This window comes from Prionailurus bengalensis, chromosome A3, assembly GCF_016509475.1.
Source record: "Prionailurus bengalensis isolate Pbe53 chromosome A3, Fcat_Pben_1.1_paternal_pri, whole genome shotgun sequence".
NCBI classification, from domain to species: Eukaryota; Metazoa; Chordata; class Mammalia; order Carnivora; family Felidae; genus Prionailurus; species Prionailurus bengalensis.
In genome coordinates, this window is record NC_057354.1 from 55,556,573 (window position 1) to 55,628,404 (window position 71,832).

Genomic DNA, 71,832 nt, shown 5'->3' on the forward strand with positions numbered 1-71,832 from the left:
TGGGCCTATCAAGGGGTGTTGTTTAATGTCCATCTGTTCATGTATTTTCTAGTTCACCTCTTGTTCTTGGTTTCTAGTTTCACGCCATTGTGGTCAGAGGAGATACTTCGTATGATTTCAGTCTTCACACATTTACTAAGACTTGTTTTGTGGCCTAACACATGGTCTATTCTAGAAAATGTTTCACGTGAGGTTGAGAAAAATGGGTATTGTGCTGTTGTTGTTGGATAGAATATTCTGTACGTTTGTTAGGTCCATCTGGTCTATAGCATTGTTCAAATCCTCTGTTTCCTTATTGATGCTCTGTCTAGATGTTCTATCTATTGTTGAGAATGGGGTATGAAAGTCCCCAACTATTATTGTATTACTGTTTATCTTTACCTTTATTTCTGTTTGTTTTTGCTCCCATGTTGGGTGCATAAAATCTACATGTTTTTTCATATCATATAGCAATAACGGATTATTGTAGTTACAGTAACTTTTACTACATTCTTTTTTCTTTTTTAACTTTTAAACTGCAGTTGGAAGTGAATGTGTAAGTGAATAATGACCATTATTACCATATTGCAGAATCTATGACTATATATATATATATATATATATATATATCCCATTACCATGATATTTACAATACCGTTTTATGATTTTATGTTGTTAATTAGTGTTCTTTTACTTCCACCCAAAGAACTCCCTTTAGTATTTATTTTAAGGGAGGTTTGGCGGTGATGAATCCCTTCAGCTTTTGTTTGTTTGGAAAAGGCTTATTCTCTCTTTTGCTTTGACGGCTTTGCCTGGCATAGAATTCTTGGTTGACAATTACTTTATTTCAGTATGTTGGATATGTCATCCCATTCTGTCCTGGTCCAAAAAATTTCTGGTGAGAAACTACTGGGGGTTTCCTTGTATGTAACCTCTCTCTCTCTCTTCTTTATTGTTCTTAAAATTCATTGTTCATCTTTGATTTTGACAATTTACTTATAATGTGTCTTGGTGTAATCCTATTTAGGTTCAACCTACTTGGGATTCTTTGGGCCTCGTGGATCTGGATGTCCACTTCTTTGCCGAGGTTTAGGCAGTTTTTAACCATTATTGGCTACGTTATTCATTCTTTCCCTTTCTCTTTCACTAATCCTTCTGGAATTCCCATAATGGGAATATTGTTTGTTTGTTTGTTTGTTTGTTTGTTTGTTTCATTGTGTTCCATAGTTCATGTAGGCTTTCTTCATTCTTTTTTTATTCTTTTATCTTTTTTCTCTCTCATGGATGCTACCCAATGTTCTATCCTTCAGATCACTGATTCTTTCTTCTGCAAAGTCAGATCTACTTTTGAAACTCTCTATTAAATTCTTTAGTTCAGTTATTATTTCTTTCAACTCTAGGATTTCTTTCTCTCTCTCACTCCCTTTTGATAGTTGCCTTTTCCTTAGGAACTACTTATTTTGTTCATGCTTTGTGTTCCTAACTTAGTTTAACTATATGTCTGTGGTTTATTGTGGTCCACTAAACTTCTTTAAGAGGATTATTCTGAATTCTTTGTCTGGTGGTTCGTAGATCTCCATTTCTTTAGGGTCCGTTATTGGAACTTTATTAGTTTTCTTTGGTGGGATTATTTATGTGATTCCTCATAGTCCTTGATTCCTTATGTTGGTATTTTCACATTTGAGTAATTGTGCTCTTCTTTCGGAGTTTACAGGTTTTGGCACAGATGGTTCTTCACCAATCAGCTCAGGTTGGCTTTTTGGGTGTGTGTGCTTGTAATGTCCTTGGGAAGGTGGGACATGCTAATTACGGTCTGTTTTTGGGTGAGGCAACTGTTGAGGCTGATTCATAGCCCTGCACTGGCAGGGAAGCAGGACCAGACCCAGAGCCTGTCTAATTGTTTGGTCATCCAAAGCAGGTTGGAGTGTTCTCTGGATTCCCTGGGAAGATAAGGCCACCAGTTTTGCTCTGCTGAGAGGGGAGGCCAAGACTGTGATTTCTGTTTAAGTGATATTTTTGGTAGGGGTGTTGCATGGGCTCTGAAGCTTCCAGTTGGTTCTGGTTAGGCTCCTTGGTTGGAGGCTGTATTCAGTGATGAGCGGGGCCACAAATTGGATTCTCTTCCCCGGGGCAGCAGGAGCAGCACCCTAACGCCTTTAAAGCTCATTATTGTTTCAACTCAAGCCAGCCTGCACCCCAAGTTTCCTGACCGAACAGGGTCACTGCAAACAGTTGGCTTTGCCAGGGCCATTTTGCTAAGTAAATATGAAATAGGCATCTGAGTGAAAAAAAAAAAAGCAGCACACTGATAGGTGTCCTGTTCTCCCCAGTGAAAGCACTGAAACCAGAAATCTAAATGATTCTTTCATAGACGTTATGTAGAAAATATGACCATGACATTGCAGAAATGACCCAGGACAGTTTTGTAAACTATATTTTTATGCTCTAGGCTGGAAAGCATTATCATTTTAAGTATAGAAGCATTTTCTTTTTTACTATTTGTTTTAAGAATACTATACAGTGTCTTAACTTTCCCCTCACTCTTATATTGTCAACCAGGAAGATTTTTCTGATGGAAAAGATTGCTAAAAGAGATCAGGAAATGTGCTTTTTCGAGGTATAATTCTCCATAAGAAAAGGCATAGACTACTAAATTATCCAAATAAAGTAGCATGGGCTATTAAATTATCCCTTCAATGTTAGGAATTTATGAGTGAACATTCACTATGCAATACTGAATGTTCATATTGTAGATCCAGAATTGTTTAAAAAGCCATTTTGCAAATAATCTGCTGTGAGGAAGCAGTGTAAATTCATTAAAATTGAGGAAAGCACATCATGTGTCTATATCCTTAAATGGCTGGCCTGTTTAGACTGAAATGAGTGATAATTTCGCTATAAATTCCAGTTAAGTTGGTGAACCAGTTAACTCAGTAAACAAATTAAGTGGGCTAAATTAAAAAAAAATAGATTGGATGATTAAAATAGATAGATCAAAATTAGAGAATACCATAAAGGAATATTCTCATTTCCTCCAAAATGAGAAATTTCTTGTGCTACCACTCCCAAAGAAATGAAGCAAGAGATTACGTATTTTTAAATTATTTGAGATGAATGTGTAACTTTTTGGGTATGTAAAGTAGGAAAATAAGTGGAGAAAAGTACTTGAATAAAAATCTGGAGGTTTACAATAACAAAAAGATACATTTTTTAATGTTTATTTTTGAAGGAGAGAGACAGAGTGTGAGCAGGGGAGGGACAGAGAGAGAGGGAGACACAGAATCTGAAGCAGGCTCCAGGCTCTGAGCTGTCAGCACAGAGCCCGACACAGGGCTTGAACCCACGAGCTATGAGATCATGACTGGAGCTGAAGTTGGACGCCCAACCGACTGAGCCACCCAGGCACCACCCCTTCGTATATTTTTTTTAATTAAGATGCTTTTGTTTATTTTTAAAAATCTGCCTATGTTTTGAGTATTACAAGATTTTCCTTTCTCTTATTTTCGTTATGCCTTCTCAAATAGCTAATGGATTTATCAGCATTCTTTTTGTTTTTAATGTTTTTTAAAGTTTATTTATTTTGAGAAAGAGAGAGAGAGAGCACAAGAAGGGGAGGGTCAGAGAGAGGTAGAGACAGAATCCCAAGCAGGCTCTGCACCATCAGTGCAGAGCCCAATGCGGGGCTCGAACCCACGAATTGTGAGATCATGACCTGAGTGGAGATCAAGAGTTCGACACTTGGGGCGCCTGGGTGGCTCAACTGGTTGAGCGTCCGACTCTGGCTCAGGTCATGATCTCGCAGTCTGTGAGTTTCATCCCCACGACCGGCTCTGTGCTGACAGCTCAGAGCCTGGAGCCTGCTTCTGATTCTGTGTCTCCCTCTCTGCCCTTCCCCTGCTCACACTCTGTCTATCTCTCTAAATAAATAAACATTAAAAAAAAAAAAAGAGTTGGACACTTCACCGACTATGCCACCCACTCACCCCAGATTAATCGGCATTCTTAACTTGGATCGGATGATTTGGCCCCCTGGTGACTTTTCTAGTGCCTCTGATACCTTTTTCAGCTTGTTTCCTAAGGAGACAGTATGTATTCACTTTTTGCAGAAATAAATTTGGAGGCTTTCAAACTCCTGAGTTTCAGTATTTTTCATTTTGTTTCTTGGATTTTCTTCTCTTTTGCTTCCCCCACCCCTCTTAAAGTTTAAAATTAGTCTCCCAGGGGCACCTGGGTGGCTCAGTTGGTTGTGTCCGGGTTCCATTCAGGTCATGATTTCACAGGTTTGTGAGTTCAAGCCCCGCATCAGGCTCTGCACTGACGTCTCGGAGCCTGGAGCCTGCTTCGGGTTCTGTGTGTCTCCCTCGCTCTCTGACCCTCCTCCGCTTACCCTGTGACTCTCTCTCAAAAATAAATAAACATTAAAAAAATTAAAAAAAATAAAATTAGTCTCCCTTTCTCACATTTGTTTTTGTTTTTGTTTTGCTTCCCGCTGTGGGTCACTTCTCTCCCAGTGATATTGCTGGGATTTCTTCTCTGTCCCACCATCGAGTTTCAATTTTCTTTTATGCATCTATTGACACTTCTTTAGCTATAGTATCCTTATCTTTCCCTTTTTTGTTTTCTTTTATAGAGATAGCCATGCTGTCTCCTTTCTATGGGGATTTGCCAAGCTAGTGGAAATTTCAAACCAATATATGTTGATGGACAACTAATTTTTCATGCAGTTTTCATTGAATTTCTAATCGACCTTCCTCCCTAATTTCCTTTTTTAAATGTTTATTTATTTTTTATTAAAAAAAATTTTTTTTCAACGTTTATTTTATTTTTGGGACAGAGAGAGACAGAGCATGAATGGGGGAGAGGCAGAGAGAGAGGGAGACACAGAATCGGAAACAGGCTCCAGGCTCTGAGCCATCAGCCCAGAGCCCAACGCGGGGCTCGAACTCACGGACCGCGAGATCGTGACCTGGCTGAAGTCGGACGCTTAACCGACTGCGCCACCCAGGAGCCCCTAAATGTTTATTTATTTATGTTTGGGAGACAGAGACAGAGAGAGAGAGAGAGGAGAGGGCATGCACAAGCTGGGGAAGGTGGAGGGGCAGAGAGAGAGGGAGACAGGGAGAGAATCCCAAGCAGGCTCAGGGCCCTGCGCAGAGCCCCATACGAGGCTCAAACTCACGAACCGTGAGATCAGGACCTGAGTGGAAATCAAGAGTCAGATGATTAACTGACTGAGCCACCTAGGCGCCCCTCTAATTTCTTGCCCACAGTCGCTCAGCCTTGCCCTCTGTCTTTGTAATGGGCGCAAACCCTGTCTTTTTTACTTGTGTGTTTGGACCCTCCTATGTCTGGCCGGCTTTGGTTGCATCTAAGAAACTTTAGGCTGAGAATTCTGCCTAGCCAACTTAACATGGATATTTTATTTTATTTTATTTTTTAGATCACTCTTTTGTTTTAAGTTTTTGTTTTAATTCCAAGTTAACATAGAATGTTATATTAGTTTCAGGTGTACAATAAGCAGGCGTTTTATGCATTCTTCTCATCAGCTATCCAGGTGGCACTTCCACACCCATCCTTTCGGGAAGAGACTTGTCTGGAAGGAAAAAGACCCCTTAGGTGGGAGGCGGCACCGTGTGCATGTTGAGTCAACCGACAGACAGACAGGGTTCTGACAGGCGCTCTCCGCTTACACTGTGTGTGTTCCCCTGCGTCAGCCGCTGAGTTCTGTGCACCCTTCTGCATTCTTGGAGACAATAACACCCAACTCGCAGGGTTTCGGTGTGCATTTTGTACTTGGAGCATTTCCAGCAGGTTTTAATTCCCTCTGTACTTACCTGTGGTCGAGACGTCAGAAAACTTACAACAGTTAGACACAGCAGACTCGGTGGACGTGACAGAAGCTGGGGGTGGTAGAAATAATGCCCTCGCCATGGCACTTTGAACATTTCAGAGCAGTCGTGTTGTCCATTTCACTTAATCTTTACAATGACCCTGAGGTCCGGTGATGACCCCTGGCCCCTCAGCAGGGAAGTGGAGCGTCTCTTTAGGGCACTGCCGCCGTGTGATTAATTTGGGAGGGAAGAAATGCCCCCGAAAAAGCCACGTGGATATCAGGAAGGTAATGGCCAGTAAGAGATCATCCTGGGGGTGGAAAATTGGAGCCATTCAGCCTTGTAGAAAAGAGGAGTTTTATGTTTCATTCCCAAGTTCAGAGAAAAGAAAACCTTTCCTTTTCTTTTCCTCTTTGTTGTTGCTGGCAAGACTCTGTAAGACTGCAACTCACATATAAGACACGCTGGGCCAACTTTTCAAAGAGCCTCTATACTTTGCATGTGTGAGATTTTTCATGCATAGCTACAGCTCTGGGTGGTGGTAGAACTTGTGGGGTGGAGGGGAGGGTGGGCACAGATGGGTTTTTCACATTTGCCACCTCACTTTGAATGTGTAAATGTACTAATTTTGTGAGATTTGGTTTTCTTAAAAGTAAGCGCTCTTGAAGCAGGCTTCTATCTGGAGCAGTGTAGTCTTTAAATGAACAGTTCCGAAAATGATCAGGAGTCCGCGCCTGTCTGCCCGGACAGCGGTAAGAAGGTGGTGCGTTGTTTGAAACAGAACTCAGTCGGTCGGATGAGAGCTCCAACTTATGTTGCCATTTGTGTGGACGAGACTGGTGACTTTCGGTTGCTTACAGGGCATGTCATGCCTTTTTTCCTAGCACTTTCTGTCTCAATTGGATCTTCACTAGGGAACGATTGAATGTCTCCGAGTTAGTGATTCAATAACAGAAAACCTGGAGGGTTTGGTTGATTCTCAGAAAGACCTACATTCCTTCTTTCTGATGTGACCACCAGTAACTTTAAACTCTCCAGGTTTGGCTATTTGCCATCGATGTTGGTTAGGATAGCGAAGGTTACCTGATAGTAGAAAATACCCATCAAAACCTCAGTGGCTTAAAACTACAAGAGTGTATTTCTTCTTTTTTTTTTCTTTTTAAAGTTTTTTTTTTTTAAGTTTATTTATTTATTTTGAGAGAGGGTGAGCATGAGCAGTGTAGGGGTGTAGACGGAGAGGGAGAGACAGAATCCCAAGTGGGCCCCATGTGCTGTCAGTGTGGAGCCTGATGAGGGGCTCAATCTCATGAACTGCAGTTCAGTTCTCATGAACTCACAGTTTCAGGTGTACAATATAGTGATCTGACACTTCTATACATTACTTGGTGCTCATCGCAAGTACTCTTTTTAAAACATTTATTTATATACTTTTTTAATTGAGAGAGAGAGAGAGAATATCTTAAGCAGGCTCCACACTCAATGTGGAGCCCGAGGCGGGGCTTGATCCCATGACTCTGGGATCATGATCTGAGCTGAGGTCAAGAGTCAGAAGCTCAGCTTGTCTGGGCCACCCAGGTGGCCCATACACCCCTTAACCCCCATTACCTACTTCACCCATCCCCCCACCTGCCTGGAAGTTTACTTCTTGATCCCATTGAGTGTCCAGCATGGGTCAAGGAGAGGTGTCCACCAGCTGTAGACAAATAGAGTCTCAGAATGATGGCAGCTCCTCTCTGCACCTGTTTCTGCACTCAACCGCAGCAGGAGGAAGGGGACATGGGGAAGATCACCCTGGCTGGAGCTTCAGCCCAAGGTGACACCTGCCATTTCTCACGTGTTATGGGTCAAAAAAGTCACATGACCATACCGAACTTCAAAGCCCTGGAAGGGACGTCCAACCCTACTCTGAGCCTAGGAAGAGGAGAGAAATTAACAAACTGCCTATGACCACCTCATCATCCACTGAGCGTAATCACACAGGGAAGGAATTCGTCTGTGTTTCTGGTAATTAGCACTGCCAGGGCTAATTTCTCCGCCCCAGACATTTCTGAGCATTGGTAAAAAAGTGTCGTCGCGTATGTTCCACAACAGTCCCCAGGAAGCGAATGTTCTGCATCCTTGGGAGCTTAGAGCGCAGCAGCTTCAAGGACTACTGATACCTTGAAACGCTTTCAGTGACAATGATTATGATGAAAATAATAGTGAAGAATGGAAACGTACCCACAGAGAGAACTGCACCCCTTAAGCTGTGCTTTAGCTCTCCTTCTTCCCATTGAAAGTGCCTTGCAAGTCATAATCAAAAGACAACATCTTCATGATCAACTTAATCAACATTTGATGGGGAGGGAAGATAAGGCTCCGAGAAGACAGAGGAGACTTTTCAGAATTAGGTAAGATTTTGAGCAATTGAGGTTTTGGTTTTTTTTTTTTTTTTCTATACATTTCACAATCTAGGGATTAAAAAAAGGTCACGTAAGAGAATTAGAGACTCAGAACTGCCTTGGGGGCCGGGTTTGGACTAAACTTATCTTTCCTCCCCTTCAGTTGGTCTTTTTTTTTGGTTTGTTTCCCTTTCAATTTTCCTCCTGGGGTACTTTTTCTCCTCCTTTAAACTTAAAAGAGAACTGGCGTTAAAAAATTCCATACTCCCTGACTTTCAGGTTCCAGAAAGGGGTGGTGTCTTACTGTAGCATCGACTTGAACTCTTTTATCACATACACCACTTAGGTATAGCCCTTTGAAGATGTGGCCACGATTTCCAAAGTTGGGGCTACGTTTTTCCTGTCAAAGTCTGCTTAGACACCAGCACCGGGAAACTGGAAGCACCAGTCCGAAGTGAAGTGGGACAATTGCCCAGTGAATCAGGGGGATCTGGCAGAATCGATCGGCAGGTCTCACTTCGCGAATTCACCTGTCTGCTCTGATTTGGATGTGATGCTCCAGGCCCGTGCGGATGGTGTTCAGAGTGGACTTTTTTTGGAGGTGATTCCCATTGACCACTGGACTGTGGAGATCAAGGTTCCGTCTTCCCCCTTGCAGGAAAGGATGGCATCTTGGACCCTTGCCTGTGGCCTGGGTAGTGTTACAACCTTCTGTGAGGCCTCTGGGCATTTGTGTCTGTAAATACTCTTGCTGGCTGAACTAATGATGGAGAGTAGAGATTCTGGCCCAAAGCTAACACCCTAGAGCTTTACTCCTCCCGCCCCCCCCCCCCCCCCCGCCCCAAATATTAACAAAACAAGGACGTTATCACATTACCAATCCTGGGTGCAATTGAATGTTTGCCGAGAATTCCACGCTTCCCCCTCCCATAATACGTTTTATTTTTCTTTTGGGGATTTGTTTTCTGAGTCAGTTTACTTCTTCGTGGTCCAATAATCACCAAATGGAATTCTCTCCATCTTTCATCCTTCATCATTAGGGGGAAAAATACGGTATCGTTTTCTGGTGAGGAATAAGTATCTCAAAATGAAAGACAATATTTAGTGACCAAAAAAAAAAAAAATCCCTCAAGAGCACTATTTTTTCTGATGAATCAGAGCTGGAAGTGATTAAGGGCTCGGAGCATTAAAACAATGAGCACTCACGTCCATTCCTTCATTTTCGTAAGAAAATCAAACATCCTCTTTTAAGGAAGTGGGGAGTTGCTTAACAAATCTTTCAAGTGAGCCATAGATAAGTGCATTGGCGTGGTTTGAGGAAATGCATAGAGGAAATTAAAAATATTTATTTTATTGAACTAATATTCCCAGCTGGAGATTAAAGTAGCAAATGGAGCCCACAACTGTAAGGTGGCTGCTATTCGGCCATTTAGTTTCTATTTACTTAGTTCCTAGCTGTCAACTTGAACTTGAGTGGAAGTTTTCCATTGTAAACATCTTAAGTGCTTATAGGAGTGTTCCTATATCTCCGATTATATTTTCGGATAAAAATATGTGGAGTTTGATTTTCTTTGAGCTGGTGTTTTTTTTTTTTTTTTTTTAATACGCACAGAATTTGAAATGCCTGGGACTCTAAGGTTGACTAATATTTTGCTGTGGCGTAGAGAATTATGATTTCATGATCGTGCTAGCCGGGAAAGTTTCTGATGCCATTTTATAATGGCTTTGAAAGGAAAACATTTTTGAAGGCGTTATTTAGGAATCGGGGCTCGCTACGTTCATTTCGGTCTGCTCCCTCTTAGCTATTGGATCTGAGCGTCTGCTATTCAAGCTTCATTGTGGTCGTTTCAGTCATCAGTGTCTTCTTCACGGATGGACAACCGTAGTACTTTTTACTTTGGATTTATAAGGGAAGGGGTATCCGGAATGCAGACATATCACACTGAGATAGTCGTGTTTGCTCAAGAGGCAAGATAGTAGCCGCAATAGGTAAGCTTCCATCAGTAGTTACTGTGTTCCAGGCAATAGACTAAAGAATTTTATGTCCCTTATTTCTTGTGGAGACAGTTACCGTTTGGTAGTAACCATAATTATCGTCATTTTACAGGTGAGGAAATTGACCTCTCAGAGCGGATACCTAACTTTCCCACCAGCCCCTAGCTGGCATGAGGCAGAGCTGGGGTTCTCCTGGTACGTGCCGGCTTGCTTTCTCCACCAGACGTTGTGGGGCTTGTCTTACAATGACAGAGACCTGGGTGTTTAAAGATGGTCCTAAAGCTCCTGGGGCAAAAGGTGACAAATGCAAAAGCGGGGCTGCGTTTTTCCCATCCCCTTCCAGTTCATAGAAATTCTCCTGCAAAACAACCATGCATTTGCAAGCAGGCTTTTCCATGGAAAAGCTAGCGTGGGCACACATTCAATTCAATTCCCACTGTGCTTTCTCACAGAGGTTCTTCCACAAGATTACAAAGACTGGGAACCTAGCCTATTATTATTAATAATTTTTAAAAGTTATTCTGGCTTCTTTCAGGGCCATATCAGTTTCAAAGATCGCTGTCAGGGTGGGAGCAGCTGAAGTTGAAATGGCCTGAATGCTAAATGTAGCCTGAGAGCGGAAACTTTGTTCTTCAGAGTTGAAAAGTCGGTGGAATATTCATAGAAATGTAATATGAGCACAGGATACCGAGTCAGTGTCAAAACTTTGTTCCAAACCATATTTGCTATTTGTAAAACTGCCTCCTCAGGGAGGAGGCTGGGGGATGAGAGGGCAAAATGGGGTGGATTACAGCATGCCTTGAGACAGGGCTGTGGGTTGGGGGCTCTCTTCCCCACAGAGGGAGGGTCTTTTCTCCACAGGAATTAGAGTTCTAGGGGGGCAAAGGTAGTGGGGTCCAGCCTTTCCAGGAGGACCGTCTCTGCCTCGGATATATGGAAACCTTTCCTTCATGTTTCCACCTAACATTTGTGCCTGAGTTTGAAAAAGGAACAATGGGGGCGCCTGGGTGGCGCAGTCGGTTGAGCGTCCGACTTCAGCCAGGTCACGATCTCGCGGTCCGGGAGTTCGAGCCCCGCGTCGGGCTCTGGGCTGATGGCTCAGAGCCTGGAGCCTGTTTCCGATTCTGTGTCTCCCTCTCTCTCTCTGCCCCTCCCCCGTTCATGCTCTGTCTCTCTCTGTCCCAAAAATAAATAAACGTTGAAAAAAAAAAAGAAAGAAAAAGGAACAATGGAGAGATCTATGTGGAAACCGTTGTGTGCGTTTTTTTGCAAGTGCAGAAGCGACTCCATTTGCTTTTTCCTTGAAGTTCTCCTGATCAAGATATTGATAAAAAAAAAAAAAATCATGGCGGTGTAGATCCCAATGAGTAACATCTTCTGACGTTGGGATTGTATCTTAAAACTAACCAAAGGAATCATTTACTGATGACCCAAATTTCCTTTCACGAATTAACAAATTCTCTCTCATTTTTCCCCCCGTGGAACTCTACTCATCTGTAGTTAATCTAAGAATTAACATTTAGCAAATTACTGCCTTCAATGAGGTATGTGCCTAGTGGCTCGGTTGATTAGAACCCTGTGCTAATGAGATCACGGGTTTAGTCCTCAGGAGGGCTGGTTCCCTTCACCATGGTCCCCCTCTGAACCCCAGCCAGGTCTCTAAATGAACACTGCTTACAAGTGGCCTTCTGGGGAAGAATCAACACAGATTTTTCATCATTTGTGGGAAAAACAACAACTCAAAGCAGATGCCTTGAGTATGACAGTGATCCCATGGGGTAACAAAATGGCACCCTAGAGGCTGCAAAGACTTTTTTTTGCAGACTATGGAAGGCTTTCGGGCTGGGAAACAGGTTTGGTATGTGTAGGTGGCTCCAATCCTACAAAGTTAAAGGGGGAGTGTCATCTAGGAACAGTAGGAAGCTGGATGCCAGGGGGCGTCTGTGGGGACAGACTGAGAGGAGCAGACTTCGAGGGACACTTGAGGGGAATTTTGTTGAGTTTTCACTAATCATTTTTTTTTTTATTAAAAAAAATTTTTTTTTTTCAACTTTTATTTATTTTTGGGACAGAGAGAGACAGAGCATGAGCAGGGGAGGGGCAGAGAGAGAGGGAGACACAGAATCGGAAACAGGCTCCAGGCTCTGAGCCATCAGCCCAGAGCCTGACTCGGGGCTCGAACTCACGGACCGTGAGATCGTGACCTGGCTGAAGTCGGACGCTCAACCGACTGCGCCACCCAGGCGCCCCTCACTAATCCTTTCTTTAAAAGACGGATCATTCTGGGCCTCCCCATTAAGGTCTGTAGTCATGCAACCCATGGGACCATTTCTTCCACAGACAGGCCACTCCAGCCTTTTGTCTCAGGCTGGCAGGAGACACAGTAGCTAAGAGCTTGAAGAGCAGGGGTGGCTCTCACTCTCTTGCTTTCTCTCCATTTTCCACTCCCAGAAACCACTTTTTCAGATCCAGGTCCATTTCCAAGGCTAAATCTCTCCCAAGCCTGACTGGGTGCATTGATATCTTCCGAGGCCATTTCTTGGGTTTAGGGAAGAATAATGCGTAAGGAGCTCCAGCTGTGCCTGGTGGCATTCCCCCGTTGAAACCAGCAGGCTTTACTGGCTTTCTCCCATTTTCCAAGAATATGCTTCTCTAGGCAAGGGACCACCTCCTTTTTTTTTTTTTTTAATTAAAAAAATTTTTTAACCACTGCACCCTTATCACTTAGCAGATTGCTTTGTATTTAGAAGTTCAATAAGTATTTGTTGAATATTCAGTTATGCAATGGATTCCACCTGAACAGGGGCAGTTTCTTAAATGTTATCATTTTATTTTTCTCTTTACAAAATTATACGCGCTGACGGGAAAGAAATTAGAAAACAGAGAATAAATATCAGTAGCCTTTCTTGACATTTTGGGGTGCATGATATTTACATCTGTATGCGTATCTGTCATCTATACGGGACTCAGACAATACGTATTATTGTGTAATCTTTTTTTTACTCCTATAAAAATCTTTGCATGATATTATATATTGATATTATACACTCTTCCGCTTGTTATCTTTAATTTTTTTTGGAGCACTTTATTGCATGACTGGACTTCAGCTTAATCAGTCACATATTAAAATCTCCTTGTCGCTTAAACTTTCTACACAGTTTTGTTTATTTCCTTGGGATGAATTCCTACAGGAGGAATTGCATGGTTCCGTGGTTTTCTAATTCACTATGTGTTGGCAAGTTATGGGTCAGAGAGGTAGCACCGATATGAACTCCCGCCTGCAACAATCTAGCAAACAGCCACTTTGCTCCCTTGAACTTGAACGGTATTATCTTTCTTTTATGTGTTTGCTGATTCACAGGCAAAAGATATCCATGTTCGTATACTTGGCATCTCCTTTATTAGTAGTGGAACCGAGTATTTTTTCATGTGGCCATTTTAATGCCTGCTTTGCAAGTTGACTGTTGACATCTTTGAAGAGCTATGTGTTTTGGGAGCCAGTAGACTTACTGCTCTCTGTTTCACAGGGTTATTGTAAGAATTAGTTGAAGCAATCTATTCGAATAAGCTTAAAACCTACAAAGCGATACAGAGATATGTTGATCAGGTTGGTGACCCGGAAGGGTGAGGGTCAGAGGGAATGGTACCTGCCGACAAATGGGCTGAGTAAATGGGTACCAATGAAGGCCTGCGTGAGCTCTGCCAGAGGAGAGGGCAGGGAGGGACACCTGTGAAGAAAGGGAAAGAAGACCTGGCCTGAAGATCTGTTACCCTGAGAAGGTCACTGGGAATAGACAAGGTCAGAGATAAGACAGGGACCGGCAGCTCCACATGGGAGCCAATTAGAAACAAAAGGGAGCAAGATGGGCCCGGGAGCTATAGGAGACGATAGAGATCGTGCCCCGGGGGTGCTCCGCGGTCTCCCTGGGGACTGGGGTGCAGGCATCTCCTCAGATGTCCCTAAACCAGCCACGGAAGAGAGAAAACATCAGCAGTGCCACTTTTCTGAAGGCTCATCTCCAGTCCAGCGTGACCAGGCCAGGTGTGTTTAGAACACAAAGGGCAGCCGGTGCCACTGCCCACAGGTGTCATCTTCTGGTGGGTGCACACCTGTGCTTTCCTGTAAGTCCCGGGAGTAACCACATCTGGGAAAGGGAACGACAGAAATAAGTGGTAATTAAAGGTAAAATACTGCACTAAAATTGCCCAGCATGTATATTACCGCAGTTATGTAAAATAATATATATAAATATATGTCCTATGGGGCGCCTGGGTGGCTCAGTCGGTTGGGCGACCGACCTCTGCTCAGGTCATGATCTCACCGTTTGTGAGTTCCAGCCCCGAGTCGGACTCTGTGCTGACAGCTCGGAGCCTGGAGCCTGCTTCGGATTCTGTGTCCCGCTCTGTCTCTGCCCCTCCCTCGCTCATGCTCTGTCTCTCTCTCTCTCTCAAGAATAAATAAAACACTAAACAATAAATTAATTAAAATAAATATGTCATATATATAATTATAAATATGTTAATATGTTATATACCTGGTATATATAACTATATATAGTGTGTATGTGTATAGAGTAATATGCAATACATATACTATACATATAGTATGCATATTACTATATATATGATGTATATATATTTTACCGCATATATAAAATACATAGTTATAGGCATATACATGCATGCCCACGGTCATCTCCAGAGAGTGGTAATGAGGGGAGACAGGGAGGGTGAATTATCTTTGCTTTTATTCACGTTTTTAGGTGTTGCTTCACTTGTTCCAACAAATGCGTATTAATTCTCTAATCTGTAAATGATCGGGTAAAGAAAAAAAAATTGTTGAGACTAAAAAGACGTCTGCTGTGCGTGTGGCCTGGCCCTGTCACTGCAGCATGGGTGGGGATTTGTTAGGCAGCGGAGCGGGCTGTCACCCGAGTCCCTGCTAACTCGGACAGAGGAACCCCTGGAAGTCCCTGACCGTCACACCTGGGCCCCACAGAGTGCTGGGCTCATTGGCACGTCACACTTAGATGACAGGGGTAGCCGTGCCTTCTTGGCAGGCAGGACTCTAGCCAACAGGTGAGACCTTTCCAGGCTGGGAGTAAACATAGGCCGCCTTTCCAGATCAGGTGAGCATCGCCACCTGGCAGGGAGGAGGCACGGATTCGTTGCAGGAGAAAGAACTTGAGCTTGGGGCAGGAGGAAAAATGAGAACTTGAGTTCAAGGGCTGCCACTGCCGCCATGAAATGAAGTCTCTGACTGGGACTTTTTGTTTTTACATCAGGGAAAGCTGCTTTAAGGCAATCCTGTTTCCTACGTCTTTCATGTTCCACTGTCCTGTGATCTGGGGACAGAGGAGGGGAACAAGATGGAGCTGATCTCTGACTTTCTGGAGCTACACTGGAGTTGGGGAGATGGACGGATGGTACACCATGGACCGAGCAGAGAGAAAGATTGCTCCGAAGGAAACCAAAAAGGGTGGGAAGATCAGGACTGGCCTGTTTTGGATCCGGAGGTAATGGGACGTCTTCCTGAGGAGAGGATGCTTTAAAGCGAGTCAGGAATGAAGAGAAGGGGCCCGCAGGTGAGTAGTAGCTGGCAGAAAGGGTATCCAGGAGGTGGGACTCGAGCTCAGCCTGTTGGGTGTGTGTCTGGAGAGCAGCAAGTGTGGGGAGCTGGTCAGGATGAGGTTTGAGAGGCCAGCAGGTATCAGGTCGCGCCTGGTCCTATATGTGGGCCATATCTGGATGTTTGATTTCATCCTCAGTACAAAGGCAAGGTCAAGCGTGCTTAGAAATCTGACATAATAATGCAACATTAAGTTTCAACTCGGCATGTGTAAAGATTTGCTGAGTGACTGCAAAATAAATAAACGGATTGATGCTCCAGGGTCAGAAAATGTCTTTTATTTTATTTTATTTTATTTTATTTTATTTTATTTTATTTTATTTTTTATTTTATCTATTCTATTCTATTTTATATTCTATTTTTTTTCTATTTTATTTTATTTTTAAGCTATGGTTTTGACTTCTGTTACATGAAAAATCACTCCCATTTAGATTTATTTCCTCCAGATGAGGAAACCATCCCAGCGAAGTGACAAAAGACGGGGCCATATCCCTGTGAAACCAGCAGGCACCCGGGAGCTAGCAGGAGGGAGAGAACAAACACGGGCTTTGAGGTCAGGTGGATCTGGTTTCCAGACCAGCTCTGCACTTACCGATGTGGGGCTTTGGAATAGACACCCTGTAGGTTCTCTGTGAGGCCATTTTCCATCTTTAAAATGGACGTAATACCATTTACCTCCTAATATATCGGTGTGGACTCAAAGGGGAGAATTTAAACATCTGGCACACAAAAGACACTCAAGAAATACTGGTTTCTATGTTCCTTCATCCCCCCACATTTGACCAAGCCTTCCCCAAATAGAACATCCTGTAGAGTCTTACCCATTTTTTGTTGTCGTTGATGGGACATCCGAAAGGATGTGAGGGTTTTTTTTTTTTCTTGTTTGTTTGTTTGGTTTGTGGTAAGCTGACTTTGCACTTTAAAAGGGAAAAGAAGGAAATCTGTAGTACCTCCAACAATGAGCCTTTTTAAAGCCTGCATTGGACTCCAATTTCAAAGAATATTCTTATTAACATACTTTCTTATAAATGGAGCGCTGCTCATCAAATATTTATAAGTAGTAGCCCGAGAAGCCAGCACAGTGCTTGGCAAGCCTGGGGACATTTCCCACGTGCGCTGTGGGATGGCGTAGGCAGGGGAGATCCTTTAATTTTGTGACATGGTTTGGGGGCTCCAGCGTGAGCTAGTCTTGGCAAGGTTTCTCCCTGCTCTTGGCCTGTTCTGGAGCCTTTCAGGACTCCCACGTAGACCGTTCTTGCAGGCAACTCCCTTTGAAGTCCCCGGGAGCTCTTTGAATGGAAAACATACACAACGGGGTGTTGATGCAAGGAAGCATCAGACCTGATATACGTGGAGAATAAAGGTGCTTCTCACCCCAAATATTAGCTCTTTAGCCCAGAAACTACGGTTTGATCATTAAATAAAAAGGCCAGCCCTTCCCCCCCAAAACCCACAATCTACCACCAAAGCACCACCATCCACTCACTCAGGAAACGATAAACCTGCTAATTACCAGAGAGTTTTAATTAAGCAACAGATATAGACAGTGCAGGGCTCTGTTTTTACTTTAGGCATATCAATAAAATAAAATTCCCAATTCCAGGGAAACTTGCTAAATGAAAAAAAAAAAAAAACATTACTGTCTTTTGAGATATCACTCATCGAGTGCGATAATTTAGAAAAATATCTCTATTAGAGATAGTTAGAGATATTTTTTGGTTGCAAATGCAGTCGCCGGTACAGCACCAAGCTGCAATTCGCAGACAGGTTAAGTAAATTAAATCACTCACTGTCTTTTTTTTTTCCAATGGCTTTAAAAGTTAAAGGTAATTTGCAAAGAAAATGCTCCGTTTGAATTGGTTTGTAATATCTGTTAATGATCTTTAAAAAAATCCACTTATTCACAATCCTGTCCCTGAGGGAATTCCAACGTGCTATCAGAAAAATTTCTTAAGTCTGAAATGTCATTAGCTAGTGAGTTCTTTGAAGTAAAAAGCCCTGAAAAAATAAATTATATAAGGTATACAAGTGCGCAGGACAATCACTTTGATGAATAATATCTGTGTTTTTCGCACCTAAAAATGCAACAATTGAAATCCAAGCTGCTAAATTATAGAGCTGTCTTCTGAATTACCTCGGTGTAGGTATGCCTGTTCTGTTTATTTCACACGTATATTGAGTTCTTCCATATATTTATAGATTGTTGATGTGAAAACAGTAGTGTTGGGCCAATTTTGATTATGTTCATTGTGTTTACCTTTTGGAAACGCAAGGTGTTGCCTAAATACAGCTCTACAGGTGTTGCCATCCAGAATTAAAACAATAGGCTGTTTCCATGCAGTATCGTGGATCCCAGGGCCAGGCGCCCCAAACGGGGGTGCGAATACCTTCGCAGGCCCGCGAATTGTCCAATATTCGATAACAGAGCTGTGAAATACTACACCAAAGGGGAAATTTTCTTCCTGACCCCAGCTGGCTATCGGTTTTTGCCTGGAAGCAGGGGAGTCTTTGTAATACAATATTAGGCAGTGTAACTGCGGATGCTGGTTTGGCTGCTATAAATAGCTAATCTTTGTGTTTTTTTCTTTTCTTTTTTTTTTGAAGGAGGAATGGGATTTTCTTAAAACCATTGGCTGCAGGTTAATTACACATTTCATAAGAACACATTTCCTTGTAGCCAGCCTAAATTTGTTACCTTTTAATCCCGCTTTATATAAGGCTAGAATTGTATGAGCCTCCAGGAGCACCTTCATTAAGTCTTTATTTTCTACGTTGGACCTTTAACTTTTTTTTTTTCTTCTTCTTACACATCACTTACCTCTTAGCTAAACTGCGAAGGGACCCAGTTTTATTCATTTTCCCTCAAGGAGAAGGCATTCTCTCCTTCCTAGTCCAGCTAGGTGTGATTCTTATTTTCTGCTCTGTAACTGACATCTGGAGAATACACTGACCATAGGTGAGAACAAGCCACTGATTGATTTTAATAAAGATGTTCGATAATATTTAGTGCTTCCATTTACTTCACCGAAGGAATGGAAATCAATATTTGAAATGTTTTGGGGAAGTTTTCTTGGGGTTCCATGTATGGAAGATTACACAGAGCAGGAACATGGGACCCAATATGCTATCCTGGAGAGAACACATCCCGTAATCACCTTGCAGGACAAGAAAGAGAATATACAGCCACCGTGTCCGATGGCCCCTAGGATGGGACTCCCCTTTCCTCCTTAAAGATAACCGCTCTTCTTATGTCTAACACCACAGATTTGTGTTTTGTTTTTGTTTTTCAACTTCAGGTGTATTTATGGGCTGTATCTGTGTTGCTGGGTGCAATCCTATTTTCCTTGTTTCATTTCCTTCGATTGTATCAATACCCATTTCAGCCTTGATGATCATTTTGGTTGTTTTCCGTTTTTGGCTCTCTCAGAGAGTGCTACTGTAAGCTTCTTCATGCACGTCTTTGATGGGTGTGCGTGTGTTTTCTTTGGGTAGATAGACTAAGGGGGAAGTTACTAAGTAGTAGGGCATGACTATGCTCAGCTTTAATGATGTCCGTTTTCCAAAGAGGTTGTATCAGTTTCCACTCCCACCAGCAGTGGGCGAGAGATCCGCTGCTCTAATCCTTATTAACATTTGGTATTCTTCCTCTTTTTGATTTTGGTCATTCTGGTGGTATGTACTTGAATCTCATTATGGTTTTAATTTGATTTCCCAGATTATTAATAAGTTGAGTATCTTTTCATGTACACTGGCCATTTGGATATTTTGTGAACGGGCTTTTCAAGGGTCTTGGTAATTTTTCCATTGCGATGTTCATCTTTTCTTTTTTTTTCAGTGTTTATTTTTGAGAGAGAGACACAGAGTGTGAGTTGTTGGGGGGGGTGCAGGGAGAGAGGGAAACACAGAATCTGAAGCAGGCTCCGGACTCCGAGCTGTCAGCACAGAGCCAGAGACGCTGGGCTAGAACTCATGAACCAAAAGATAATAACCTGAGCCAAAGTCAGACACTTAACCGACTGAGCCACCCAGGTGTCCTGTGTTTTTCATCTTTTCTTACTGTTTTGTAGGAGATACTTATATATTCTGGATGTGATCCTTTTTTATTCATATATATTGCAAATATCTTATACCACCCTGAGTTTGATTTTTCACTCTTTTTTTTTTTTTAATTTTTTTTTCAACGTTTATTTATTTTTCGGACAGAGAGAGACAGAGCATGAACGGGGGAGGGGCAGAGAGAGAGGGAGACACAGAATCGGAAACAGGCTCCAGGCTCCGAGCCATCAGCCCAGAGCCTGACGCGGGGCTCGAACTCACGGACCGCGAGATCGTGACCTGGCTGAAGTCGGACGCTTAACCGACTGCGCCACCCAGGCGCCCCGATTTTTCACTCTTTTTATGGTATCTTTGGATGGACAGAAGATTTTAATTTTAATGTAGTTTAATTTTTGCAATATTTTCCTTTATAGTTAGTGCTGTCTATGTCTTATTTAAGAGAGCTTTGTTTATCTGAAGGCCATGAAAATATCCTTTTATACTGTCTTCTGGAAGCTTTATTGTTTTACCTTCCATGTTTAGATTTATAATCCACATGGCATTGATTTTTGCCTATGGCGTGAGGTTGGGATCAAATTTGTTTTTTCCTCCATGATATCTACTTACTCTGTACCATTAATGAAAAAGACTTCGTTGCCCAGTACTCTGAAGCAATCTGTTTGTCATAAATTAAGTACTCGCTTATTTATAGAATGATCATATGACTTCCTCCTCCCCCCTTTATGCTTTTAGAATGTGAATTATTTAATAAATTTTTGAATGTTAATCCCATTTTGCATTTCTGGACTAAAGCCAATGTACTTATGATATATTATTTATTTGAAGTATTGGCAGCGTGTTTTGATAATTTTTCCAACAATGAGTATGCCTGAAATTTACCTGTAATTTTCCTTTACTGTAATACCCTTGTCAGGTGCATTATCGATAGCTGGTTCATAAAACGAGTTGGAGAGGCGTCCTCTGTATATTCTTTAAAAAAATTAAAACATAAATAAGTCTAATCTAATATAGTTATTTAAAATATATGTAGTTTGTCTTAAGTATATCATTAGGTTCTCCAGAGAAACAGAGCCAGTGTGTGTGTGTGTGTGTGTGTGTGTGTGTGTGTGTGTTTATTATAGGAATTGACAGCACAGTTACAGAGGCCAAGAAGTCCCACAATCTACTGTCTGCAAGCTGGAGAACCGGGAAAGCTGATCATGTAACTCAGCCCAAGTCTGAAGGCCTGAGAATCACATGGATGTGTGTGGAGGGCAATTGTGTAAGTTCTAGTTGGATTCTGAAGGCTTAAGAACCAGAAGCTCTGATGCCCAAGGGCAGGAGAAGGTGGATGTCCCAGCTGAGGCAAGGAGAAAATTCACCCTTCCTCTGCCTTTCTGTTCTATTCAGGCCCTCAGTGGATTGGATGATGCCTACTGGTGAGGGTGACCTTCTTTACTCATCTACTGGTTGCAACGCTAGTCTCTTCCAGAAACATCCTCACAGACACATCCAGAAGTAATGTTTTACCAGGTATCTGGGCATCTCTTAGCCATGTCAAGTTGATGCATAAAAATAACCAGCACAGTAAGTATTCACCACAATGTTCTTTCATTCCAGGCTTCTGTAGATGTTAACTTAGACTTGCGGCAGGAGACTGGTTTTGTGTGAGTTTGCCTGGGGAAGAAAATGGAGGTTCCACTATCTTCTGGGAGTTTTCTGTGGGCACTGACAGCCTGCTCATGTGCCCAGGGCCGAAATCTGTTATTCCATCTCAATCTTAGAACCCACGATCACAGCTCATCCTGGGTTTAAAGGAGGGCCTATGAGATGAGAAGCTTTTTGGACATATGACCAACATTCAGATAAAACATCTGCTCCCACCGAGAACCTTCAAAGCCAATTTCATCTGCTTTTGGCCCCTTCAGGTACTGTTCCATGGAGGGTTTTTTTTTTAAATTTTAATCTCCTTCAAAACTGTATATCTTATACCTGACCCCATCTCTCCATTCCTACTTGCTATTGTCCAAGTTCAAGGCCTTATGACCTCTTGCTTGGACTATGGCACTTGTGGGGCACCTAGTGTCCATTTCATCCCCTTTCCAGCCGTCCAAGTGCTCACTCTAAAATGGGCAGCTGGCCTGTAAGTCCATGTTGAAAACTGCTCCGTGGCTCTCCATTGCTCTATGAGGGGAAGTCCAGGTTCATGAACATGGCACACGACTTCTCCTATGACCTGGCTGTTGCTTGCCTCTCCAGCAGCTCTCTTCTCCTCTTCAGTCTTTGCCTCACACTCCGGCAGTTCTGTCTGCTGCAGTTCCCAGTGTTCCCCCAGGGTTCTTTGTGTCCCAGCTTTTGTGTATGCTGATCTTGCCCCAGGGGATGGACTGTCCGTGTCTTTTGCCTGGGCAGTCCATTCTTTAACAATCAACCCAGGCCAGAGACCCTTGATCCCACCCAGCTGGAGCTGCATGGTCTCCTTTTCATCCTTGCCTCTGTCTCTGATTAGACTCTGAACTTCCTGAAGGCTGGGTCCAGATTTTAGTTATTCCTACATCTATAACTCACTATGTGTTGGATGATAGCAGGTGTTCAATAAACACATATAGACTTAAACAGAAGGAACAGCACTTACTAGTTGACTGGTTTGAGTTTCTTTCCGTCTTTTTTTTGGAAGCCCCAGATGGAATGAAATGGTCCAAATGCCATGACTAGAAGGGAGGCAGGAAGGCAAAGGTTATGGAAAATCTGCAGATATCAATCTCTTCCTGAATGACTGATTGCGGTTCATCTGATTAAGACTCTTATGATGGAATTCGCTTTTTCTAGAATGGATTAGTAACAAGGATTTTCTATAAAGATAGATTTTTCCAGAGAAACAAATTTGAACACTTTCCTCCAAGAATTTAAATGAAAAAAAAAATAATCCTACTTGAAAGGCAAATTGACCAATGTCCTTCCCCTTTTCTCTTATTAATAAAAGAGTTTACACAGAAACTCTATAAGAAATTGTGTAAGAGATTCACAAGGATCATTAAAGTCTCTACTAGACGTTCACTTTCACTTTGCAAAATTGGCTATACCCTCAAAATGGTATCACGTAAAAATGGACTTTCTGGGGCTCTTATATATGAATGGGTTTTAGTTGCACAGTGGGGCCATTCATTTTATTTGGCCCATTTATTGCAAGTACATTCTAAATTTGGCCTTAATTATTTTTCCTTTCACAAAAATATTTTGTGGGATCTTTTTGAACCCTGACTACTTCCTTCTTGCCCCTTAAAACAGAATCCAGGAGTGTTATTTTTGTTCTCTTCTAATTAAAATAATTGCTTGGTTCCTTTTAACTAGATTCATGCAGTTATTAGCCTAATACATGGATGGGTGCCATGGGGTGCTTGAGAAACAAAATGAAAAGTGATCATGTAGCTTCACATGAAAAAGATTCTGTGGTGCCAAGGAGTATTATTCCTTTCAGCCGGCATCTTATAAGGGCCTTTAGTAAACCTTGTCCCCCACCCCCCAGACCCTTACTAAAAGACTATTAAGTGAAAGAATGCTTCTATTTTCTCTATTAGGTAGACAGTGAACTCGGTACAATTTGAAGAGGGGCACTTGATATGCCGGGTATGGCACAAAGACTGGGGGTCTGGTTTTAATCTCTGCCCCTGCTTTGTCTTACAGAGTAGCTGCAATTGAAGGATAAATGCTCCATGCCAGTTGGTGTTTGTTCAGAGGACACTGGAAGAAGAGGGACAAAGGTGGCCTGGATGTATGTGTTCATCAAGGGTTGTCAGGACCCCGTTTCTAAAAGGAGGTTTTAAAATAACGTTTTTGACATCGAGATGGTTCTGGAAGTTGATGTCGTCCAACAGTTTGGCAAACGAAGGAAGGAGGCCTGCGGGCTAAAGCTGACGTGTTGCCTGTCTTTTGTAAATAAAGATTTATTGAAACACAGGCACGCCCATTTGTTGACGGATTGCCTGGTGCTGCTTTTGCACTAGAACACGGAGTAGTAGCGACAGTGACCACATGGCCTACAGAACCGAAAGGATTGACTGTGGTTCTTTACAGAAAAAGGGTGCTGGCTCTTGATGTAGTCTATCCAATTCGCTGAGTATCTTCTAAATAGCTACTCCATGCTGACAAATGTATTCATAGGCATTCGGATAGCAGCTCTCATCTGATGAAATGCTGAGGGCCTTTGGGAATGTGCTGATGTAACGGGTGTTCGGTACTGGGCGTATGGACAGCAGGAAGTGATGCAGATTTGGGGCCGGAAGTCATGGTTGAGAAAAGACTCTGTCATTGTTGTCTCAGTGGCAAGTCACTGATCACGGCTGGGCTCTTCCTTTGTCTGCTACATGGAGGAGAAGGTGCTGAAACTTCTGGCTTGGAGTTCACTTTTATTAACTACTTCAAGACCTTATGGAGGTGAACATTATGGAGGTCTGCCTCCAGGCCAAAAGTTGGGCACCCTTTGCCACTAATGGGTCATTGAGTGGGTCAAGTGAGAGAATGTGAGTCTCTAAACCGTAAGATGCTGTATTTGTGACATATGAAAACAGCAGGGTAAGTGTTATTTCTGTTTGGCTTGTGAAGACACAAGACAGATAGCCTACCCCAGGTCAAGTGCTAAGCCATTAGAGGAGCTGGAAGCTAGGTTTCCTGATTTAAGTCACCATTCTTTACAGCATACCATATGCTGTTTTAAAAATTTTACTTTATTTGAGAGACAGAGAAAGTGCAAGTCGGGGAGGGGTGGAGAGAGAGGGAGAGAGAGAGAGAACCCCAGGCAGGTTCCTCAAATCAGTGTGGAGCCCAACTCAGAGCTTGAACCCACGAACCGTGAGATCATGACCTGAGCCGAAGTTGGACGCTTAACTGACTGAGCCTCCCAGACGCCCCCACCATATGCTTCTTTACAGCATGTTTCTTTCCATGGCTTCAGAAAGGCTCAGTTCTTTCGTTCATTCATTCATTCATTCATTCATTCACTCATTCACTACTGAATGTTATTTAAAAGCCTATTATGAATGGAAAAGGAGCTGAATTTTTCAGGGAGAGTGAGGACTATGTAAAGAAAAGTTGGAAGACTCTCAGAATGATTTTGTTCTTAAATCGTTGTGATGAGAATCCTCCAGAAGGATACAGATTCTTCTCTCGATTTCCTCTGTCCTGCCCAACGGGCTGGCCCTTAGTTGTGATATGGAGAACAAAAAGAGTAGATGGGTTGGAAAAGGAAGAGCAATCCTGTCATTCAACAGCCTGACATGTTCTTTTATGGTGTGTGTGCGTGCGTGCGTGCGTGCGCGTGTGTGTACTATTTATGTGTGTGTATATACCATGAAAGCAAAGAGAGAGATGCTGAAATGTTGACAGCAGATTGTACCAGCAACTAACGGTTGCAGACCATCTAGGTTTGGAAGATTTGCAAGTTAACATTTTGTATATAAAGTCCAAGGGCCTCCAGATCAGAGGAATTTTCAAATACGAATTGTCCAATTAAGTGACATAAATTAAACATGCCACATGTGGATTTATTTTACCACACTGTTTAAATACAGCCTTCATTCAGATTGTATTCATTCAATGATGTGTCCTGTAATTTTTGAAATGATGATTATCAAATGTGCCCAGAGGAAGCAGCTTCCACCAAAATACTAAGTTTGCCTTGTCATGGTCAGAGAAGTGAAATTCTTGAAAGTTTCTGTTTTTTTTTTTTTTTTTTAATTTTTTTTTCAACGTTTATTTATTTTTGGGACAGAGAGAGACAGAGCATGAACGGGGGAGGGGCAGAGAGAGAGGGAGACACAGAATCGGAAACAGGCTCCAGGCTCTGAGCCATCAGCCCAGAGCCCGACGCGGGGCTCGAACTCACGGACCGCGAGATCGTGACCTGGCTGAAGTCGGACGCTTAACCGACTGCGCCACCCAGGCGCCCTGAAAGTTTCTGTTTTTGATACTTGCTATTTTAACAGGGAAATTTGCCAATATTTTCTTAATATCCAGTGTTGTGGGCTCCTTGTATTTTGTTTTTTTTTTCCAGGTTGATCCGCGAGCCTAAGTCTATGGTTCTCTGAAGCAAAGGTGCCAGTGAAGTTGCTTCATAAAAAAAAAAAAAACAACAACAACCTTCCAGAATCTTCCATTGGAGAATTGTCACCTGCAAAGACCTCTGAGAGGTACAGTAGAAAATTCTGCCTTATTCTCCTCCCCCTCCCATCCCATAAGTCAGTCACAGCCCTGACAACTGAATTTGGGCGGGGGGGGGGGGGTTGGTATCTGCTTCTGTAATTCATTAACGAAACCATGTTACTTCTCAGATGGTCCCAGGACCCAGGCTGCTGCTATTTTAAGAAACGTAATTTGGTTCAGCACACAAAAAACATATTCGTAGCAGGTCTTAGTAGTGATACAGGTAACACTTTTCAGATAACTGTGAGAAATTTGTAAGCATTAACTAATTTATTTAACTTCCCTGTAATTGAGTGAATTTTCTTCCATTTGCGGCGGGAAAGCCCTTCCTTTTCTCATTCTAATCTTTTAGCAGGTGTTCTCCTGAATAATTGTCATTAGGGTGGAAATGTTTTGTAGAGGGGAAATAAATCTTTCAACACAGTGTAAAATCCCACCAGAATAGATGACCTCCATTTCCTCAGTGTATAGCCTCTTTTTAAGTGATTAAACAATGCTCTGGAAAAAAGTCACATTTCCTTAACCGTTCTCATATTACTATAGCCGCTGTCACTACCACTAATGTGTGCCATGTTCCTGATGGTTTACACGTATTACTTTGAGTTCCCCAGGAAGGAGAACTTGAGGAAGAATTTCATGTGCTGTCTCTTTAGTGGAGAGGTCAGTCCCAGAATGGGACGGGTTTGGGAGAATGGTGGTGAGGCTGAGACGAAAGGAACAAATACAAGGGTGTGTTATTGATGTGGTCCCAACTTGGTGTGTGGCGTAACTGATTGCTCAGTCCTTGGGAAGGTGGTAGGCTAAATATCGGCCTCCAGAGAAATGTCTTGTATCCTAATTCCTAGAACCTGTGAATGTTACCGACTGTGCCAAAGGCTTTGCAGATGTGACTAAGGGTCCTGAGGTGGAGCGATCACCTTGGGTTATCTGGGTAGGTCCTAAATCCGATTGTAAATGTCTTTATAAGATGGCGGCACAGGCAGAGGTAGATCTGACACACGGAGGAGAGGGCAGTGTGATCAGGGAGGCAGGAGTTAGAGTGATGGGGTCACAAACGATCGCATGTGGGCGGTCACTGGAAGCTGGAATCCATGAGGAAGGGACCCTCCAGTAGGGCCTCTGGAAGCGGCACAGCCTCTACTGGCCCCTCGGCAGTACTGACCGCAGACTTCTGCAATAATCCACGTCTGTTGTTCTGAGCCATCACATTTGTGGCAATTTGTTATAGCAGCCACGGGGACCCAATACAGGGACTGTCCTCCCAGAGCATAAACCATGAGGTCTCAGGATGGACTCATAGAAGGAAGATGGCAAAAGAATTTGTTGGCTAGTGCCAACCACCGATTGGTGAACGGTTTTCCTCGTGGGACATTAACACCCCCTTACTTCCCCGTCTTACCTCTGGGCTGAGCGTGGCTGGGAGTGGAGTTTCGCTGGAGTGTCTCATGCTTCATGGGTGATAGGGAAGCTCCGGGAAGGGAGGGCAGAGGCCAGCCAAGGGGACAGAAGAAGAGGCTCCATTGGGTTGCGCATGACGAAGTCTGCGGAGTGGAGGCAGGGGGAAGCAAACAGCTGACAGTCCAGAGCAGTGTGGCCAAGGTGCCACCTGAAAGGTGGCACACAAGGGGATCTGAAGCAATGTTCTCCTTGGCCCTCCTCACAGGCGCACGAGGCACGGGTGGTATGATCTCGTCAGCATGCACTCATTCTCCGGTCGTGAATAGCATTAGCTTCTGGAGCTCACTGTCACTCAGGGCTGCACGTGTCACCTTCAAATGCGGTCACGGAAGTCCTTTCCGTCAGTTGGGTCAAAAGCTGCCTTCGCGACTACTCCACGAGTGGCTCTAGGTTTACTTCTTGATGCACATTAAAATAAGGCTCATTCTCGCACGTGATAGCTCCCTGCAAATATTTGAAGACAGTTTTTATCCTTTTCCCCCCTACCACGCAGAGCTCCTCCCACTTCTTCAACTCGGGCATAGGGGAGGAGCTTTCTCTTTGTGGCTGGTGGCCACGCCCACCCCTCCTCTGGCCAGGTTTCAGTTTGTGCCCCCGTAGGGAAGCTCACAGAATGCCCCAGAACTTCAGGTATGGTCTTCTCGGGCATATGGGGTTCTTCCCTCCTTGGTTCTTACATCGTTTAATGTAGCCAGAGATTCTTGTTATTTCATTTTTTGCCAAGCACGATGTTTTTTTTGTTGTTGTACTGAGCATAGTGTTGATCACAGCGCTTCTGACACTTGTTTGTGTACAGATGACCCTGGAAGTGTAGGTTAGTACCAAAGGTGCCCCAAGGGCTCCAAAGAATGAATCACTTTGCAAGTGGTGTTACTGTATGCTCAAATCGTGGAGATCAGTGTCACCCCACGTCAAGGCACACAAACAGGCACAGTTTTGTGCAGTGTTGCGGTCAGTTGGGGATCCCTACAGGTCAGCACCAATTGGCCACGTGAGCTTGAAGGGCTCTCTCAGCCAACCTGCCCTGTTACCGGCCTCCCTCCTCAGAACAAGGAGCCAACCAACCAAATCCAGTTCTGGAGACGGAGGAAATCTACCCTGATAGAGCAGGCAGCGTTCTACTCGTGGTCCAATCCAAGACCCCAGCACCTTCTTGCAGGAAGATTACCATGGACTAAGAAAGCCAGTGGACAGGTGTTCTACATCCATTATCTGCCATGTTCACAGTAACCCTGCAAGGTAGATATTGCAGTCTTCAGGTTACAGATAGAGAAATTAAGGCTCAGTTCAAAGGAACTTTCCCAAGGTTTGAGCATAGCAGACCTAGGGTTGAGATTCAGGTGGGTCAGTGTTTCTGCTACACCGTGTGCTGGCTAAAGTGATTTTGAAGCTGTAGGAGAGGGAAGGGTGGGAGGTCTTTGGATCTCTGTAGGTGCACTGAGCCTTGAGCTGACCCTTCCAGGCCTCCCCAAAGGAGCTGGGTAGAACACGGTTGGCATTAAATGGCTAGTCTTTGTAAGTTCTCCCTCAGCGACTGGGTCTTCTAGTGTCATACACGTTAGGAAACATCTCCACCACATTCTGGCCCAACCTCCACCGTTCACAAATTCGGGACTTTCTTTGGCCTAACACCCATTCGCTAAGTGCCTTCTGGGTCTTTTTCACCAAGCCAAGATAGGGACGGAAGAACAGGGGACCTTGGTTTAGGTCATGCAGGCTGAGAGTGCAGGAGTTTGGATGAAGGTCTCAACGGTCTAGGTCATTGATTCCAATCCTGCAGAGAAGCCAGTAACATTAGAACTTCCTCTGGGCGTCTACCCAGACCGAAGTGTTCTTGAACCCATGAGGTTGGATAATATTGTGTGAAGCATTATCCAACCTTTTACCTCTATCTAGTTTTTTCTTTTCACTTTTACCTCATTCAAGCAACTAGGCCAGTGGCTATTTTTTTTTCAGGGAGGGAAGTGACAGTGAAAAATACGTCTTCCCTGGTGGTGGCAGATTCTTTAGGTTGATGCTCTCAATCCCTGCCCTACTGGCTATTTCCTGTAACAGAGGCTAGGAAACCAACAGCTCACCTTGCCACCACCCTTCAGATTGGAGTAGGCGGATGCCTCCAGTGCTGGCGGGAAACGTAGGCCATGGTCCATCGTAGCCACTTCCTTCCCAGCCAGCTTCGTCCTGCTCACATGATATGGGATGCCCAGGGGACAGCGGCCATTGTTAAACAGCACTAAACAGGCTGGAGGCTAGGAAGAGCCTGCTTCTTTGACTGCGTCTTTGTTTCGCTCTGTGCCCGATTTTTTAAAAAAGTTTTATTTTATTTATTTTTGAGAGTGGGGGGCAGGGAGAGAGGGAAAGAGCGAGAATCCCAAGCAGGTTCCGTGCTGTCAGTGCAGAGCCCAACACAGGGCTTGAACCCACGAACCGTGAGATCATGACCTGAGCCGAAACCAAGAGTCAGATGCTTAACTGACTGAGCCACCCAGGTGCCCCTGCGCCCAACTTTTTTGTGTCTCACATTAAATTTCTATTTGGTCAAGCCTCTGTTGTTGGGTTTCTGTGATATCCTTCCAGACGCAAGCCTTACTGTTTTGCTACATTCTTGGGGGAACAGAAAGCCTTTAGGGCCCAGCTAAAGAGTGGAGATTACAAAGTCTGTGGGTACATTTCACAGTCTTGATGGTGGGGGAAAGGGCAGGGAGAAGGAGATCTATCCTTGGTCTCTTGACATCTGGTAAGAGATGTAATTTTGGAGCACGAGGCTGTCCAGAAGCTTGGGCAGAAGGCTTGTGAGGACCAAGGGGGGGGGGGGGGGGAGGACTGAGCGACATATCAAAGGTTGCCTGAATAGACACATGACCTCAAACACTGATGGCCTCTCCCTTACCATGTCTTAGAACTAAAGAATCCCCAGAACTTGGCCATGGCTTAGGCACAAGGGAGGCCCCAATTCTGATATATTTCTCTCTCTATATATAAAATATTTATTTTGAGAGACAGAGAGAGGGAGCATGAGCGAACCCAGGGGAGGGGCTGAGGGAGAGGTAGAGAGAGAATCCCAAGCAGGCTCCATGCTGAGCATGGGCTCAATTTCATGACCGTGAGATCATGACCTGAGTTGAAATCAAGAGTCGGATGCTTAACCGACTGAGCCAATCAGGCGCCCCCAGAACTTACATATTTTTAATACCTGAGCTGAGGACTGAGATTAGCACCGGCTCTGTGTTAGAATGGGCAGAACACGTAGAAACCCTCTTCGCAAGGTCGAAATGGATGAGTCACACTGGATGAACCCAGGGGTCTGCCTGCCTCCACTCCTGCGTGGGGGGGGGGGGGGCGACACCATACCCCTGAGCGGTGGCACGGGGCTGCTGGGGTTCTGAGTGTTTTGGGGGTCTCGAGCTGACCTCTGTGACGGGCTCCTTGTTCTCTCTTGCGATCCCTGAGGTGCTCCTCAGTGTCAGGACTTGTTTCCGTTCAGCGGGTAAATTCAGGATGGAGGTTCAGGGAGGGTGGGCCGAGAGAGGATGTTTGTCTCTCTGTCCTCAGAGAAACGTTGCTCAAGACTGCTGAGGTGAAAGGGGGGGAGAATTCAGCAAATTGGTTTTGATTTTGGAGATGATTATAATTAAGCCAAATCGTTTCCTGCCCTCTTTCAAGGCTACCACTTTTCCAACTTTCCGTTCAGTTCGGTTCAGCCGCAGCACTGGGGTTATTTGGTCCTCTCAGAGTTGGCTGTCTGGCTGTGGGCGCTTTTCCAGCCCCTGGTAACCGTGTGACCTGGGGCAAGTCACTTTCATGTGTCGCCGTGTCATCTGTAAAACGGAGTGGACGACTGGACCCCCTCACAGGGTTGGGTGAGGGGTAAAGCCCTGGGAACGGGACTGACACGCAGCACACAGAGCATGCCGTGGGCTACTCATCGGGCTCAGGCTCCCTCACCTGCAGCCCCATCATTCCCTAGGCGACAGGCAGCACTGGCATCACTATGAAAAAGCTACATCATCCGGTGCAAGTCTAATGCTTGCCTTCCGACAAGAGCGGCGAGCTACAAGTTCACGTTTATAGCTTTGCCTAGGTGTCTACTGAGTAGCATTGCTTTTTGCGTTTTGTTGGAGAGGAGGTCATTGGCTTCAATTCACTCCCTTGTGCTTCCTGGAAAGGTGGTGGCTTGATCACCGAAGGGACCCTTCTGCTCCACCCCCGTAGGGGCTTCCGAAGATTGCCCGGTTCTATCGCGGGGTTGAACTTCCCATCAGGAAGTCAAGTATGGTCGGAATAAATCTTTTAAAATGAAATCCCTGCTTGCATCATTTATGGTTACATCTTCTTTCCTTTGCTCGATCCTAATGGTTGCTCGAGTTTGGATGACGATCCCTTATTCCTCATCGCAAGAGCAACCCTCCCCGCCCCCACCGGGGGAGAGGGTTCTCCATGAAAGTTGGTTTCACTCTGTTGCTCAGAAGGGCTGTATTCCAATGAGCTCCTTCCCTTCATTCGTTATGCTGAAATCATATTTCTAGAGGACAGAGATGAATGCCGTGTACTTATCTGATGAAAATGCCTGTTGTTTTAAATCTATTCTCACAGACTTTTCCCCTCTGATAGACATTCAGCGACACAACACATTAAAAATTATATCTGTATCAGTGGTTTCCTCTGTTGTCGTGACTGTGGCCTGCGCGCATGTGCTTGGATCGAAGTGAGCGGCGCTAACCCAGGGGTCCCCTGTTCGGAGCGGAATGTATCGGACAATTCTGAAACAGTCGCCACTTTGAAAAAAGCAAGATTGGGTTATATTTCTTATTGATTGGCTAGAAAAATCGCACAGTTGTGTAAACACCAAATGTAAAAATTACATTACAATGAAAAAGTACAAGGAAACACTATTTACCAAAGGCTTTTTACCCAAGTGGCAGTAACGGAGTGACCCATTGTTACGGGCAATTCGGCAGGTCTCTCTTCTAGGCCATTTTCCAAATGTTTTTGCTGTTCAGCAGGGCCTGGGGATCAGGACTGAGTATAGTTTAGTCCTTGCCCACCGGCGTCATCAAAACCTCCGTTCATCTTTGAGTTCTGTGCCCCCCACTTTACCAAAAGAATAATGCCTCCCCCAGAATTACGCAAAAATCGTCGGCAAAGTTAATTGAAATCCGGATCTCTTAATGTTTCTCTCTTTCTTAAGTGATGGCTTGCCTTCTGAAAAGTGAGGTTTAAGTCAAAAGACGGCTTTAATTGAAGATGAGTGAATTGGTAGGAGAGAGAAAGTGGAGGTAGAAAATTTTCCAAGAGACTGAAAGATAGTGTTTGCATTTAGGATTTCCTTTCCTTTCAAGTTTTACACTGGGGCTTAAGGAAGGTTACCAGATGCGAAGAATGACCACGGCCGCTGCTCCGTTGTCTCCTTCAAGGGCTGGAAATGCTTTGAAGGAGACCGGCCTCTTCCCTTTCCTCCCACGGGGCCAGAGAGAGCATAAGGGGCAAAAGAGAGCAGTGGAGGACTTCCTACCACCAGAAGGAGGTCAGCTTCTTTATTCTAAAGATTCTCCACCTTTCTGATGAGTGAGGTATTCATATCATAGGGATTCAGGCCTGTGATTTGGCTTAATGCCAGCAATACGTGTTATATTTAAAGCAGCTGATAATCTGCAAAGTAAACTCCTTCGCTGGATTCGCATGCCCATTTGGGGAGGCAAACGCAACCGGTATTTTAATCTCTACTTTGTGGGGGAAGACACTGAGACTCCAGTGGATTGGAATTTGTCCAAGATGACCCAACCAGCGAGGGGGACTCAGGTCTTTCGGCTTTTAGGGGAAGAGGTAGGGGGTCAAGGCCCAGGCACTTACCTTGATGGAGCTCCCGATGCCGGGGGAGACAAGGCTCATCGTCAGCCACTAGGGACCCACACGGTGTCCCTATAGTGCCCTCACTTAGTGCCAGTCCTGCCACTGGGCTTTGCAATTCAGAATGCTGTTCTGACTCTCTTTGGTATCTTCCAAAATATTCAGACAAAGAACTCCAAAAGGCATCTGGTCAAGCTTTGCGAGGGGAGAAAACTTATCCTCCGATTCCCGAAGCCCTGAAGTCAGGGATTTGATTATGCTTATCATGATCTCAGCTTCCACCGCTCCAAATGTGATTAGTTTTGTAATTAGTTAATGTCATTACCTGTCATCAAATCCAGACAATGTTGGTCTCTCAAACCTCCCGTGGCACACAAACCCACAACCTGACATCTTTTCACTATTTAACACTGAGTTGCTTTAAGAATCCTGGCAACTGTCCCCTCTTTCCTAGACCACAGGTCTGAGAGTTAGGGGAAAGATGTATTTCTTGTGTTTCTTTAAGGCGATTTAAAATTCTTCGGTCCGCTTCCCAAAACTTTTCTTCACTCCAAGCAAAGCATAAATATAATCTTTTCAGCAAATCTTATACCCCACCGTATTTTCCTTCTTATGTATGTTGGCTATATTTTGCTTTGGGCAGAATGGCCCAAATAAGACCCAGTTTACCGTAGGGAAACACCCTGTTAAGAACTATTTTTACCTTATAGAAAATGCTGCTTGTCTTATTACTTACTTGCTACTAAATACTGGGCAAATGGTTTTCTTCTTTGCTTCGGTTCCACCATCCAACTGATATTCTCTGCATGCTTGTTGGGTGCAGGTACTTGGAATACAGCGGAGAACAGACTGGTGAAATCCCCGTCCTCTGGGAGCTAATGTTCCAGTGGAGAAAGGCAGAGAATAGGAACTGAGTGTTTAAAAGTACAGGACACAGTATGTGGGCTGGACATGTTCCGTTTGTCCCTCCAGACCCCCTCTTTCCCCTTTTCCACCCTGCTCTGTGGAGAATCCTGGGAAAGTAGGTCCCTAGGGGTGACATCAATGGCTTCTTTGCCAATAGGGTCTGGCTGGATCAGGAGCTGGAAACTGAGGCACAGGAGAGTGAGGTCAGGGTGCTGCTGGCGGGTTAGTCCCTCCCGCTGGCCCTAGGGGGACACAATTGCTTTTCTGTGTGGCGGGAGTCACCCCCTCCTCAGTGCTGCTTCAAGCCTAGGGGTGATAGCTGGTCGCCACAGTTTTGGTTTTCTTAACCCCAGTGACGCCTCTGTAAACAGACCCTTTGCTGGCCTCTCCTGAGTCACCCATTTGAATGAGCCCTCTGTTTCTCACCGGGACCCTGACTGGCACAGTAGGTTAAAAGGCAATGCCATGGAACAATGCCATTTCTTCCAGGCATTCCCCCCACCCCCCCAACCCCCTTCGTCGGCTACATCGCTTGCTGTCCTGTGCACACTTTTGGACTGCAGTGCTGCAGTGCTCCCCTAGGACTCAGTTTCTCATCGATGGAGGCCACGTGATTCTTCCTCATTATACGTTGCAAAACAAAGGCACCTCCTCTACATGCTCTGAAGACGGCGATTGTGTTCTGCGACCCCTGGCCAGCCCTCAGCACCTCGTGAAGTGTGAGGGGGCCACACAGACTTGCTCGCTCCTAGACGGGTTCAGCCAGCCCCCGCTAACCAACAGGAAAGTGCGGGTGCCTGAGATGTGGGCTTCGAGACCCTTCCCAGCCTTGCTTCCTGCCCCCACAGCCCTACCCCCTGCTCTGTGCCTGTGGGGGCAACTCGTGCATTTCTAGCTCACCATGTACTTTTATTCCTCTGTGATAAAGACCCGATTCAGGAGTCCTCTTAGAAGACTTTGCTGGGTGCATCATTTTATGGAAAGGGAGATGATAGATAGGTTAGACAGATAGATGATAGATAGATAGATAGATAAATAGATATTTGAAAGTTGTAATGTAATTAAATTTCCTAATTATGAAAAAGTTTCATGCTGACCATAGAGAACATAAAATACAAGTTAGGAAAATTCATCTTCCTATCACGTGTAGGTACCACAGACATTTTGGATATAGTCAAGAGGCTGCAACTCTAGCTTTGAGGGGAACACACTTATCCGTTGCCAGGCCATCCCTGTTGACCGACGCCTTCTTGTTTTCTAAAAACTTTTTATAGATTCTTGGACTCTTTTGCCTGCCCGGTTCACGCTGGCCTGAACTGCCCACTTAAGCCAAACTAAGTATTTTCCTTGTCTGCATTGAAGCTTATTGCTTAGGTTTGGGGAGCGGATCCAGGCTCTGTGCTTGGTAGTTCATGGCATCCCCTTCTTCTTCAAAACAGGGTCCAAGGTTTCAGATGGCCTGGAACGCTCCCCATGCTTGTGGGTGGTTTACATACTTATCACCTTCCTTCTGGAAACCCCTGAAGGATGCTGTCCAGTCAAGCAAGGAGCTTTTGCTCCTCTGTAACCTCCCCCCGGCTAGAGACTTCAGCGTGTGTTAAGGCCACATTAGGGCTTCCTGTGCAAAATGCCCTTGAAACCTGAAGTTCCCCATTTCTCTTGATAAAAGTGAGGTGGAAAGACGAAAAGCGTAACAGCTTTGTTACCTGATGGCACTTATTAGTTATCTTTCCTCAGAAGCAGTACTGACAGACTTCATGCGGATTTAAAAGTTATACTCTGGGGGAATTTGTCAACTCAAGCCACTGACTGAATGCCATTCATATGTTCCGTTTTTGTTTTGTTTTGTTTTTAGTCTGAAATAGGATAGTGCACTCAAGAATCATTCAATATAAGTTTTAGTTTAAAATTCCCAGTTTCCAGCAGCCTATTCAATACACACACACACACACACACACACACACGCACGCAGCAGTCTGGCTAAAAAATATCCTCAGGAAACCAGCCTGGAAGAACAGAGGGTGAAACATGAATGAGCTATTTAGCTTTTCTTGGAAAATGGCATAATTCTCAGAGGGACCAAAGCCCAAGCATTCCCCAGATTTTTGTCAGGCACATGTACCAGTCCACAAAATGCTGGAACCCTAAACACAGAATCTGGATTCATTTCAATTTCAGTAATTCAGGTGTTTGTGGCATAGAATAAACACCACCCAGAAGGCAGCAATCCTGAGTTACCAGAAGTTCCAGCGTGCAATATAATTTTAGGCAACATTTTCAGCTTCTTCTACAGAGGGGATAGTTAAGTTAGTCATTCAGTTCGCATAAGCAGAATGTTTTACTATTTGAAAAAGAAATCCCGAAGCAACCAGTGTTTGGGACTAATATGGCTGAATTAATTTATTTTTCTTTTTTCTTTTTTTTTTTTAATTTTTTTTTCAACGTTTATTTATTTTTGGGACAGAGAGAGACAGAGCATGAACGGGGGAGGGGCAGAGAGAGAGGGAGACACAGAATCGGAAACAGGCTCCAGGCTCTGAGCCATCAGCCCAGAGCCCGACGCGGGGCTCGAACTCCCGGACCGCGAGATCGTGACCTGGCTGAAGTCGGACGCTTAACCGACTGCGCCACCCAGGCGCCCCAAGAATTAATTTATTTTTCTAAGGTCATGTAGATCGAGCTTCAATCTGCTGGTGTCTTTATTTCGGCAAGTCGGTGGAGTGTCCGTTGAGTGGATGTGACAAAGTCCTGTTGTGTTAGATGTTGTGAGCTGGGACTTGACGTGGTATCTGCTGCTTCTGGGGGAGCTTGCAATCCAGCCGGCGAGACCAGACAATTCTTATGAAACAATCAGTGGGGAGCGCAAGGCATTAAATAAAAAGTGTGAACAAGTATGGGACAGGAATCGAGAGGAGAGAGGGAGACAGAGTGGACTAGACTGTTTCCGCAAGGCTGGAGGCCACAGGGGATAGGCTGGAGGGATTTGTATAGGTTAAGGGGGAGAGATGGTTTATCGGGCTGGGATTTAGCAAGAGAAAAGCCACTGCTGGCAAGAAACATAAATTGAACATCCACATGCCAGGTATTTCTTAAAAAGAACTAAGATCTAGGGGCGCCTGGGTGGCTCAGTCGGTTAAGTGTCCGACTTCAGCTCAGGTCACGATCTCACGGTCCGTGAATTCGAGCCCCGCGTGGGGCTCTGGGCTGATGGCCCAGAGCCTGGAGCCTGCTTCCGGTTCTGTGTCTCCCTCTCTCTCTGCCCCTCCCCCGTTCATGCTCTGTCTCTGTCTCAAAAATAAATAGATGTTAAAAAAAAAATTAAAAAAAAAAAAAGAACTAAGGTCTTTACGTTCACGAGCTAATTCTAATAATAACCGCAAGACAAGGTATTTTAGCCCCGATTTTGGGCATGAGCAGGATGACTTTTAAAGATACTAAAAAATTTGCTCAAGATCACCTTGAAGGAAGCTGCTAACCTAGGATTGCCTTGGGTACAGCAAAGAGGTCTGCCTGTTTATTTCCCTGGCTTCAGATTAGAGCAGGAGGCACTCCGGTCAATTGCGTTTTGCACGTCCTGGCACAAGGAGTGAAGACATGGATGGGAAAACTTAGGGGTGAAAACAAAACACATCTGGATGTTTGCTGAGCTTCGGAGCCCAAGAAGAAGGGGGAGGATTGCGCATGCTGGAGGTAGCTGCAGTGATGGCCACCCTGGACATCATGCGACCCCCCCACCCCCAACAGCTCCCATGTAGCGGGGGAGCTGGGGGTGGGGAGGAGGGAGGTCTTCTTCCTCCACTCAAAGACAGAGTCTGCACATAGGTTCTGCTGCCCTGGGACAGGCCTCAGAAAGTTTTCTACTCGGAAAGGAGTTGAAAAACATGTGGCAGATGGCAACTTTCCCCTAAATCTGTCCTCCTTTTCTCCCTGGACGTGAAGTCATTCAACTAGAGACCCTACTTCCCACCCTCCCTTTCTGGACGTCAGACGAAGTTGTTGCCTATGAAATGTGAACAGAAGTGATGTGTGCAACTTCTGTTTTCAGCTCCTAATTGGAACTCATTCTTCCTAGGCTTCCTTTCTTCCTCCCTTCCGGTGGGCTGGAACCCGGATGCGCTGGCCGCCCCATTAAACCAAGCACAGTGCCCTGCAGGATGGGGGGCAACAAGAGGGAAGGATCTGGATCTCTCCATCACTGTGTGAAACAGAACATTCTGCCAGCCTGCACTGTCCAACTCGAGAGCGTGAAAGGGAAAGCAATTCGATCCTGGGAGCCACTGTGTTTTGTTGTCTGTTTCACAGAAGAGCTGAGGTTTTTACCCTGAATAATGCAGAACATTTCTGGGCTGGGAAGCAGAGAATTGATTTCAGGTCATTATCTTGTCTTCCCTCATTTTTTTCCTTCTTTCCTTCATTCCAAAAATATTACCGAGCACCAACTCTGTACCAGCCATGCTAAAGTAACAAAAGAGTCATGCTCCTATCCTGCCGGCACCTCCCTTCTAGCAGGGAAGAGAGACACAGCAGGTAGACAGACATAAAATTGAAGCACCTGCCGACTGGAGTATGTGTTGCGAAGAACATAAACGTCCAGATGCATGGGCGAGAGAAAGCCACTGTAGCCAGCATCGTCAGAGGAAGCCTCCACGAGGAGGTGATGTTTCAGCCGAGCCCTAAAGGAAGACAAGAAATAGGTGTGCAGAAAGTGGGGACACACCCTTCCAAGCGGACGAGAGCGTGTGCCGAGGCCCCACACGAGGAAGAACTTATTGAGCACAGGGAACTGGAGACAGGAATGAAGAGTGGAGAGAGACACATTCCAATTGGCAATATGGCTGGGGGCTGGTATACCAGTGGCTTTTGAAGGGTTTCAACAAGGGTGTGTTGCGGGAGACAGAGAGAGAGTGCACTCGCTCCGTTATTAAGATCGCTTTTACTACTTTATAGACAAAGTACTGTGGAAAGGTAAGAATTTCTGCAGCTGGCATAACCTCTAGTGGTCCTAGCAGTGAAGGATGAGATGGGTCATAAAAGTCGCAGGGGCGGGGCGCCTGGGTGGCTCAGTCGGTTGGGCGGCCGACTTCGGCTCAGGTCACGATCTCGAGGTCCGTGAGTTCGAGCCCCGCGTCGGGCTCTGGGCTGATGGCTCAGAGCCTGGAGCCTGCTTCGGATTCCGTGTCTCCCTCCTTCTCTGCCCCTCCCCCGTTCATGCTCTGTGTCTCTCTGTCTCAAAAATAAGTAAAACGTTAAAAAAAAAAATTAAAAGTCGCAGGGGCACCTGGGAGGATCAATCAGTTAAATGTCCAACTTTTGGTTTTGGCTCAGGTCACGATCTCCCAGTTCGCGGGTTCGAGCACCGCATAGGGCTCTGTGCTGACAGTGTAAAGCCTGCTTGGGATTCTCTCTTTCCCCCTCTCTCTGCCCCTCCCCTACTCTCACCCTCTCTCTCTCTCAAAATAAATAAACTTAAAAAAAATGTTACATTCACGTAGATGAAAAATGCAGCATAGGGGATATTTTAAAAATCACAGAATTTCTCTATCCATATAATATTTGAATTCAGTTAAAATAAATACAGGGGCACCTGGCTGGCTCAGCCAGTAGAGCATGTGCGTCTTGATTTCGGGGTCATGAGTTGCAGCCGCACGTTAAGTGTGGAGCCTGTTTAAAAAACAAAGTAAGTACAAGCCAGTAGTTTTAAACAGGAAGTTGGAAGAGGGTTTTGTAAGCAACGTGTTGTCAACTTCACACAGGCTGCGAAATGCTGGTTCAGACTTTAGAGGTGTCGGCATCTTGTCGACATGTGTAGTTTAGGGGTGTGGCTGAGGTTGTTGAAAAAGGGGTCTCTCCAGAGACACTGTGCACTGCCATTTCTGGGGCTTGTAGGGGTTGTTGCCGTGGTGGGGCTTCTGGAAGCTTCTCAGGGCCCTGGCCTTTGGAATTTCTACTCCTGGTTTGGAGACAGTGAAGAAGGAAATGGGCACATTTTCATTTATAAAACTTCTCAGGCTATTAAAGCTACCTGTTTTTTTCTCAAGCAAGTGAGGGCTGTATTTAAGAACCATCGTTTCCTTCAAGTATTAATTTTTCTGAGTGAGATTTTGCCTCTTAAAGAGCAATATCCTGACTCCTTTTGAAATAGCTATTCACAGGCAAGTTCTTTCAGGAAGGAAATGATACAGTTCCCAGACTTGCAGATGTCAATGCAGTTATTATTGGGGTGTTCTTTCTAAGGTTTTGTGTTTCCCCAGCCTTGCTGAGATGTAACTGACATCTAACGTTGTGTAAATTCAGGTGTCCGGGGCCTGGATTAGACACACTTACATCTTGCACATTTCTAATTTTTTAACCGTTGTCTTCAGAAATAGGACATTGTTGTTTATCTTTTTTTTTTTTTTTGGACAGATGAGTGATATCAGGGTCTGAGGTAGACCAAATTAAGGATATTGTGAGATGCTAATTTGTTGGTGAGGTTTTGTTTTTTTTTTTTTTTTTTTTTTTGCATATCTAAGAAATCTAACAAGAAAAGAAGTCCAAGTTTCAGCTTCTGCACATCAGGAAATGGTTAGTGTGGCCCAGTCTCGCCTTACAGACCTGCTGGGGAGGAAAACCTTCCTTTCTCTTCCCTTCCCCCCATCTCGTTCCATCTCTTACCCCAAAGGATTCTCCGAGGGAACCGGGGTACGCTTGACTGCCCCTGGAGAATGGCCGCCCTCTGTACAGCTGCTCCCGGGAATCAGCCTTGGAACAGGGCTCTCCTGGGGGCAGGAGGAGGGAAGCGGGGTCAAACATAGCTGGATTTCCTATGGCCAGGCTTCCTTGCATGCTCTTTCTTCCTCTGCTCCAAAAAAAAAAAAAGCCCCTGGAAGAGGCCTGGGGAGTCAGATCAAATGTACTGGCCCAGAGCCAAGGCTTGACTTGTCCCAGCCTGAGTCTCCGACCAGGGACTCCACGTTCTCAAGTCTTCATTTCTGTCCCGTTGAAACTGATAGGGAAGGTTAATGAGATTAACATGGCCAAACACTGTAGGCTTCTGAGAAGGAGCCAGATACGTGCCGGCCGCTGCGGAAAATACTGGCGGGGCCATTCTTCTTGGGGACATTTTACTGGACTCTCCTCTAGTAAAACTTGATTGTTTTTATCAGACAATTCAAAAGTAGTGTGTATTCAGGGCTAGTCACACCAGTGGCTACTCAGTAAATGCCTGCTGGGTCCACGCATGAGTGAGTGCCTTATTTTATTGTATTTCGCTTCTGACCTTTTCACCAACTTGGCCCATCCCTGGCCACCTTTCCAAATATACAGCGATTAATATTTTCTAGGATAGGTCCTTTTATTCAGAAGAGCCATTGGGTCTGTGATGAAATGTGCTAAAACGAAGAAAGAGTCAAGGACAAACCCCAAACCCTGTATGGGGCAGAAAGAGGAACTCTCTCTGTGGTTGGAGATTTTCTGAATAAAATGTTCCCGACAAAGGTGGAGAAGATGGAAGTGTTTGTGTGTCTGTGTGTGCGTGTGTTTATGAGTATTTTTAAACACGAACTAGAAGCGAAAGGGCGGAGAAGGAGGAAGAAATTTTGGTAAATCTATAAAGTCCCCACAATTTATGAGAGTTTAAAAGGCAATTTCTTTTTAAGGGGCAAATTCCTAATTTCCCACATAAAAGTATGGGAATTGAATGGTAAATCCTTCTGTGGCGACAAGACCCCTGAAAAGAGGTATGAAAAAGAGTTACTGTTCCTTTTCCATTCATGTGTCTTGAAAGCCCGTGGATGCGAAACTGCCCTGCCAACACACAGCCCGGGGTTTCAAAGCTGCCCGGATGACTTTTCAGAAATGATCTATTGTGACGCTTTGTTTTGTCCGGGTTGCCCTCGTTTTGTTCTGCTTGGGCTGTATCACTCTTCTGCCGCTGCCATGAATCCACTCTGTCTGCTCCTCCCCATTCAGAGGTACTTTCACCCCCTGCCCCGCAAGGGGAGTCCGGGGACAAGTGGCTGAAAGGCTCAGCATTGCTGCTGTGGAGAGAGGGACCGAGGCGGAGAGGCCAGGGGTGGGGGCGGGGAAGGAGCAGGTGGGGGGGGGGTGCTGGGTGCAGAGACTCACCTGGGTAGTTAGGGTGTCGGGGAAGAAAAAGGACAGGGAGCTGGGTGGGGGAGGGGGAGGGACGGGAGCGCGCAACGCAACGTGCACGGGCTTTTATCCTCTGCCTGCCCGGAGGCTGGCTGAGCACCTTGGAAAAAACCTTTCCTTACTTACACTTGAGCTGAAGGAAGGGCTGAGCTGCTTGGGTGCGGCACGGGCACCAGGAATGGGGGCCCCCCCGCATAGCCTGCGGATGAAACCCCGCCCTTAATTTTCAGTTTTGAATCGGGTAACTTACCTGCGGTTACATACATGAGCTCCCTGGAGCTCGGGTGTGGTCGGACTGGAATAAAATGACAAACGATACAGTGGTTTGTAAAGCAGACCATTACATCTGAAATTTGTTGTTTGGGGAGTGACTCAGATGTGGTTGCCATCCTCTTGGAAATATCATTGGTTTTCAATTATATTCTAAATAGGGAAGATGCTTCTTTTTTACTTCTCTGTCCTACACATCACTCGCTTTTTTAAGGAGATTTTTTTAAAGTTTATTTTTATTTATTTTGAGGGGGGTGGGCAGAGGGAGAGGGTGAGAGAGAATCCCAAGCAGTCCCTGCGCTTTCTGCTCTGAGTGACCGCTGCGAGATCACGACCTGAGCTGAGAACAAGAGTCTGATGCTTAAAGGACGGAACCACCTAGGTGCCCCGCATCACTTACTTTTTTAAAAAAATTTTTTCCCAACGTTTATGTTTGAGAGACAGAGGGAGACTGAGCACGAGCAGGGAGGGCAGAGAGAGAGGGAGACACAGAATCCAAAGCAGGCTCCAGGCTCTGAGCGGTCAGCACAGAGCCGGACGTGGGGCTCGAACCTATGAACTGTGAGATCACGACCTGAGCCAAAGTCCGGGTGTTTCACTGATTGAGCCACCCAGCCCCCGCACCCGCGTCACTTACTTTTAAGTGCAAGAGGGCTGCTCAAAAGTCCCAAAGGGTCCCGTGATAGGCTGGGTTATAAATTAGTAACAAACATCCGCCGAATACCACAGTAGCTTACCACATTAGTTTTGTTGATCTCTGTACACATCCAGCAGGGGGCAGCAGGGAGCTCTGGTCATCACGGCTGTTCAGGCATGTGGTGCAATAGAGGGTCAGTCTCTGCTTGTGCATCCATGATCTCCGTGGACAGAAGAAGGTACCTCTCAAGGCTCTCACACCGGCAATTAAACGTCTGACCCAGATGGTGCTTTCCCTGACAACTAAGTCCAATGGCTGCACCCTGTTGCTGGGGCCAGGAGGCTCCCTCGCTGGGGTGCAGGAGAAGGTGGAGAACCAGCCATCTGCCGGAACACGTTCTTAGGAATAAGCAGAGGGCTGCCTAAAAAGAAAGAAAGAAAGAAAGAAAGAAAGCAAGAAAGAAAGCAAGAAAGAAAAACAAAGAAGGACAGCAAGCCATTTTCAAAACTTTAACCGAATGTCAAAAAACCGAATGGCACATGTTTTGACCACAATATGATTAGCCCTAGCCTCTACTGTCTGAGCTGTGTGACCTCAGGCAGATTACCTAACTTACCAGGCCTCCCTCCATTCCATCACTGATAAAGTGAATCGGTGGGTTTGATCACTGGTTCTCTAACCTGAGTGAGCTTTAGATCACCAGGGTCTTATTAAAGCATTCGTGATGGGACCTCACCCCCCACCGTCTCTGATTCAGCCAGCCTGGGGGTGGGCCCAAGACTTCGGATTACTAACAAGTTGCCCGGCGATGTTGATGCTTCTGGTCCAAGGATCACATTCTGAGCTGGTCTCCAGGTGAACTCTAGAGTCTGATGCAGCTGAGAAATTTAATCTTTCCTATAGGGAACGGGGTAGAATTAGTCGAGGAGTTGCCTAAGAGCTGCAATAAAGCTTTCATGTTGAAATTTGACCGGAAAAGGATTCACCGGAGCGTCACCAACCCCTAACCTTTTGTGAGAGCACATTTGCATGTTGGGTTGACACATAGAGCTTAAAGACACATCTCAATTACAAGATGTGGTCCAGACAGCTGCCCTTGTGGGGACAGAGGCGGCCACTCAACTCTGAGCAATTACTTAAAATTAGACTTGTCAAATTTGTTTAGGGTGACCAGGCAAGTACATACATTGACCTAATGTCACTCTTCCTAGGGAGACGTTGTAATGATTTTGTATATCAGTCAAACTATTCAAATACTAACGCCGCCTTCATGCCGTAATCAACATTCTGGTCAGATGTCATCTTTAGAAGCCCTTGGGGATTTGCATCGCTTAATTATTCTTCAATACCCAAACCAAGCATTCTTTAATTGGTGTAAATTGAACGGTGTTCCAGTGCAAACAAGGAGAGGGCACACTGATCAATGATTCCATGCATGTCTATTGGAAAGCCATTGCCATTAGATCAAATCACAAACCTCAACTCCATTTGCTTCAGTGGGAGCACTAGCTCATGGAACCAGCAAATACTATTTCTACTTACGTGGTCACGATTGACACGCACGGGGTCTGTTGTGAATCCGAAAGGTCTCACCTTTCAGGGAAAGGGTTAAAAAATCCATCCCAGAGGTACTTTCTGTTCCAATGTCAAAAACTGCCTTTTGCTGAGAATTCAACTAGAAACAGTGTTTCTATCCTCCTATCATTTGGTGTCTGTCTCTTTCTTTCTCTTTCTCTTTCTTTCTCTTTCTCCTTCTCTTTCTCTTCCTCTTCCTCTTCCTCTTCCTCTTTCTCTTTCTTTTTCTTTCTCTTTCTTTCTCTTTCTCCTTCTCTTTCTCTTTCTCTTTCTCAATTGGACATGATATGAAATTTTCGTTAATTTGTCAAGCCATTCTCTCCCATGATATACTTTTTGTTGTTGTTGCTTCTCCTGAGAGTGTGTGATTCACCCCATCCTACGTCGGGCTGTGGCCGGGTAACCAGAAACAGGTGTTCCCTTCTACTTTTAATATGACTGAAAAAAACCCTCCAGGAACTGTACATAAGAAGCCCAGGAAAAATCCTCATAAATGTGTCGGGGCCACTTTTCATTCTTGTCCCTTTGTATCAACTCTCTCCAATCATTCTTTGTTGCTGGGGTGGGAAGAAAAGGAAGCCACAGGACCGTCACACGCCCCTGGCTCAGATCTGCCAGTCTCCCGCTCCCTCAGCTCAGAAAACCGCGCTGGTACTCGAAGTGTGGTGTCCATGTGAGTTCGTTTCTAGTCTATGTTTTTAGTCTAGTTTTTGACAAAATGCGCTGGTTCTTAGGCGGGGAGTCTTTCAGGTTGATTTAAGTTTGACTTTCAGAGCGGTCCAGGGTTGGATGCTTCCAATGGAGTAGGGGTGGGGTGGGGAGTAGAGAGGTGTCAGCTTCCTTGACGATCTTTGTTCAATTGCTTAGATATAAAGAGGGACTTCTGGTGGGTAAGCTTGTTGGGGTAGCGTGTCTCCATGTCGGGTGCTGTCATTTACACGCATCCTGACAGAGAGTATATGGCTTCGTTTCTAGCAATCTAGCCAGAAGTTTTGAGGACCTCGGTGCAGACGTTATGAGGGTGACTTAGAGTCCGGGGCTTCACCAATCGAGCCCTGCTGGAAGCATGCAGACAGGGTGACATCTGATGGCCATCTTCCTGTGCCTTGGTAGGTGTCACGGACCAGAACATCACCCTTAAAATAAAAGCGCATCTGTGCCGGGAAGCCAGAGGAGATCAGCGTTTCTTTATTTGGATCAGTGTTGAGAGCGAAAGAGCAGACTTGAAAATGGGCGGCGGAAGCGATCTACCCCCCAACTGTTTTGAGGGACCCCTCGGAATCTGCCGTGATGTGGTTCCCCACCCTCCCTGTGTCATTTTTACCACCCTTCCTCCTACAGACACAGTTGCCTGGCTTTCTGCAGCCCCGAGACTGTCAAATATGACCTGAGAGCAAGGTTCCGGTCCTGGCGGCTCGTTTAGAAGACGTGTGACCTTTCTGGGTTTCGATTTCATCACCCGCAGAAAGAGGGGGTCGGACTAGGTGGACTCTAACATCCCTTGGGGATATAACAGCTGAAGAGCTATTTTCTCCGGTACCAACGCCCGTGGAAGCCAAGGGAAAGGAGCCCATGCTGCCTTTCTTTGGAGTCCTTGGTCTGGGCTCTCATGCATGGACATGGCCATCAGGTGGCCTGGAATCACATTTACAATGGAGACTCTGGTTCAGTAAGTCCAGGGCGGGGGCTGAGACATTTGCTTTTCTGACAGCTGTCAGATGAGGCAGCAACTTGGGACAGTGAGGCCTCGGGCAGTAGGCTAAGTGGAGCGCCGGGGTTGGTGTGGTTTCCTCAGCGCTGGGTGTCCACACAGCCCCAGTTCGTTGCTGTTCGGTGTTTGAACAAATTCATGCCGGGATAGGGGGGAGCATTGGAGAGCAGGGTAAGCCACGGACAGCTGATCCTGTGCTCAGGTCTCGTCGTCACCATCTCCCATATTACTTCATTTTTGTCTTTTTTTTTTTCTTTTTAAAGATTTTTTTTTTTGCTTTTGTTTTTAAGCAGTCTCTACATCCAGCGCAGGGGTCGAACTCACAACCCTGAGATCAAGAGTCGCACGCTCTACACTGAGCCAGCCAGGAAGCAGGAGGGAGGCAGAGACTTAGGGCAGGCACGGGGTGGGAAGAAGCAGGTATCTCTGCTTCACGTCTGGCTCCTGATTCATCATTTGGAGACCATAGCTCTCAAGCACATACTCTTTCATGCTTTCTTTCCTCCCCCTGTTGGTTCCTCTTTCATGTCCATTTCAACCACAGCCAATTATTTAGAGGGAGTGCAGGGTTCTGCACAGCGTGACTGCGGCTCAAAACATCACCGTTTTGTGGCGGGAGCTCTGGGCTGGGAGGCAAAATATATGGGTGATATTCTGGCTGGCCCACTGACGAGGGCAGTGAATGACGATCCATCAAATGCTCTGAGCTCTGAAGTAGGAAGGACCCTTCCAGCCTAACTGTTCACAGGACATAATGTTTGTGAAGGTCTTATTCCACATGTAGGTTAATGTGAGTTTGAGTTTTTACTCTGCTGTCCCAGGGATAGTCCTCTCTGGGGGCCAGAGATCCTGCCCCAGGCTTCTCTTGCCACCCTGGGCTCTCTTGGGTATGAACTTAGAGAAGCAAGTTCTCTCCCGCTTCCCTCTCTGTCTCCCTCCCTGCCTCCTTCCCTCTCTTTCTGCTTTTTTTTTTTTTAAGTTTATTGATTTATTTTGAGAGAGAGAGAGGTCATGAGTGGGGGAGGGACAGAGAGAAAGAAGAAAGAGAATCCCAAGCGGGCTCTGCACTGTCAGTGCAGAGCCTGATGCGGGGCTCGATCTCACGCACCGTGAGATCATGACCTGAGCCGAAGTCGGATGCTTAACTGACTGAGCCACCCAGGCGCCCTGGAAATGTTGGTTTTTTGCATGTAATCTATTCTGAGCACACACATTCCCCGAACTTTACTGGTAAGAATCAACTTGGGCTCTTGAGAAGCTCCACCATTTCCAGGCAGTTTCCCTGAGTCAGCGGGTCCCGGAGGGGGCAGGGGGCAGTGAGAATCAATCCTCCCGTCCTGTTCTCCTTTTCTCTGTCTTTTCAAAGACTTCCAATTGGTTCTTATTTTCAGAGAGGTTTAGGAAAGAGTGTTTGGTGCAAGGTTCCTGGTGTGGCTGCATTTTGGGTCACCTGGGAAAAGTCCCGATGTCTGGGTGACACTCCAGATCAGAAAGGCTGGGGATAGGACCCTGCATCAGTAATGTTTAATATCCCCCCAGGGCATTCCCAGGTGAAGTCTGGGTTCAGAAGCTCTGGCTCCATTTCTGACTGACTCACATAGCCCAAGGAAGAAGTCGGGGGAGCCCATCACCTCGTTTGTAGGCCAGTGATTCCCTAACGTGACCACACATTAGAACCGTGCAGGCACCTTTTGAAACTCCTGATGCCTAGGTCACGCTTTATACCAATCAAGTCAGAATGTCTGGGGGTGGGAGCCCGGCATCAGGATGTTTTAAAGATCCCGGGTGATCCCCCTGTGCAGCAGAGCCCAGATTCTATGTGGATGCAAGTTTCGGTGATGAACCATGTGGCCCAGACCTTCAGCTTCGCTGCTACTGAGGATAGGCTGCCTTTCCCCCTTGGTCTTGAAGCACCCCCAAATCTGCTGGGGAGTTCTGTCCCATCTTCACAGGGACTTCCTAGCAGCGGACCCCGTTAGCACCAAGCAGGAGGAGCCTCTGCCTAAGCGTGTAGCATTTCTTCCTCTCCTGTAGACAACCACCTGCTGACCTAGGAGAGGGACTTTTCTTAGTATACAGTGTGCTGCTGAATTAGGGTGAAAGTCACATGACGTGGTAAGTTTTCATGGGCACAGCCACTTTAGTTGATGTACCTACTATCTATGCCTGCTTTGGCATTCTAACGCCGTGAGTCGTCATGACAGAGCCAAAAGCCTGCAAGGACTAAAACACTCACGATATTTTGGGGCATCTTTGTCATAACCCCGTGTATGGAAATTCTGACGTTTCAACATAGTTTATTATTTTTTTCATGACATAACTTATAAGCCCAGCTAGATGAACGCATAGGATGGAAAAGCTATGAAAATTTGGAAACAGAAGAGTAGTGAGGGGACACTTGCCCTTCCCCTAGTGAGGGAGATAGTACATATGTCATGGAGCTGTATTTACTAAAGGATGTGGTGCGGGTGCAGATATAAGCAGGTCAATGGAAAAGACCAGAAGTTGAGATCGAGGTGGCGTTTCAGGCCGCTCAGGAGGAGAGAGATTCGTCTGTAGAAGGCGTTAGACACGTTTCATTGAGACTGGCCGTGTAGAAATCAGGAAGCTGGGGGGCGCCTGGGTGGCTCAGTCGGTTGAGCGTCCGACTTTGGCTCAGGTCATGATCTCACGTCATGATCTCACCGCTTGTGAGTTCGAGACCCGCGTCGGGTTCTGTGCTGACAGCTCAGAGCCTGGAGCCTGCTTTAGATTCTGTGTCTCCCTCTCTCTCAGCCTCACCCCCACTCGTACTCAGTGTCTCTCTCTCTCTCTCTCTCAAAAATAAACATTAAAAAAAGAAATCATGAAGCTGGATCTCCTTCTACTCCTTTGAAATACATTCCAGAGGAATAAAATATTTAAATGTGGGGCGCCTGGGTGGCGCAGTCGGTTAAGCGTCCGACTTCAGCCAGGTCACGATCTCGCGGTCCGTGAGTTCGAGCCCCGCGTCGGGCTCTGGGCTGATGGCTCAGAGCCTGGAGCCTGTTTCTGATTCTGTGTCTCCCTCTCTCTCTGCCCCTCCCCCGTTCATGCTCTGTCTCTCTCTGTCCCCCAAAAAATAAATAAACGTTGAAAAAAAAATAAAAAAAAATTTAAATGTATAGAAAAAATAGAAAAGTATCAGAAAATAACACATTGGTGACTACCTTAGTAAGTGTGTAGTAGAAAACTTCTTCTAAGCTTAACAGAAAAGAGGCAATAGAAAGCAAAAAACTGATTAACTTGGCTAAAATGTAAAATTTTTATACTAGAAAAGTAATGCAAGAAAAGCTTTAAAGATAGAGCGGAATTAACCTCAGAAAAGTACTTTTTGTTATAGACAAATGGTTAATATCTCTAAGCGTAAAAAAATGAATGAGAAGCTGAAAAGGACAGAATAAATAAGGGGGAAATATACAAACTGGTAATAATGCAGTGAATGCAAATGGCCAGTGAGCATGATACTGTTCACCTTTGCAAATGATTAATGTCAATGCAACATTAGTTTAAATAAGATATCTTTTTTGTTGTTGTTTCTTTCATTGACGAAGATGAAAAAAAATCAAGATTCCACCGTGATGGTAAGGGTGTGGGGGAAAAAGGCTTTGCAATACATTCTTGGGTTCAGTATTTTTGGAGGGAAGCTTATGGTACAGATCACATTTATAGATGCAAATACCTTTTGTAAATACTGTCATCAACCTGACATCTTGGGCATTTAGTTTATAGAAAACCAACATAAAGATGTTCCTTGTGGACCCGATGAGTAAAAATTAGCGCCGTAAACAACAGAAATAGAAAAAAAAAGATGGTCTCCGCTGCAGTGAAGAGCTGGAAACCGTCTCAGTTCTCATCAGCAGGTTTTAATTTTATTTATTTTATTAAAAAAATTTTAAAGATTTTTATATTAATTCCATTCAGTTAACATATCGTGTAATATTAGCTTCAGGTGCACAATATAGTGATTCAACACTTCCATACATCACCCTGTGCTTATCAAGTAGGTTTTTTTAGCCCATTTTATGGAAGTTGACACGTAAAATCTGTGCATATTTAATGTATACAACTTGGTGAATTTGAGGATAAATGTAGACCCATGAGACCATCACTGACAGGATCATAGCCACAGCCACCACCTCCCAAAGTTTCTTTCTGCATTATTACCACTATTATTTTATTTTTTTGTGGTAAGATCACTTAGCACGATATCTACCCTCTTAGCAAGTTTTCAGTGTATAATAGCCAAATTCTGGAAAGAGCCTACATGTCCATCAACTGATGAATGGATAAAGAAATTGCGGTTTATATATACAATGGAATACTACTTGGCAATGAGAAAGAATGAAATCCCGCCGTTTGCAGCAACGTGGATGGAACTGGAGGGTATTATGCTAAGTGAAACAAGTCAGGCAGAGAAAGACAGATACCATATGTTTTCACTCATGTGGATCTTGAGGAGCTTAACAGAAGACCATGGGGGAAGGGAAGGGGTAAAAAAAAGTTACAAACAGAGAGGGAGGGAGGCAAACCATAAGAGACTCTTAAATACAGAGAGCAAACTGAGGGTTGATGGGGGGTGGGAGGGAGGGGAGGGTAGGTGATGGGCATTGAGGAGGGCACCTGTTGGGATGAACACTGGGTGTTGTATGAAAACCAATTTGACAACAAATTATGTATAGAAAAAAGAATTGTTAGCTATAGGTCCTGTGTTATACAGTAGATCTCCAGAATTTATGTATCTTGCGGAACTGAAACTTTGCACGCTTAACCATCACCTCCCCATTCCCCGCCCCCCCCCGCACCCCTCCCCCAGTAGGACTTGATAAAATAAGTTGTGATGTATCCATATGATGGTTTTCCAAGGAGCCATTGCAAGAGAGGTAGAGTTTTCAACATTGATATAGATTCTAAGTGCTTTGTTTTTTTTAAGCAAGCTTGTAATTATGTTTGTTTTCCTCTTTTATTAACAAACCCATCTTCTAGCTCCACGAAGGTGCCCGATAATTCACCTCACTGCCTGCCTTGTACAAATGATGGCTGTTCCGTGCCTTTACAAGTTGTGCTTATTCATTTTTACCAGAGATATTACATCTAACATAGAAGACCTGAAACATATAACTCCATGGTTTTGAACCATGGACTTAAGTTTGTGTGTGTGTGTGTTCACACCTGTGTGTGCACAGACACGTATGTTTGTACGCAGGTACATGTGTGCATGCATGTCTTTGTGCCTATGAGTGTCCAGTCCTTGGATAGCCTGTCGCCTAGCTGAGGATGCCAGCTACCCCTCAGCCACACCCCAGCTACCTGGAGAAGTTCTGTTTCTTTTGAAGACAGATTTCGGGGAGTAATAAACCAGGTAAAACCATCAGCTGTCTCTCTGAGGATCGAACCTTTCTACCTGTAGGACTCTTTTATCTGCTGAGTGGAGCAGCATGGGATGTGCAAGCCAAGGGAAAGCACAGATGAGTCTGATAAAATTTGCCATTTGGCATGAAGGTCCGTAATCGTCACTCAGTCCTTTGAAAATTCTTGCCTTCCTTTTTGAGTTCTTCTGGGGTCTTGGCCACCTCTTCCGGTCCTTTGGAATTCCACCTGGTGACTATGGCCCTGCCTGCCCACCTCACTCTCCATTGTGTCTCCTTGCTCCTTCCATCCAGTTGGTCTGGTGTAAAAGGCAACGGTATTTCCAGTTGCGTGGGGTTCTCGGTCCTACTTACAGACACGGGAGAGGTTGATTGAGAGCAGTGACTGCCGATCTTTCCAGTTGCTCATCCTCATCACTAAAATATTTTGAGCATAGACTTCTAATACACGCCTATTGATTGATTGATTGTGCACCTCTACTATTGTCCTCATAGATTGTATACACTACAAAATATACATAAGAGTGAAAATTCAAAATGATGCCATTAATAAAATATAGACGTTCTGATATTTTCTTGCCATGTAGACCCGAGGGGGAAATGGCTTTGCAAGTCTAACTTTAGGGACCTCAAGGGCACTGCAAACTCTTGGCCTCTCATCCAGGGCGAGGCTTCCTTCCCTAGTGATCTGCCTGGTCTAAGCTGCCCACTGGGCTGCTGCAGAGCACAGGACACAAGGTGCTGTTGCAAGGGACTTGAACGATTTTGTCTCTCGGACTTTCTTTCATGCTCTGCCCCCGCCCCCCCTCCCCCCCTTGCAGGTTTTCCCCTGCTCTTTAAGCCACACTGTATTCTCTTTCGTGTGCTCGGTTTCTCGGTTAACTCATACTTGGCCAACCCACTCCTAAGCCAAGCAGGCAATTCCAGCCCTGCCCTCCTCTGCCTCGTGGGCAGAGCCCCTATTTGGAAGTACCCTGCTTCCTCAGCCTTCTCGAACTGGGACTTGTTTACCTCCATCTGTACCAACGCTGGCTTGATGTTGCCATGGGTGGATGGTCTTACAGAACTGGTCCAAGGTCTTGAGGAGTTTGAAAAGCAAGGATGCAGAGACGTACAACATGGGCTGGACCTGTGTGACAGAACGGAGCCAACTGATGGGTGCCTCTGAGATGCAAGTCCCATGGGAGCAGAGAGTTTTCCTGATACTCCTCTATCCTTAGCAGCTAGAGCAGTGCCCGGCACAGAGGAAAGCCTCGTTGAGTGAATAAATGATACACATTTTATCTTGGAGTGGTACCAATCAGGAAAGCTCTTCCATTGGTTGCTTCAATTTGGGGTCTGAAAAAACAGCTCAATTCGCACGCAGGTTGTTCTTCTTCCAGACTTGGAAAAGGGATGCAGGGAAGCCAAGTTCAGCTTTTGGGTGTAATCGAGTAGGCAACTCGACTATTGGGTAAGAAAGGCTTTAATGTCATTTCCATTGCTAGTCCCCAATGAGAATCCTTGCTTCCTCTGAGACTTGATTTCATCATTATGCTCTTTTCCCTTGTATCTCTGGACACATGTTTTTTCCCCTGCTGACTTGTGCCCCTCTGCCTCAAAAATCTCTTAGCTCGCCCCTTATTCTGCCCCCCCACCCCCTGTCACAAATGAACTTTTGCTCTGGGCTTCCCGGGCTTCCCTTCTATTGCACCCCCCTCCTCCTTCTAAAGGAATTAAAACTTAAGTAAGGTTTTTAAAGTTTATTTTTATTTATTTTGAGAGAGATAGAGAGCAAACGGGGGAGGGGCGGAGAGAAAATGGGAGACAGAATCCTAAGCAGGCTCCACGCTGTCAGCGCAGAGCCTGATATGGGGTTCAAACTCACCACTGCGAGATCATGACCTGAGCAGAAATCAAGAGTTGGACACTTACCTAACTGAGCTACCCAGGCACCCCAAGTACTTTTTATTGTGGTGGAAAACGTAACGTGAAATTTACCATCTTAACGATTTTTAATCCTATATCTCGGTAGCTTTAAGTATATTTACATCGTTGTGAAACAGATTTCCAGAACTTGCAAATCTGAAACTCTATACCCATGAAATGATAACTCCACTTTTTCCCCTTACCCAATCCTTGGTAACTGCCATTTTAATTTCTGGGTCCATGAATTTGATTATTTTAGGTACCTCATGTAAGTGGAATCATACAGTATCTGTACTTTTGTGACTGGCTTATTTCACTTAGAGTCGTGTCCTCAGGTTTATCTCTGTTGTAGCCTGTGACAGGATTTTCTCCTTTTTTAAGGTTGAATAATAATACTTCATTGTATGTACAAATGATATTTCCTTTATCCATCCATCGTTCAATAGACATTTGGGTTTCTTCCACCTCTTGGCTATTGTGAATAATGGTGCCGTGAACACGGGTGTGCAATGTATTTCTTTGAGACCCTGTTTACAGCCTTTCGAATTTATACCTAGAAGTGGGATTGATTGTTAGATCATATGGTAGTTCTATTTTTAATAGAAGGACAACAAGGAACTTCCATGTTGTTTTCTTCTATCATGTCTGGACCATTTTACAGTCCCACCAAGAGCACAAGAGTGTTCTTTGCTAACATTTGTTATTTTCTCTTTTTTTGATAGTAGCCTGCCTGATGGGTGTGAGGTGATATCTCATCGTATTTTTAATTTTTTGTGGCACCTCCATACTGGTCTCCACAGTGATTGCTCTGTTCTACAATCGCACTAAGAGTGCACAAGGGTTCCAATTTCTCCACATCCTCACCAATCCTTGCTATTTTCTGTATTTGTTTTTCTTTTGATTTTATTGTTTTGTCTTGATAGTAGCCATCCTAAGGGGTATGAGGTGAGATATCCCATTGTGGTTTTGGGTCACATTACTCTGATGATTTGTGATGTTGAGCACCTTTTCATATGCTTATAGGCCATTTGCTTGTCTTCTTTGGAGAAATGCTTATTCAAGTCCTTTGTTCACTTTTTATTTGGGTTATTTATTTTTTTAATTTTTAAAACAATTGAAAAGAGTTTTTATTTAACATCCAGTTAATTAACTTACAGTGCAATATTAATTTCAGATGTACAGTAGAGTTGTAGGAGTTCTTTACGTATTTCGCCTATTAACCCCTTATCAGATATATGATTAATGAATATTTTTTTCTATTCTGTAGATTTCCTTTTCACTCTGTCGATTGTTTCCTTTAATGTGCAGAAGTTTTAAAGTCTGATGTCGTCCCAATGTTTAATGTAGTCCCAATTGTCTATTTTTGTTTTTGTTATGTGTGTTTTTAGAGCCATGCCAAGAAATCATTGCCAAATTCCATGTCATAAAGTTTATCCTCTATGTTTTCTTCTGGTAGGTTTATGGTTTGAGGTCTTAAATTGAAGTCTGCGATCCGTCTTGAGCTAATTTTTGTATATGCTGTAAAACAAGGATCTGACTTCGTAATTTTGCATATGGATATTTAGTTTTCTCATCACAATTTATTGAAGAAACTCTTTTCTGCACTGAGTGATCTTGGCACCCTTGTCAAAAATCATTTGACCGTATACACAAAGTTTATTTCTGGGCTTTTTATTCCATTTCATTTGTCTATACGTCTGTCTTTATGCCAGTATCACACTATTACTGTAGCTTTGTAATAGTTTGTAATAGCTTTTGTAATAGTTATGAAATTAGGAAGCCTCAACCCACCAGCTCTGTTCTTTTTCAAAATGGTTTTGGCTATTTGAGATCCATTAAGTTTCCATCTGGATTTTAGGATTTCAAAACATTTTTTATATCATGCCTTTGGGATTAGGTAGGAATTGGGTTGAATTGGTAGGTTGTTTTGGATAGTATTGACCTCTTACCAATGTTATCCTCCAATTCAAGAACATGGGATGTTTTTCCATTTTTTTTGTGTGTCCTTAATTTCTTTCAGGAATGTTTTGTAGTTTTCAGTGTACAAGTCTTTCACCTCCTTAGTTGGTCTAATTTCTAAGTATTTTACTCTTTCTGATGCTATTATAAAGGGGGTTGTCTTCTTAATTTCCTTTTTGGTTCTTCATTGTTAGTGTATAGAAACACAACTGATTTTTGTGTGTTGATTTTGTATCCCACCACTTTGTTGAATTTGTTCATCAGCTCTAACAGTCTGTGTGTGTGTGTGTGTGTGTGTGTGTGTGTGTGTACGCAGTCTTTAAGGTTTTCTACATATGAGATCATATCATCTGTGAACAGAGATAATTTTACTGTTCCCTTTCTAATTTATATGCTTTTAATTTTTTTCTTGTCTGATTGCTCTGGCCGGCACTTCCAGTACTATGTGAATAGAAGTGGTAAGATGGGGTATCCTTCTCTTGTTCTTGATTTTAGATGAAATGCTTTCAGTCTTTAACCACTGAGAGATGTGAGCTTTTCACAGACAGTCTTGACTGTGTTGAGGCAGTTTCCTTCTTTCCTACTTTATTTAATTTTTTGATCGTGAAAGGATGTTGATTTTTTTTCAAATGCTTTCTCTGCATCAATTGATGATATCATGTAATTTTTGTCCTTTATTTTGTTAATGTGGTGTATTTATGCCCTTTTTAACGTACTTCTGGATCCTGTTAAATATCTCTTCTCAATCTTCAGCTCTCTGACAATACTCCAAATCTTCAGTAACACTGTGGGTAAAGCTTTTTGTCAATGTTGTATGTTGTGATACAGTAATTTTAAAGACATATTTGATTCCTCTAGCACTCACTATTCTGAGTTTTGTTTAAGAGAGCGTGACTCTGTTCGGAAATGATCACCCAGCCCTCTATTTACAAAATTTCTCTCTGATTTTTCTTTGGATTCTTCACTACCTTTAATCTCTTCTCAGTTCCCTAAGTAACCTCCTATGTATCCCCTCAAAATATCATTCTGAAATCTTTTCCTTTTTCGTGAAACTGCTCAGTATGGTGACTCATCACTGAGATAATATTAAAACAGTAGTAACTGGAACTTGACATTCCCCTGGATGCCAATACTACCTTCTCATTTTGGGTATTTTCTGAGTCTATGCCACTTAAATGCAGGTGTTAAGCACATCTCTGGTGACTGGTGCAAAAGAAAACAAACAAACAAACAATAAAACAAAAGGATAATAAATGGACCTAGCAGATATTTGGTAAGATAGGAATTTTATTTTTAAAATCAGACTATACTTTCAAACGTAAGGTCACTTTATCCATGCTTTATTTACAGATGTAATCCGTTCCGTTCAGAAAGACATGCCTAAAGAATTAGGTCATGCATGGAGGAAGAAGAGCATGGGACATAATATAAGAACATGAATCAGGAGAACTGTCTTGTCCTCACTGATATTTGTGAGCCCCAAGCTCTGTGTGTGTGTGTGTGTGTGTGTGTGTTGGGGGGGGCATGTGTGTATGTGCTTTTTGTTTGTTTGTGTGCTTTGAGAGGCTGGAAGTAGGTAGAGATGAGGGTGAAACAGAAGGGGAGTAGCACAAGCTCATTCCCAAAATGCTGTCTTATAATTATTTTCCAAATACTGTTATAATCACACTTACCTGCTAGCAGATCAGTGATACTGATGAAAATGGCATATCTAAACGGGACAGGTTACATCAAGTTTTCTATCGGAGGCCCATGAAATCCAGCTAAAAATTTTTTCCTAACTTCAGCTAGGACATTTAAAAAAAATTTTTTTTTCAACGTTTATTTATTTTTGGGACAGAGAGAGACAGATCATGAACGGGGGAGGGGCAGAGAGAGAGGGAGACACAGAATCGAAAACAGGCTCCAGGCTCTGAGCCATCAGCCCAGAGCCCGACGCGGGGCTCGAACTCACGGACTGCGAGATTGTGACCTGGCTGAAGTCGGATGCTTTACCGACTGCGCCACCCAGGCGCCCCCAGCTAGGACATTTTTTAATCAGGTAATTGGCAGTCGGGTCTTAATTCACCTTTTTGAGAGTTTTGTTTTTTGTTTTTAAAGATCAAAAGCCTTTCCTCTCTCATTGGTGTCCAAGAAATAGGTGCCTGCCTAACCCTGTTATTTTATGGGTAAAATAGTTCAGTCTTTATACCACTGTTATAAAATTTTGGTGTCAATAATTCAGTTATAGGGCCTACAGAGAATTTCCTATGAGAAACCCATACAGACATCCCAGTCAGCTTGCAGGAGATGATTTATCATTGCCTACAGCACTAGAAACTCTTCATCCCTTGAAACCTGGGCTGGAAAACTGAAACAGGCAGGGAACCCCAAATTCCTGTCTTTCCTGAAATTGCCAAGCAAGTGGGAATCGCCTGAGTTCTCCGAGGTGTTAGGTTGAACTCATTCTAATCTCCTGTGTGAACTCGGGTTTTCTGCCCCTCCGATGGGGTTGCCTCAAGCATGATGCTCTTTGTCATGGGGTGATTGTACTCATTGAATGCAGCCGAGCTACAGGAGTGTTGAATTTACCCTCAAAACCTTGGCTTCGTGGCTTCCCCCAACCCCAAACAAGAATTCTTCGGGAAGAGCTCCTTCAAGAATTTTTGCTTGGCTGGTCCAACTCCCAGGGGCTGGTCTGTGGCGGGATAATCTCTTGTAAGGGTGTTAGGTTCTGTCTTATTCCCTGTTACATCCAAGCTCTTTGCTGGGAACAGATTTTGTGTGGGTACAGCCACGGTGATCACCTCCAAGAAACGGATGGGGTTTAACAGTGGTAGGGAAAAGGACAAAGTAAAGTCCTAATTTTGTCCTACTACAAGTGCCAGTATCTGAAGAATTATCATAAGTAATATGGATTTAAAAGATTATTTTGACAACAAATAACACAAGTATGTTGGGTCCCCTTGTTACTGACAACCACTGGGCTGTGTTGCTCAGAAAGAGAAAGGGGAGAGTCTTGGCCCACAGAAAGGACCCCCCAAGAGCTCGTCAGGCTCTTGCCCAATTTTTGTTCACTCAGCACCGTCCTTTCAGGATTTCTGTTGACTTAGGGAAGTGGGGGTAATTAGCTCCCTGCTGCTTCAGGAACTCTCCGTCCACGTGTTCTCTGACCATCGCAATTTGGAACAGAGTATAAGCCTGAGAAAAAAGGCTTGATCAATCATTGGTCAATTAACCCAATTCAGGAACCGGTTAAGTGGCCTGGCAGGGTGGCAAGTGACGTCCAGGAGTCTCCCACAGTGGGTGCGACCTTCTCTCTCCTCTCCCTTTCCCTGACAGCTGGGCTTCCAGAATGCAGATGTGGGGCCACCTTTTTGACACACAGTGGTAATTTTGGCTAGAAGGAGAACATCTGGGGAGCTTCCTGTAGCAATCTCGGGAGGCTGAACGAGATAATCAGGCTTAGCAAATTGGGTTGACTAGACAATGAAATATTTATTGTGATTCCTCCTTTTTTTTTTTTTTTTTTTTGAAGTTCAAAAATCCTTGTCATCCCTGGGCTGAAGTCTGTATACATGACAGGAATTCACAATTAGATTAGAAGTGGCCTGCTACCACTTACTGATGACCTCAACCTACGCAGGCAGAAGGCAAGTGATTGTGGCTGCATACGGGCTCCGTTTAATGGGTTTTCCCCTAATAAAACAGAAAAGTCCATGAAACAAAAGAACGCAGTTCAGAAAACCAGCCTGTGTGATAGTCTTTCACTAGTTTTTGGTGCATGAAATATTTTCTTATACGGGTAAAAAGAGAGGCAAACAACTTTAACGTTGTTATAAGATAGACTTTTTACATGAATAAGGTTTAGTCTTGAAGATATTTATTTTGGGGGCACCTGGGTGGCTCCGTCGGTTGAGCGTCTGACTTCAGCTCAGGTCATGATCTCACACTCATGAGTTCGTCGGGCTCTGTGCTGACAGCTCAGAGTCTGGAGCCTGCTTTGGATTCTGTGTCTCCCTCTCTCTGTGCCCTTCCCCTCCTCATGCTTACTCTCTCTCTCTCTCGCTCTCTCTCTCAGAAATAAATATAACATTTTTTTAAAAAAAAGATATTCATTTTTAAAAAAATTTTTTTTAACGTTTTATTTATTTTTGAGACAGAGAGAGACAGAGCATGAACAGGGGAGGGGCAGAGAGAGGGGGAGACACAGAATCAGAAACAGGCTCCAGGCTCTGAGCCATCAGCCCAGAGCCCGACGCGGGGCTCGAACTCACGGACCTCGAGATCGTGACCTGAGCTGAAGTCGGACGCTCAACCGACTGAGCCGCCCAGGTGCCCCAAGATATTCATTTTTAAGTTTACCTTGAATGTGTACCAAAAGCATTGTGGGATTACTAGGTGATTCAGACCAAAGTGCTGATTTCCCTTTAAACCTTTAGATAATGGAAGAAAAATGTAGCTACATCTGCCTCGTGTGGTTAGTGACCAACTACTCTTTTTGAGTTAGTTGATTAGGTCCTGGCTGTATCCTTGAGCCACGTCGCATAACAGTGGAGAAGCCTTACAGATTTGTCATCAAAGAGGGCTCAGCTTTCTGCCCAGGGTGGACGACTCACACTAATTAGTAATTTGGCACCTAAAAGTTTCAATCCATCAGCAATCAACACTGATTGCAGAGAAAGCTGAAGGTTCCTCATCTGGGCGTAAGATGACATCTGCTTGGGGCCTCCCTTCCTGTCTCGCCCCAGTCCCTGCCACTTCCCAGGGGATCCCACGTTCCCGGGAAATCTTGGCGTTCCCCAAGCTGTCCAGATCGCTTCTTCCTCCGTGACTCGTTGACACCTGCCGTGTACTCCTAACTTTGCCCTTTGGGCAACCTCCTGCCTATCTTCTCTTGGAAAGCCCCTGTTTCCATCCTTTCTTCCTCCTCGATACATTTCCGAGCAATCCACCTTCCTACCATATTGTACGCTGAGAAAGGCATCTCTCCTTTGGGGTCCCGTGTCCTCCTCCTCGTGGTTCCAAAATATCACTTTTTCTTCTTACAACACCCCCCAGATATTTATTTAGTGAGGGCCTCCCCTGCGGTAGGCATTCAGATAGATTACACGCAAGACACGTAAAAAATGATGGTCTGTACCACAGGTTTTTATTTCTATTAAATTGTATGGCATATGATCTTGGGCAAACATTTATAGTCAATATTTGATAAAAAGTCCGATTCAACCAGGTAAATAAAGCATTAGAAAAAATAATTTCATTCCTTTGCTAAACTAAATCCATTAAGACCCTAACACAAGTAGAACTGAGGACAAAGACTCCTGAAAACAAAACAAAAGAAAACAGTGAGACCCATTGCACATTTGCATTTTCAAATTAATTGCTGCCCTAATTATTTGTCAGTAGAAGCATAAATTAAGCAAATATAACTTACAGTAAGCTTTTGGACACCCACAGGATTCTCCCCTCAAGAGTAAATTGTCATAAGGGCTCCCTGTGACGGTTTATTTTTGCTGTCTTTCCACGATGGAGAAAAGAGAGACGATTGGAAATGGGGCCGTGTGGAAATGAAACCGGGACTCCAGGTGAAGAGACAGACACAGGTAAGTCATTTTAATTTGCCCCTGTAAGGTGTGAGAAGGTAACAAGCGAGAAAGACTGTTGGGGCCAAAGATACGCTTTGGAAACCTTACTGAAGCTGCTCCTCCGTCCACATTAAGTGCAACTCCATGACCCCAACATGAAACCAAAAGGTGAAAAATGCAGTTAAGCGTGGCGTTGTCATTCATCGTGCCTTGCATAAATAGGATTGATTGGCTTGAGTATCTGCTCCATCTGCTTTCCCTTACACCATGTCAGTGGAGCTATAGGCATCTAGCACAGCTGGAATATTTTTTCTCTCACACAATCAGGCATACATTGTTGGTGATCTCTCTGAAAAGCTTATGAAACAACACAATGATGTTGAATAACAAACAGCTCCAAATCTCGGCGACTTACGTCAACCGCCATTTTTGCCCACGCTTCCAGGGCTGTGGGTCATCTGTGGCTTGGCTGGACTAGGCTGGGTTCGGGTAAGCAGCTCCCCTCTGCTGTGCTCTGCAGGTGCACGGGCCAGTCGTGACGATTGTTCCATGCTTCAGGTCCAATTCAGTTCTGTCTCACCGGACTCTCCTTCTGTAAGGGTCATCCGGAAATTATCCGGCCCCTGATCTTTTCAAGGTAGAAGGGGAAGCTCTCAGGGGAGTGAGCGTAAACATGCAGTGCCTTGCCACCTAGACTCCAAACTGGCTTATGGTCGTGTCTGCCCACCTTTCATTGGCCAAAGGAAGTCCCACTGTCAAGCTCCACGTCGGTGCGATAAAGTAAATTCTTCCCATGGAGGTCAGTGTGTGCGTGTGTGTGCATGTGTGTGTGTGGGGGGGGGGCAGGGAAATGAACATATGCCGAACAATAGTTTAATCTACTATATCTCTCCATATTTAAGGGAAGACCTTCATTGTCTGATTTGGGCCTTCACACGTGAATTATTTAAAGTTTGCCTTTCCCCGCCCCCGCCCCCCCATGAGTTTGTTAATTAAAAATATGTTAGATTAGCCAGAAAGACCTCTCAGAAAGATAACTATATGGAAGATTCAGAAAGAGATGTGAATGAACCTGCAGCAACAGTGGCTGGATGTGACCCAAGTGAGTCTTGCCCTGCTGTTTGAAGAAGGGGGTCCGTTGGATATCGGTGTGCAGGTCTCATTTGGCTTCGAGACCATGCACTGAGCTGCCTGGTATAGACCAGACAGGCAGAGATTCTGCCTCAGCAGATGTGTGCGTGACTTCACTGCTCTGATTACAGCATCACCTCTCCCCTGTCACCAACTGGCAACCCACAGCAAAGGATGTTTTTCTGATCATTTTGCACTCATTAAATGCAGCTGTCACAACAGTGGATGCGAGGATGCATGCAAAACTTTTCTGCCACGTCAAAATAAAGCTGAAAAGCTTCTTTAAAAAAGCGCTGAAACCTTTGAAGCCTATTCTCAAGGAATATTGGAAATATTGCCTTTTGTCGGTGACAAATGAAAGGGTTCTGTCGCAACACAAATTAAATCTTGGGCCAGGCTAAAGAAGCACCAGCCATCAAAATTTTGCAGCAGAAAGCATTTGGCCAACCACTGGGGTTCCCTTGTATTACTCCTGGGTCCGAATGCCCTGGAGGGCATTCCCATTGGAGTGGCTGATCCCTGCTGATGGTTTTAATGGGGCACGGTAGTTCCCTGATTCTTGAAGAGATGCTAGCAGAATGAAATAATTGGGTGGCTACTACATACCCTAAGAGAAGACAAGTAGATTCTGGACCTGTAACGCAAACCTGCTGATTAGACTCTCAGAATGGAGGCGAGGGCCTTCCTTGACTTTGGCTCACTCGTCGGAAGCCATTTCGCCAACACACGGACCCGCAAAATGACTCTACACTCAGTAATGTGCTTCTTGACGTAGCATCTCCTAAACTTTCCTGGTGTTTACTAAGCTCCCTCCTCTATTTTGATCGTTGCAGCGACCACCCTGTCCCTGCCATGGCACTGTCTGCTCACAGATCTCCACTAGACCGGGATTTTGAGAGTAAGGACTAGATTTATCATCATATGTGTGGCCCTAATGGTGTAATGCAGGGTTGGGCCCCCCGCCCCCCGGATGGTGAAAGGCAGGAGAGAGGAAAGAAGGGAGGAAGGCAGTCAGTGGCATCAGACAGATTCAAGGAGTGGGGAGGCACATCTTGCAGCCAGATGTTGTTGGTGCCCATCAGGCCACAGAGATACAGATGTTTTCGCCTCGTCTCCTCCCCCCACTAGGTGTACCTCACAGGTCCCTGGGCCCGTGGGCAGTAATTATTGATTAAATAATCAGAGACAGCACTTATCCCTGGGATGAGCGTATCAGTCACGGTCCAGTCAGGAGAATCTGCCTCGCTCGATAAGTTTTCCTTTGGACGGAGCCTAGAGGGGGCAAGAGAATGTGTCCCAGCCTCACAGCCATAATGCAGGGAAAGAAGAGCGGGGGCTCGGTGACAGGCACGGCGAGGGCCAAGTGGCTGGGCCGTCTAGGGGGGGTCCAGATCACTCTTGCATCACAAGATGTGACTCACTTCGGTGACCCAGAGCCTGCCGCACCGGCTGTGGGGTCTGATGACTACAGGCGTCTCCCTCGCCATCTTGTGACAGGGGATGATGCCACGGGAGACTTCAAGGACCGGAACCCAAGGCACTGAGATGCCGTCTTCTGCATGATGCCACATCAGTGAGCAAATCCAAAGACCGGAGAGAAGTGCCGGGCGTAAAGGAACTGTGGGTGAGAACCTAGAATTCTCTGGTGGATTGGTTGCTGTCCTGGTACGGACCTGAGATCTGAAAAAAGAGGTAAAGGCAGAGGATGAGCAAGTGCCGAGCCCGGAGTGTGCATTGCTGGCTTGGATGAGCCCGCGAGGGAACAGGAGCCCGTGGGCTACACCACGCCCTGCCTCCTCCGGGAGAGTGGAGAGCTCACTTCCTGGTTGCTTTGCCTCTGCACAAGTATGTTTCGACCAGGTTTTCTTCCTAATTTGAATGTTTTGGATCTAGTGGATAAACAGTGATCAAACAAAATCCGGAATCTCTGGTTGCGTGTCTGCGGTGTGCAAGCGGCCGCTGGCTACGGAGCTAACGCCTTCCCTTCCTTCTGTGACTCACCTTGAACGTCCCCTCCGCAGAAGCCGTCCTTAAACACCCAGTTCGACGTTGCACTTCTCCATCATTTCCTACCTTAGGCCCTGGTTGTTTCCCCTGCCCAACGCGGATTAGAATTTATAATTAGTCCGCGTACCTGTTTAGCTGTTTGTCTGCCTCCTGGAGGAGGGCAAGGCCAGCATCTAGATCCTGACGCCCTGTTGCTGGCACGTCTTGGAAATGACAGATGAGCATGACTAAGTAAATGCGCAGAACGTGTAGTATGAAACTAAATACGATCCACTCCTGTTGCTCAAAGGCTTCGCGATATCGGGAGGAGACACAGACCCAGAGAAGTAACAAAACGAGGCCTTGCAAGACAGTCCCTTTTTAGAGAGACACGGCAATGAACTCTGATAGAAAGTGCTGCCGGTGATCCTGGCAATGGCGTAAGGTCTTCGGCTGAGGAGCGGGAGCGGAGCAGAGTGGGTTTGTGGTAGGAACGCGACCGGCATCCCCTGGCTCCTGACCAAGGCGCTTTGCGCTCCCGGTGGATTTTGACCTCCGGTCAGCGTGTGTGTGCGCGTGTGCGTGTCTGTGGCCTCAGCCTGAGTCATCAGGTAGTTTTGGTGTCATGGAGGGTCCAGCCTGTCCAAGGGGACTTGCCCTAGATACCTTCTGGTTTGTCTCATTGTACTTCCATCGCTGTCTCCCCTGTCCCTCCTCTGGGGTGGTCCAGGTGTCTCTGTCATCCTCAGGGGGTGCCGTAACTTACACCCGTTCCGTGGGCGGCAGACAATATTTAATCACATTATCCAGGCATCTCTTAACAGTGCTTCTCTGCACCTCTCATTTTAACGAGAAAGCGCTCACCATTCGGTATCAATAGAGACAGTTTTGAGTATTTCCTGAGAACTCTTGGGGATAATTCAGAGGCCTCTGGGGTGTGGCGGAACCAAGGCTGGATCTCAGAGGGTTAACAATGCCCCCCTGGAAGGCGACCCCAGACACCGGCAGCTTATGTGGAGGGACCGGCCCAACCCCAGCCCTGAGAATTAGGGAGGGCAACCACCTAGGGTCGGGGGAGTGGAGGGGGGGACCACCCGGAACTCGGGGAGGCTTTAGAATTTATATTTTCATTAATGAATGCTTCAGAAAGTGTACTGTCCCTAATTCCCTTCCTTGAAAGATGGAAACTTTAATGTGCAGTTAATTAAATGTTGTGTTGATTTGCAAGCCCTGAGCTCTCAGAGGCCTCCGGGAGGTGGAGGCAAGTTTAGAAATCAAACAACGGGAGGACTAGCTGTCCCCGATCTGACCACAGAGCGAGTGGCACTGTTTGCTCCAGACGCCCGGGAGGCGTGCGAGGCGCCCCTGTGGCCAGGACCTGCGTTCTGGGCCCCGTGGTTCCCGCACGGTCTGTTTACCGTGGAGAGGAGCAGACCAGGGCCGTGTTGCCTTCAGGGGCATTATTATTATTTTTTTCTTTCCTTTTTTTTTTTTCCCTGGTGTTCCAGCACTTCTTTGTGCTGAGAGGAGCTGTGTCATACTGGAATTCTTTTCACAACAAACTAAAGAACCCAGCTGTGGCGCTGGATACATCCCTGGAAGCCGCAGGGTTCTGCATGCAGTCGTTGATGGGGAGAGCGGTTCCGCTGCTAAGGCGGGCTCCATGTACATTACAGTGCCAGCCGGCCCGTGTGGGAGGGGGACATCCGAGTGGAACTTGGCCCTCGGAGGAAACCCAGGGCCTGATGGATATCCAGGTACAGAGGATCAGAGGCTGAGCAGGGAAGGGCCACAGGGCTCACCGTCCCTCACTGCCACTGATAGGCGGGGAGATGTGATCAAGAAATTCACTAGCCTGGTTTCGCAAGAGGAAGTCTGGTCTGCTCCAAACAGCGAGCACCTGTTAACAGTGACAACCTTATCATCCATTTGGCCCTGGCTAAAGGCACGACTTATGCAATTACCAAATGACATCTTGCAGGGTTATCTGCCACCAGAGCACGCTTTCCTAGACACCACGCCTGGCAAGGACAAAGCGCCGATACCTGATTAAGATACACTTGCGTCTCACTCTGGCATCCGCAGTCCTGACTTGTAACTCTTCTGTGCGGTCATCTTGTTGAGGATGCCCCGGAAAGCTGGCAAAGTTTCCAGGATTGACTCTGGAAAGGGTTGGCGGTGCTACTATATTCTTATTATGAATAAAAATTTTAAACCCGAGCTGATAAACATATTTTTTTTCACACTGAATTCATCAGGAATACATTAACATTTTCTAAAAGGTAAAGGCAGAAAAAAAAATGAAAGAATTAAAAGGAGAACAACATTAGGATGTATTTGGCCATTAGGATCCCCGTTTCCATCAGCTCCTGTTTACGAGCCAGAACTTCACCCCGTATAACTAACACTTGGGGAATTAGCCTATGGAATAATTATCACTCCTGATGAACAGAGTAAGAACTTGTTCCCGTGTGTGTGCAGAGCCATTCATCCTAAGGAGGAAATCTGGAGTGAAAGCTCACAGCATATTTTACATAGGTCCTGTAAAAGGATCCAGGCAAAACAGGCTTTGCAACATTAGTTATGATCATATATGGAAAAAGCAGTTACTTTCTGTGGTGACATATGGCTGAGTTGGTACGATGCCCAGGAATCTCAGTGTCCCCCCCCGCCCCGCCGCCCCAAGAAGGGTGAGCCCCGGCCTCATCCTTGGCCCCGTTGTCATCGGGACCAATAGCACAGGCAGCCTGTGGAGACGTCGCCGGTGAAGAAAAACCACATCCAGGTGCACCACGACCAAAGCTGCTGTTGGGCTCTGGCGGTTGGCAGGTGCCACCGTCCCCGTCTGTGAAAATGATTTTTCCTAAATCAGGGAAATTGTGAATGGAGCCCAGGCCCATCTGCTTAAAATTCAGGCAGGGGGACCTCCCACAGTAAACAATGATGGCCAAGAACAATGGTAAGAAACACACCGACGCTTTTATTGTAATGGCGACTCTATCCTTCAGCGATGGGAATGTAGACTCTTTCTGCTGTTATTCTATAAGCAGCGTGGTTCCTTCCAAAATGTCTAACATGGCCCGGCAAAGAAATTGAGTTCTGTTGTAGGAGAGACGGAGAAATATGACCCCCTGAGAGCATGGCGTTCATTCACCTGCTCCCTCACGGATGTGCCCATTACTTGATTTCAGTTAAGCCTCTGTGAGTGCCAACTCTTGATCTGCAGGGTATCCACTCCCGTGAGAAGGGCAGCAACTCACAAGAAAGCTACCGACTAATTCAGGCTTCGGTTATGAGGATACTTGAAGCGGCTGGGAAACCCCTTCCCCTTGGCCCTGGGGGTGGGGCTGGGAGGGACTAAGCCTTCTGTGTGACCCCGATTGCTGAAGGCAGGTGGGGAGGGCAGGGCCGCTGGGGTTGGCCCATTGGGCTGAGAGTCCTGCTCGGCTGCTTCCTAGCCACCTACGCCCGATGGATATCCCCAAACCTTGGCTTCCTCACTCACAAGACAGAGAAGCAAAGCCTCCTGCCTCCGAGACGTGATGAGGCTTCAGTGGGGAGTTGTATGGAGAGAGCTTTGCAGGACCCTGGCGGTAGGGAGTGCTCAATGGTGGTGGCACTGTGTAGCTGGGGGTGTGGGAGCCGGGCTTGGAGAGGGGTGGGGGTCCCTCTGGGTGACTTCGGGGAAGATGCTGTTAGCAGTGTGTTTCGTGAGGAACACTTTGGAGACATTTTGGTGTGTGGGTTAGGAAAGGGAAGGGTGGAGGGTGTTGAGCTGTGCCCCAAACATCAGTATGGAGGGTGGAGAGGCTTTGTGAGAGCCCCTCCTGGTGGGGTGAGGGGAGGAGAGGACCCGACTGGGGACATACTTGGAAAGTAAAATAGGAGAGACAGAGGAATGAGACAGAGAGGAAGAGATGGGAGGAGGCGGTCGGGGGTGGGGGGAATGAGAGAGACAGAGACAGAGACATATACAGAGAGATATACAGAGATATACAGAGAAATATATAGAGATAGAGAAACAGAGGGGGAGACAGAGAAAGAAGGAGAGATATCCAGAGATATCCAGAGAGATATCCAGAGAGATATCCAGAGATATACAGAGAGATATAGAGAGATAGAGAAACAGAGGGAGAGAGAGAGAGAGAAAGAAGGAGAGAGGAAGGGAGGTGGGAAAATGGGGGGTGGTAAGGGAGGGGGGCCAAGAAAGAGACAGGTACAGGGACAGAGACAGAGTCTGAGAGATAGAGAAACACAGGGAGAGAGGTGGGGAAGGCGAGACAGAGAAAGAAATGGAGAGAGAGAGAGAGAGACAGCAAGGGGGACATGGGGGGATTTTGGTGATGGAGTTGGGGTTCACGACACCGACTGAGGTTAAGAAAACAGCAGGGAGGGGGTGCCTGGCTGGCTCAGTCGGTAGAGCAGGCCACTGTTGATCTCTTGGGGTTATTCCTTAAAAAAATAACGAAAACTTAGGGGTGCCTGGGTGGCTCAGTCGGTTAAGTGTCTGACTTCGGCTCAGGTGGTGATCTCTTGGTTCATGAGTTAGAGCCCCGCTTTGGGTTCTCTGCTGTCAGCACAGAGCCCGCTGTGGCTCCTCTGCTCTTTCTCTGCCCTCCCCCACTCACGCTGTCTCTCTCTCTCTCTCAAAAATAAATAAAAACATCTAAAAAATAATAAATACATAAAAATTAAAAAAAAAAGAACAAGAGTACAGCAGGGAGGAACTGAGTAGAAAGGGTGTGGGGAGGAGAGCCACCCTTTCATCCAGAGCAGAAACTGCCCCCTGACGGTGCCCGAGTGGGTGGAAGGCACTCGGCTTACCCCCAGTCCAGAAAGTCACTGCCGGGGGCGGGGGGGGGGGTGCCCGTGTGCCTGTTCATGTACTTCCAGTTTGTTCCCGAGCTGTGTGCCCAGATCGGGGCGAGGCTCCGGAGGGTGAGAGCACGCTGCCATCCGTGGAGCCGAGGAGGAACGCTGTGTGGTTTGGGGCTGAACTGAGTCAGGGGACCAGAGCTGAGAAGCAGGTGCTTCTCCAGGCATTCAGACTGCAGGTCTGTTTGGGCACAGCCGCATCCTCAGGCTCCATGTGCCCCCTTCCACCCCCCACCCCCACCCCCCCAACGCACCTGCTTCGGGGCTTGCAGGCGTCACCACGTTCACACGTTCACACATTCATCAGCACCCCAAGGAGCGCCTCCTCCTGCCGGGCGGGCTCGGTCCAGGACCCCACGGTGATCCAGGCAGACGGGGTCCCCGTCCTCTCTGTGCTTCCGGCCGGGAGAGGAGTTTGGTGCTCCAATCCTTTTAGCCACCCGTGGCCCGCCGGGTTGGATCTCTGGCTAGAGAAATTCCAGGCAGGTTGTGATTGGAAAACAAGGGGCTCATCCTCCCGCTTTGAAACCACAGCTGCTCTGCCTTCTGCTAGCGCTTCCCTTGGGCCTTGGCTTCAAAGGCCCCACGGAGCTGTTTTTAGGGGAGCAGCTCCGGGTTCTCCCACAAAAAACGTGTTCCTGGGGAAATGCGAAGAGGGTGGCCTCAAAGAAGAAATGAGGATATTGCCTTTTCTTCTGCAGCCTGGTGCAGACTCTTTAGCAGTCTAAACCAACGATTTCCTTTTTTTTTTTTTTTAAAGTTTATTTATTTATTTAGAGTGAGTATGCGCGTGTGTGTGGCCGGGGTGGGGGTGGGGGTGCAGGGCAGGGAGGGGCAGAGAGGGAGAGAGAGAAAGAGAATCCCAAGCAGGTTCAGTGCTGTCAGCTCAGAGCCCTACACCGGGCTTTGACTCACGAACCTTGAGATCGTGACCTGAGCCGAAGTCAAGGGTCAGATGCTCAACTGACTGAGCCACCCAGGCGCCCCTAAACCGACGATTTCCGTAACGACTGGTGTGGCCTTAGCCGATGTTCTCCGGTGCTTTTGTCAAAAACACTCACGGAGCACTTTGTGCGGGGGCAGGGCCCGGGCTGTCGGTCAAGTGCACTACATCTCATCTAAGTCCCACCGCCAAGGCCTGTGAGGGCGGGAGGACAGGTGAGTAACACGGGTTTGACGTGGCACGTGGGTTTTTTTTCCAAATACATGGATTGGAAATCTTCTGGAGACCCGCAACAATTCGAAAAAACTCACAGACAAACCGTGTAGCCTAGAAATACCAAATAAAGAAAGCAGGAAAGAGAGAAAAAGGTGTTATTATTGTAAGAACGCAGCATGTAATACACAAAATCTGTGCCAATCGACTCGTTATATGATCAGTAAGGCTTCCTGGCAACAGTAGGCCATTAGTAGTTAAGGTTTGGGGGAGTCAGAGTTTACACATGGATTTTCCACTGCTTGGCGGTCGGTGGCCCTCACCCCGGCACGGTTCAAGGCTCAGCTGTGTTTGAGAGTCTCTGTGGTCTAGGCAGGGGCCACTGGAGTTCAGAGAGGTTAAATAACTGGTTCCCGGTCACACGGCTAGTCACGGCCAGAGATGACTTTTGAACTGTGATCTTTGGAGTCTGAGAACAGAACTCATTGTATTATAGCCTATCGCCTCTTCCATATTTCTTGATTTGCAATGATTTCGTTTTCCGCTGTCGTTGGGCGCTGCAGCAGACTTCGGGGTGGGAGGGGGGAAGTTCAAGGAAGAGGTCCTGGGGGGAGGGAGAGGCTAGTGCGAACTTCACGGGCTATTTGTTAATCAAATGAGCCCTCTTCTCGCCTTCAAGGAGCATTCTCCACGGGCCCTGCACCTGGATTATCGTTGCTCTAAAAAACAGGGATGAGTGGCACGCAGTCCTCAAGCTTCAGCAAGACAACCCTTGATCTAGTAATTTCGGGCACGAAAACTTGCGTTCGGGTTGTTGAGCACACGCGCTCATTCCGGGGTGAGCTGGCCCTCCGGCTGTGGCCGACCCTGGCAGCTGTAGACAGAGGCTCACCCCAGCGCTGTGACACCTGAGGCCGCGCGCCTGCAGCCAGTGCCCCAGGAAAGAGTCACAGACACACACACACAGGCTTCTCTCCTTCCCACACACATCCTCGCGGAAGGGTCCAGCGATTTCGTTCCCTTTTCGCTGTTTGAGAAGTAGTGGAGGAGGGGATCCCGGCTAGAACAAACGTTGTTGGTTTTCCTTCCCTGTGCTGTGAAGGCTTCTTGGGATGCTCTTAAATCCTCACCCGAAGGACAGGTCCGCTGTGTCTCCTCCACTTCCCTAGCAACCAGAAGCCGTGGATCTCTGTCTTGTGTCCCTGCTCTGGGGTTGGACTTTAGTGCTTGTTTCTCTCGAACTTGTTTGTCCCTCAATGGTGACTGAGCGAGAGGTCA

The 71,832-nt window shown here is 45.7% G+C and overlaps 1 long non-coding RNA gene across 3 annotated transcripts; it reads left to right on the forward strand.

Annotated features, from left to right (window-relative positions):
* Positions 1–20,313: 20,313 nt before the first annotated feature.
* Positions 20,314–52,407, forward strand: LOC122496676. Of its 3 annotated transcripts, none has more exons than XR_006300897.1 (5): positions 20,314–21,383; positions 21,471–21,778; positions 23,535–23,622; positions 25,900–26,035; positions 51,590–52,407. It is a non-coding gene; the product is annotated as an uncharacterized LOC122496676 (long non-coding RNA). The 3 variants fall into 3 exon arrangements; XR_006300896.1 differs by lacking the exon at positions 51,590–52,407 and adding an exon at positions 45,988–46,758; XR_006300895.1 differs by lacking the exon at positions 51,590–52,407 and adding an exon at positions 38,332–39,191.
* The last annotated feature ends 19,425 nt before the right edge of the window (positions 52,408–71,832 follow it).